The sequence below is a fragment of the Eulemur rufifrons genome, chromosome 30, assembly GCF_041146395.1.
Source record: "Eulemur rufifrons isolate Redbay chromosome 30, OSU_ERuf_1, whole genome shotgun sequence".
NCBI lineage: Eukaryota > Metazoa > Chordata > Mammalia > Primates > Lemuridae > Eulemur > Eulemur rufifrons.
In genome coordinates this window covers 98,501,203-98,573,291 of record NC_091012.1, presented here as the reverse complement: position 1 = coordinate 98,573,291, position 72,089 = coordinate 98,501,203, and the positions used below count along the sequence as shown (strand labels likewise).

Sequence of the window (72,089 nt, the reverse complement as noted above, 5' to 3'; positions counted from 1 at the left end):
CATATTTAAAATACCAAAGAATAAAATAAGTTTCAATGAAATAATCCTCCCAGATTGACCAGCACAATTAGAACATTAATAAGCCATAAGCGCTAAATTGACAGCTGCTATGCTCATGATCTAGTTCTAACTTCCCCCACCTGACTGGTGCCACTACCACGCGAGGCTGGTTGGCAAGAGTTTATGGGGGTTGAGTATGTCAGTCTGTTATCAGCTTTTGACAATAGTGCACTGTGTTTCTGTTTGAAGTGGAATTTGTGAATAGTTGCCTAGCTCAACAGTATTTTTAAATTCTGTCTGCATAACAGCCCATCATGTCAAAGAAGAACGAGAAAACACTGAAGGAAGAAAACAGATTTTTTAAATGAGGATTGGGAATTGCAATATTATCTTGTTTCTGCTAAAGATAAGATGATTTGCTTGCTTTGTGATATTGCAATGTCAACATTAAAGAAATTCAATGCTCATCAGCATTGTAACACTCATAAGGACCACAGATATTTTAAATTAGAGGGAGACGTATGAAAGGTTGTATTGCAGAAATTAAAAGATGAAAAGCAAAAGTAATAACCATTCTTTCAAACAGCAATAAGACCTGCCATTAGAAAGTTTACCTCAAATCTTTGACTTCAGGGAATGTTAATTATCTGGGAGCACCAGCTGCTGTCTTCTGAAATACATTTCCACATTTTTTTGACAAGGTCACGATTGCCTCTGGCTGCCCTCAGTCCATGATTTAGTGTGGTAGAAATACTAAAACAGGACTGTCCCTAGAAGGCAGAGAACTCTTCTGATGTCTAACTGATAAAAGACTCATCTGAGTACTTTACCCAATGTTCCAATAATCCTGAAGTTTTCTAGTCTTGCTGGTGGGAACAGGCACAATTCCCAGCCCTGTGCAAACTCTAGACACATTTCCCTCTAATACTTTTAGATGGTTGTTTCCCTGCCCTCAGGGAGGTTCTAACATATGCTTGTGTTGAACAATACTCTGATGAATACTTGAGAGGTCTCTCTGAAGATCTCTGGGGTTCTCTTTCCCTGTAGCTTTCTCCTTCCCAGTACCCCCCACTATAGTTGCCTTGAACTCCCCAGACACTCAGCTCTGTCTTCTCAAACAAGGGAGTCCGCTGGGCTCCACCTGGGTTCCTCCTCTGTATGCCATAGCTTGAAAACCCTCTCAAGGCAGTAATCTGAGGCAATCATTAATCTCATCTCCTTTTTTTCTTCTCTCTCAGTGATCACTGTCCTCATTGCTCGATGTCCAAGGACTTTACCAAACATTGCTTTACATATTTTGTCTTTTTGTTGTTGTTTCAGGGTGAGATTAAATCCAATTACTCCATTTCATTTAGAAACAGAAGTTGATGGATAAAAACCTTGCAAATTTTATATAGACCTGCTGCACAATCTAGGATGCTTCCATTTTTAGCCTTATTCCTTCTTTCTCTATATCCTTCACTCAGATTCAGACCTGCATTGCAATCTTATGGCTCCCCACACTTCCTCTAGATTTCCCTTTACTCTTACAGTTGTTTCCCTTAATAAATTTCTTGCACTTTGAATCCTGTTTTGGCATCTGCTCCTGTGAGGTTCTGGATTAATACGAATAGCATGTGTGAGATACTCTGACCTCAAAACAACACAGGGGGCCTGATGTTATTTGTGATCCTAACATCTTCTCTACAAGAGCCAAGCTTTATTTACTGAGTGTGCACTGAATAATTAATGGTAGACTTAAGAGTTTTAAATGCATATTTTCCCATGCATAGAATTAGCCTATTTTATTCAATCAAGCCATAAGAGATATATATTTAAGTTATTTCCAGTTTTCCACCTTTGCAAATACACCTAGGGTAAATATATTTGAAAAAATATTTTTATATTTGTACATTTGATTAGAAATTATTTTAGAAGGAAAATATCTGTTTTACACAGGTTTTACACTTAAATTTTGATGTGTATATTAGCCCACTTTCTAGTTTCAGCAGTAGTACATGAAAATACCTGCTGTCCTTCATCTTCTCCAACTTTATTTGTTTATTTATTTGCTTACTTATTTTTAGTATCCTTTCCAGGGGTTAGCATTAAAAACAGGATAAAGTAGGTCTTCACCTTCACATATAAGAATCTTGTTCTATGGAAATAATTTTCCCCATGTTAAAGAATGGAACTGTCTGAAGTGAAGGAAAGCTGGGATAAAGGAGTTGGTACTATTTCTATACTTTTGGTTCACACATCCAAGGATTACACTTCATTTCATCCTCAGGTGTGTTGTACTCAGAGGAGGTGAAATACTACAGTGTAAAGGTATGGAGCTAGCCCTCATAGTTTATTCTGTAGTTGATTGTACCAACAGTGAGGTCTCAGCCTTTAAGTGGACATTGTAGGAATTGGCATAGCCCTGAGTGAGTTTAGGGAATCTGCGGAGAAGCCAAAGGGGATGAATGGGGTTTCACAAAATGCTGGCAGCATCTATAGGAGTCAGGAGAGTACTGATTCTTGTCTCCTTGGTGACAAATAGGGACCAGGAAATGAACCCCTTGACATAGCTAGCATAACTCAGTTGAGATACATTCCTGATGCAGTAGAAAACATGAGTAAATTGGTTTGATGTATGATTAAAAAATTCTCATATGACAAAAAGTCCATAAGTAGGGTGATTCCAGGCATGATTAATTTAGTAGCTCAATGATATTATAAAGGTACAAACTCTTTCCATATTCCTGTGCTTCTATCCTTACTGGATAGGTTTGTCTTTAGCCTGGATCCCTTTGTGGTACCAAAACTGTGGCCTCAGTTCCAGGAACCATATCCAGGTACTATAATGTTCAATGGAAATCAAGGGCCTGACCCTTGTTATGTGTATTCTATTATTAGCAAGGAAGCCATTCCCTGAAACACCCAACTCTCAGATTGCATTTCCACTTAGCTCATTCTAAACCTGAAAAAATTGATGATCCATTTGTGGAATTTATAATGAATCTACATCATGTTCAACCTAGTAAAAATCAACTGTGTTCTTCCATCCAGATTTAACCTTTGTTGGATGAACAGGAATTTGATATATGGTTTCATATATGATTATTACATTGGATATGTAAAACAGTGTTCTAGAAGCTGTGTTAGGTACTGGGATTCAAAGGAGGAATAGACATACATGATCCCTGCCCTCAAGGAGCTCCTACTCTGTTAGGAAAGATTCAATAAAACAAACACTGACAAGGAATTGTGATAAGTGCTTTCTATCAGAGAGAAGGTAATTGTGTGGACTCTATCTGCACAGAGCAGGAAATACTCTAATTTCAGGGGAACAGACAAAGCCTCCTAGAAAAAGATAAGTGTAACCTGAGGGCTGAAGGTAAGTAGCAACTAGCCAGATGAAGGGGGAGGGAAGGCATTCCAGACATAGGAAAAAGCATGGGTGAGATCATGAAAATCAGAGAGAGCACAGGCCATTTGATGAACAGAAAGAGGTTCAGACTGGAGAGTACATAGTATGTAGGATGCTATTTTGCAATACTGTCTGAAACATGGTGGCCCTCATTGAATGTTTATTGAATTAATTAACCCTTCAATGGCCTTGATTAGAAGAACACTCCCTCAATTCTTGGGTCAGTACTGAAGGAATATCTGTGTAGGCACCAAATATATAACTTCTGTGTACCAAGTGCTGGACAAACTCTTATACTGAGCTGTGAGTTGTTGCAAGGAATAGAACTTTGACTCACTTTCCTTTGTTATCACACATAGCAAAGAGCACAGTTATAACCACATAGCATGACATACACAAGTATTTATGCAACTCAGTCATTTCCAGGGAAGCTTTAGGATTATTGATAAATCTATTATCAATTGAAGGGTTATTTAATTAATTTATTTGCTTATATAAAATTTCATAACAGTTTTATTGAAGTATAATTCACATACCAATTAATTTATTTAAATGAACAATTCAATCATTTTAGTATATTCATAAATTTTTGCAACTATCCCACAAATCAATATGAGAATGTTCTCATTATACCAAAAAGAAACCCCATACTCATACCCATTAGCAGTCACTTCCCACCCTCCAGCCCCAAGCCCTCAGCAAACACCACTCTAATTTCTGTCTCTATGGATTTACTTATTATGGATATTTCACATAAATGGAATCTTGCAATATGTTGTCCTTAGTGACTTCTTTTTCTCAGCAAAATGTTTTAAAGTTTCATCCATGTTGTAGCATATATCAGTACCTGATTTATTTTTATTGATGAATAACATTCCATTGTATGGATATATGACATTTTATTTATCCATTTATCAGCTGATGGACATTTGGGTTCTTTCTTCCTTTTAGCTATTGTGAGTAATGCTGCTGTAAACACATTTGTGCACAAGTTTCTGCATGGACATACTTGTTTCATTTTTCTTGGGTATATACCTAGGAGTGGGATTTCTGGGTTATTTGGTGACTCTACATTTAATTGTTTGAGGAACTGCCCAAATGTTTTCCAAAGCAGCTGCACCATTTTACATTCCCTTTGGGGAGAGCTTTGGAGCTCTCTGTTATTGTAGACTGTCTCTAATCCTGGACACAATGTCTGGCCACTACTCCAGGTGCTGATCAGTGAGAAGTAGCCTCTGATATTTTTGGTTTGTCTCACCTGACATGGAATCTCTGTCCTACAAATGAGCTAGTATAAGGATGATAGGGCTCATGTATTCCAGGACTGTCATGTTTGGGGTAGTGCTTCTGTCTTATGAGTGGGGGCTGGGTAGAGGAAGAAAGCCCCCAAACTCATGGCCACCCTTACCAGAATATAGCCTATGCAATTTGGAATTAGAAAGGATGAGCTATGCAGGTGGTCTGCCCCTGCCAGTGAGATAGCATATTGCCTGATTAGGAGCTGAGGGGAGAGACAGCCCTGATTTCTTGGCCTCCTGCCTGGAGTGGAGCTTCTGTCAAGCTGAGCTTGGGAGGAGAAGAGGTAGGAGTGGGTCTTGGCTCAAGTGCCCAGACTCTTGCTGTTCTTACCAAATTTTAGTAGATTTTCTTAAATAAATCTCTCTTAATTTGCATTATGCTCTTAACACAATTTACAGAGGCTCTAAATTTTTTAAAATACTTTTCATCAGTTATGATTTGTTTTTGCTGGTAACAAATCTATGCAGCTCTTCACACTGCCATACTGGAAGTGAAACTTCTATGTATATCAATTATTAAATGAGTCTTTTATTTTGGAATCATTTTAGATTTACAAAAATGTTGCAATGATAATACAGAAAGTTACTGTATATCTTTCACCCAGTTTTCCGTAATGGTAACATTTTATATAATAATGATACATTTGTCAGTATTAAGAAATTAACATTGTTATGTAATATTAGCTAAATTTCAGACTTTATCCAGATTTCATCAGTTTTTCCACTTATGTCCTTTTTCTGTTCGAGGATCCAATCCAGGATCCCATATTATATTTAGTCTTTAGTTCTTCTCTGTTCTGTAATGTTTCCTCAGTCTTTCAAAGGATATTATATTATATTTAGTTGTCTCTTTAGTCTTTTAGAATCAGATATTTCTCCAAGGAGCCCCAATTCCTTTTATTACATAATAGTATAAGTAAACTAAGATCCATGCTGCTGAGTATGTTCATTGCTGCTAACGATACAAAATTTCCAAGATACAGTATAATAATTAGAAAAACTACTGGATCTTGGCTTTTACATTTGCAAGAGAGGAGGAAAGCCTGGGCAAAGAAAGTCACTTCAATATAGCTTTTATTGTATGCTTAATCATCAACACTTCATTATTCCTTATACGAATTCTCCTTGGAGTAGATGGCTATTTTTCTGCATGAACAAACAAACAGTTCTTGGTGACCTTCCCTGTTCTTTCTTCCCCATCCACCATTTTTTTTTTTTTTTTTTTTTTTTTGCAGTTTGGCATCTTTTGGCCGCAGATCTTTTTTTGTTACTTTCAGTAATTTGAGAACTTCAAACTTTAATTTCCTTTCCAGCCCTAAAAATCAGGAGGAGCTTCAAGCTAAAACTACACCTCCATGGATCTACAGAGTTAGCCCAACTTTGAATTTTTATTCCTCCCTGATTTCAACTAAAGAAATTTCCCAAGAAGTTACATTGACCTCCCAACCTTTCTTCTTTGAATTGCAAAACCTGGGCCTATTAATTTCAACCCTAGTCCTGGTAGTATCTACCTCAACCTTCTACCAGTGGGGTTGCTCCAACAGTGGTACAGAGACTAGAAGACTCAACAAAAGAGGCAGTGGGAAAGGTCAGTGTTCCCTCCGAGGAAAAAACATTCATTGGCACATAACATGGAAAAACCTCAATCATATGGCACCCAATTCCATTGAAAGGGAAAGAAGAATCTCTTCATCATATGATAAATATCAGAATATATGAAAATGTAATTTATTACTGCCAGATCCATGGAGGGGATTATTTCTTGGAACCCTAGAGGTCAGAACTCATGCTCTTGGAAAATGCTAGTACAGGGCCTTAGTAAATGTATTCTCAGCCCCAGTACAATACAGACCCGCTGTCTACCAGAAGGGTTGCCCCAAGTGCATAAAGGAGATAAGACACAACAACAGAGGCAGAAGGAAAGCACACATTTTCTGAGGCTCTTAAAATAATGGCTGAAATAAATCTAAGACTCTGCCTCTGTGATAAGATAAAAATTGACTCAGATGTGTGAATATTGATTTTTCCAGTTCCTTGGGTGGAACATTTAGGAACCAATTAGAAATGGTCAGTAGGAAAAGTAAGATCCAGTGTTTTGACAAAAACCTGAATACAACAGGACCGATGAATAGGTCGGCTCTGAATACTTGTTGGATGGATACACCACTGCCCTCAGGGAACTTTAGTTTTTCAGTAGATGGTTGGAGATGACACCAGGCTTACCTCAGCACAACCAAAGACATGAACCCAGTGATGAGGGCCTTAGGGTGAGTCCAGGTGAGCTCTTTCACACTCAAAAGGAGACTGTTCTCTGTCTTCCTCCTGCTTCTTTGACCACAGCTTCTGTGTGTTTCTCACAGGGCCCCCTTCCAGCGTGTCCTTCCTTTGCACGTCCTCTGCTTCTCTGTTTCTCTGTTTGTCTGCCCCACTTGATCGTGAGGTCCCAGATGCCAAGGACTGTGGTCCATTCCTTTCATTTCCAGCTTCCAGGATATTCCCTGAAACATGGCAGGCATCACTGTAAGTCTACTGAGTTAATTTCTTTACCTTTTGTAAAGACTTTGACAGAAAGAACACACCCTTTATTCTGTAAATAGTAATGCAGATTTTATCGTGTAGGCACCAAATATAAGGCTCTTTTGTATCAGGTACTAGACAGATTCTTGTATTGAGTTGTCAATATGTTGCACGGCCAGAACTTTGACATATCTACTTTGCTTTTACAGAGAGGGAATCCGTTTTCAGTACCCGGTATGGCTTAGGGCAGCATATGCCAGATTTTAATCATCAAAAACCACCTTCATTAATAAGCGACTACAAGCTGTTCTGCTCAGGCCGGGCGCGGTGGCTCACGCCTGTAATCCTAGCACTCTGGGAGGCCGAGGTGGGCGGATCGTTTGAGCTCAGGAGTTCGAGACCAGCCTGAGCAAGAGTGAGACCCCATCTCTACTAAAAATAGAAAGAAATTATATGGACAGCTAAAAATATATATAGAAAAAATTAGCCGGGCATGGTGGTGCATGCCTGTAGTCCCAGCTACTTGGGAGGCTGAGACAGGAGGATCGCTTGAGCCCAGGAGTTTGAGGTTGCTGTGAGCTAGGCTGATGCCACGGCACTCACTCTAGCCTGGGCAACAGAGTGAGACTCTGTCTCAAAAAAAAAAAAAAAAAAAAAAAAAAAAAAAACAAGCTGTTCTGCTCAAACCGTGCTTAGTTTCATCAATGTACAGTGTCATTGCAGACTGATTCCCAGGTCACTTGTGGGCTGACTGAAGCCAGTACCATGATGCATCACTCTTGTGTACCCCTGACATTCAGTAAAATGGCAGGTACATTGTAGCTACTCAGCATTTGTTGACTCGTTTAGTTGGACTTTCTGTTTGTCTTTAAAAATAGACCCTGTGGGATGCTTCTTCCAGTAATGGTGCTGTGAGGAGTTTGGACAATTCACTTCCACAGAACACAAGGGAGAAACTGGATAAAATTTTTGCAAACCACCATTGCGTGGCACTGGCAGACAATAACTTGAGAAGTATTTCCTTATATAAAACTGCTACTGCATCTGGTAAGAAGGCTACTATTCAGCTCAGATGGTGAACATCCTCAGCTTTTCTATGTGAAAATAGTAGACTCAGTATGGGGATGTCAGCAGGCCAGGTAGAAGTTTTACAGGGAGACATTGGAAGTGAAGAGTCAAAAAAGGGCTGAGATATTAAACTTTCTACACCTTCAATCTGACTGCTAAACTATGCATGTAGGGGGACACCCTGGTGAGCCAGGAAAAATTCCTGTTTTGACACATTTCATAGCACATTATAGCATATTTTCCTTTTATTAAAAATTTATTTCTTAAATTATTTGGGTATGTTTACAATAGTTGCATTGAAGTCTCTTATCTGCTAAATTCAACATCTAGTATCACAAAGACTCATATTCTAGTGACTATGTTCTTGAGAATGGGCTGTACTTTCTTGTTTTTTCATACCTAGTATATTTTGATTGAAAAATATACCTTATAGATAAGATATCTGGGAAGATTTATGAAGTTACTGTACCTTTGAATGCATTCCTCAAGCCTCATAACAGCTTGCGTGGCAGAGAGGGGTGGCCTTACTGGCTTGGGTAGGGTTGTCAGATTTAGCAAATAAAACACAGGATGCCCAATTAAGTTTGAATTTTAGATATACTAAAAATTTACTGTTTGTCTGAAATTCAAATTTGATTGGGTTTCTTGTACTTCATCTCACAATCCTAACCTTGAGGTGTCTAAAGATAAACTCTCCCCAAATCATTGGCTGACTAAAAAACTATAGAGGTGAAGGGGAGACCCCAGGGTTCCAGACTGAAAAAAAGACTGAGCAGAAACATAATTGCCTACACACCATGGGGAAGACAGTTTTAGCAGTTTGAGGCCACAATACTTATCAATTAAGACAAAAGAACAAAGCCAACAACATTCAGAAAACCAAAGCTGAATCAGTCACTACAACATACTATCTGTAAGGTACATTTTTCAATTAAAATATAGTAGGTATGAAAAAAACAAGAAAGTACAACCCATTCTCAAGAACATAGTCACTAGAATATGAGTCTTTGTGATACCAGATGTTGAATTTAGCAGATAAGAGACTTCAACACAACTATTGTAAACATACCCAAATAACTTGAGAAATAAATCTTTAATAAATTAAAGGAAAATATGCTAGCATATGCTATGAAATGTGTCAAATAGGAAACCTCCACAAAGAAATAAAAACTAGAATAGAAAAACTGTATAGAAAATTGTAAAAACTATAATAGAAAAACAAATCATAATTATGAAGCAGAACAGTATAATAATTGAAATAAAAAGTCACTAGATGGGCTGAGGAGAATAACTGATATGACAAAAGAAATAATCATGAAACTTAAAGATAGGTCAATAGAAATCATGCAATCTGAAGAACCAACAAAAAATAGTGAACAAAAATTAACAGAATGCTGTAGTAAAATATTAAGAGTACCATAGAGAACCGTGGGAAAAATATCAAGCACCCCAACATATGAGTAATTGTAATATAGAAACAAGAGAAACAGAATGGTGAAGAAATTTTTGAAAAAAAATAATGGCCAAAAACTTCCCAAATTTGGTAAAGGGATTAACTTACAGATCAAAGAAGCTAAGCAAACCCCAAGCAGGAGAAACACATAGAGAAGCACAACTTGACACTTTGTGCTCAGATGGATGAAAACCAAAGTAAAAAATAAAATTTGAAAGCAGCAATGATAAAACAAGACGTCTGAGAAACAGAAAATTGGAAAGCCTCATGAAGGAACCAAGTCTGGAATGATCAAGGAACAGACAAAGATCAGCATGACTAGATTGTGCTGAGTGAGTGATGTTGGACATGAGACCGGAGAGGTAGGCAGAAACCAGATACTGTAGGGTTTTGTAGACCATGCTAAGTAGCATGGATTTTATTCAAAGTAAACTGGGAAGTCTTTGTAGGATTTCAACAAGTTCTGAAATAATTTAACACACTGAAAAATCAGAATGGCTATCTTGTGCACAATAGATTTTAGAGGGATAAGAGTTGAAGGAGGAACAATAAGATATAGTAAATAAGGCAAGAAAAGATGGATGAGTGGTATGGGATTTTAGAGTGGTAGTTGTACTCAGAATAAATTTCGAAGATAGAATCAGAGGACTTGTTGACGGATATTAGTGAACAACACACAATATGCAACACACCCAGGATTTCTCTTTCAGACATGTTGGGTCATTCAAGCAGGGAAGTCAGATAAGTTAGACAAGTCTGAGCCTCAGAGGAGGGAATGGTGTTCAATATGTAAATTTGGAAGGACTTAGTATAGATATTCCACATTAAGGCAAGAGATGCTCTAATGAAATCACTCTGGGAGAGAGAAGAGCAAATGAAGGGGCCCCATTTTAAAGTTCTGGGAAAGAAGAGGAGCAAGCAAAGAACACTGAGTAGGGGAGGCAGTGTGGTAGAAGAGCACCAGAAGTGTACATAATCACAAATCCAAAAATAAAAATATATTTCAAAAAGAAGGGATGGGCAAGTGGATGAAACCCTCCAGAATGGTTGATTAAGATAAGGATAGAAAAGTGTTCATTGGATTATGGCATGTAAAGATCATTGGTGCCTTTGAGAAAAGAAGTTTCAGGATATTTTTGGGGATAAAATGTTACTTGAAGGGAAAATTAGGGTTGAATAAGTGTGCATATTTTTGCCGTGACAAAGAGCAAAAGATGGTTCATTAACTGGAGTGGGGCCACAGATAAAGGGAGGTCTCTATTTTATTAAATATGGCCTCAATCAGGGAAGTTTTCTGCATCTGATCCCACGGAAAGAAAGTAATTGCTGATTTAGGAGAGAATGCTGAAAGTGACAGGGTACCTCTTCCGTTGTATCCAGAGTGTACAGACAATAATAATACAGACCCAGGTAGCTGATCTATTTGGTCTTAGGAGTATATGATCATTCACATATGAAAGCTTCTATTCATTCAGTGAATGACCAAGGGAGATAATCTGAATGGTGAAAGAGGATGTCAGAGATTTTAGGAGTATTGGAGGTCTGATAAGAAAGTGAGAAGTCATTTTCTCAGGACCATAACTTTAAGGTGAAAAAAGAAGTCAGCAGGTTTTGAGTTTTTCTTAGCAAAGTTCAGCTCCTCAGGTAGAGGAAGTGAGAGTGCAGAGTTTCTTCCAGGTTGTTATTCACAGGCAAGTGGAATGTTTACAGAGCTGCACAAGCAAGGGAAGTGCAAAAACATGTTGCATTGTAATAATGAATTTTTCTTCAATCTGTAAATTTGTCTTTCATGCAATATAGGAAGTTTATGGCACATAAATACTTTTTTTTAACCACTCTCAGTCTCCTTTCCTTTTTTGGATTCCAAAGACCTGAGTGCTATCCATTTCAGTACTCTCTTATAATTACCTGAGGCTCTGTTCATTATTTTTTCTATCTTTCTCCCTCAAGTTTTCAGAATTAATAACCATTAGTAGTCTATTTTGAAGTTAATAGAATCTTTCACCAGTCATTTCCATTTGCCATTGAGTCAATTCAATGAATTTCTATTTCAGTAATTTTATTTTTCAGTTCTAAATTTTCCTTTTGGTTCTTCTTATAGTTACTCTTTATTTCTTTGTTGACAATTCTATCTTTCCTTTTAAGTGTGTTTATATTTATATCATTGAACACAGAAATATGATACCTGTTTAAGGACTTTCTATGATAATTCCAACATCAGTGTCATCTTGCTGACATCTGTTCATTGTTCACTTTGGACGTGGCCATATTTCCATGATTCTTTGTATGTTGAGAAATTTTGGACCCTATTCTGTACATGTTGAATATTATGTTGTATATATGGTGGTGCTTCTTAAAATTCCCAGAGAATGTCAATATTTTAATTGCTTGTTTTGGCAGGTAATTATCCCATTTAGGCTCAGACCCAAAGTATTGTGTCATCTTCTTTGGGCAGTGATTCAATCTAAGTTAACTTTTCAAAACCTTTGCTATGATGCCTTGGTCTGTCCTGAACATAAACCATCCACTAATTAGGCTAAGACCCAAAGCCTTTGCTATGATGATTTGGGTATGACCCACACATGATCATCTCACGGGTGAGCCTAGGACTTCTGTGGCCTCATTCACAGATATAGGGGATCTCATCCTCACGCTCTCTCCTTAAGGATTCCTCTTACACCCTTCACCTACAAGGGCAAGTGTTCTATCTCCCCTGGCCCAAAAGATATGGTTTATCTTTGGGATTCAACTGCCTATGCCAGTGCTGCTGCACAGATTAGTGATAGAGGCTTGTTCTTGTGGCAAATCTGACAGAGAAAAGGGTAAGGGAAAACAGGTAGCTAAGCCTGTACTGGTGTCTTCTCCATGTTTTGATTCTCTACCACAATCCATCTACTTTTGCTTACTACTCTGATTTCTCAAGTATGTACTTTGTGTATTTTGCCTCTTTAGTTGTAATCAATGAGAGAGATAGGCAGTAGAGGGCATACTGCATGGTGGCCAGAAGCAGAACCTCCTCACTGCATTTTATGGAAGATAAAATTGAATAGTATCTTGCATCAAGTTGGTGGTATGTACACTTATTCAGATTATAGATTCTATTTGAAGTAATAAAATACTAAAATAGTGGGTGTATTATTTTAAATTGATGTGTCCTAAAACATAAGGAGATTTCAAAGCTCCCAGTGAAGATAAAATAAAAAAAAATTAAAACATAAGGAGGGTTGCAGTGAAGGTCAGAACTTATGGATGATAAATGAAACATGGAAAAAAGACATAATCAGAGTGAAGGACTAAACTAAATCTAAAACCAGGCATAGAGCAGAAGTGCTATCATAGCCAGGCATGTTGGACATTCTCCCTGCAGTAGAAATCAGAGGCTTCTTCCCACAGTGGTGAACATAGGCTTATTGTTGCTCTTGTTCTTAGTCGAGATACTTCAGGTGCCAGTCCTTATGCATGGGCGCCCCCTTGTGGAATGATATGAATAGTATTCCCTTGTATGCTGCAAAGGAACCAGAGCATGTGCAAATTATATTAGGGTTTAGATGTGTATCTTTACTTTTTGTGATACATACTAGATTATATTAACTGATTACCTGTAGAGTCCTCTGAGTGCCGCTCAACCCAGATCATAACATTTGTCTGACAGGACAACTCTGCAGAGAGTCAGTATCCTTTCTGATATTAATGTTTTCTAGTGAATAACAACAATCATTATTTTTGTCCTAAAACAACTATAAAACATATAAGTGAGTGTGGACTGGAAAGCACCTTTATGACCTCATCAGAAAGACTGGGAATTAAAATGTTTATTCAACCATAGAGTCATCCATCCGTGCACGTGTGAAATCAAGACTCTATCCATCTTTCCATACAAAAAATATTATTTGAGGTCCTCCATAGGCCAGGAACTGAACTACAGTCCATATACCTTTCAAAAGCTTCAGCATCATCCTATAAGGCAGAGCAGGGACCCTCTGAAGGGTCCAATCTCAAAATTCTGGTCCTCTGTTTCCTCTTCTGGGCTCAATTTCCTCTTTTGAGTATTCTGTGACATATTTATCTCCAGCTCATAAATAAAAGCTTTCAGATGCAACCAGGCTTTTTACATATCTTTCCAGATGATATGCCACTAAGATTTCTCTCACTTATCTAGAGGAAATCACTAGAAAATACTGAAATGACCTAAATGCCACATGTCCACGAGTGGTGCTTCTAACCTCATATGCATCCTGGAACAGGAAAAATTCAACATGTAAAGTCTTGTTCAGAATGTACAATTTTGGAGTCAATTTTTTTCATATTTAAGTTAAGGCTCCTCCTGTATTGTACAACTGTCTCTATATCTTTTCATTTATTTAATTTATCAAGGGGTAAATTTCCACCTCACTTCATCTGAAGAGAGGATATATCTGTGCTTTTTTGTTCTTAAGCTGTTAGGAATAGGCCTGCACTTTGATTCTGAGGAAGTTGGTTTAGTCTTAAGTTTTTTCTAAATATTAATAAATAGTTGCCGATACCGGTCTAAACATAGTACACATGGTCAAAATAAGCTTTAGGGGTTATCCACATGGAAAAAAATGAATCTAGACTCAGGCCTTACACTTTTCACAAAATTAACTCAAAATGGATCATAGATCCATTAACTCAAAATGGATCATAGATCATTTGCACTTTACTAAATGTAAAGTGCAAAACTTATAAAACTCTTAGAACACAATATAGGAGAAAATCTAGGTGACCTTGGGTGTGGCAATGACTTTTTAACACCACCACCAAAAGTATGATCCATGAAAGAAAAAATTGATAAATTGGATTTTACAAAAATTAAAAACTTCCACTCTATGAAAGACATTGTTCAGAGAATGAAATGACAAGCCACAGATTGGGAGGAAATATTTGTAAAACACATATGTGATAAAAGACTGGCATCCAAACTATACAAAGAACTCTTATAACTCAACAGTATAAAAACAAACAACCCAATTAAAAATGGGGAAAAGATCTGAACAGACACCCCCCCAAGGAGGCTAATTTTGGTAATTGTGCACTGGGACTGCACAGCAAGAACACGTGACATCCTTGGCACTCACACAGCTCATCTGATGGAGACAGAGAAAGAACAGACTGCAGGAGTTTGTTATAATGGCTAATATCCAAACCACTGGCTCATAGCAAATACTGGTTGAGGATGTGGAGTAACGGAAACTCTCATTCATTGCTGTTAGGAATGCAGTGATATAGCCACTTTGGAAGACAGTGTGGCAGTTTCTTACAACACTAAATATACTCTTATCATATGTCTTAGTCCATTCCTCCTGCTGTAACAAAATGCCATTGACTAGGTAGCTTATAAATAAGAGAAATTTATATCTTATGGTCCTGGAGACTGGGAAGTCTAAGATCAAGGTGCCAGCAGATTTGGTGTCTGGTGAAGGCTCACTCTCTGCTTCCAAGATAGCATCTTGTTGCTCTGTTCTATGGAGGGGATGAATGCTGAGTCCTCACATCAGGGAAGTGATGGAAAGGCAAAAAAAAAAAAAAAAATCTAGGGTGCTCCCTTTAACTTCTTTCATAAGGTAACTAATCCCATTCATGAGGGCTTTGTCCTCATAAATTAATCACCTCCTAAAGGCCTCTACCTCTTAATACTATCACATTGGCAATTAAGTCTCAACATATGAATTTTGGGAAACATGTTCAGACTATAGCATTCCGCCCCCCACCCCGCAATTCATGCCCTTCTCACTTGTAAAATATATGCATTCCATCCTGATATCCTGAAAATTCTTAACTTGTTCTAGCACAACACTCAAATGTCTAAAGTCCAGAGTCTCCTCTAAATCAAAGATAGGTGAGACTCAAGGTACAATTCATCCTGAGGCAACTTTCTCCCTCCAGCTATGAGCCTGTGCTATCAAACATGTTACATGCTTCCAAAATATTATACGATGGTGGGAAAGATATTTTCATTCCAACAAGGGAGAAATAGTAAAGAAGAAAGGGGTAACAGGTTCAAAGTAAGTCAAAAAGCCAATAAGGCAAACAACATTAAAACTTGAGGCTTGAGAATAACTTTCTTTGACTCCATGTCTTGCCTTCCAGACACAATGAGGCAGATTGGGCCCCCAAAGTTTTGGGCAGCCCTGCCCCCATGGCTTTGCTAACACAGTTGGAGTTGTGTGCCTGTGGTTTCCCCAGGCTGATGCCCTATGCTGATGGCTCTACGGTTCTGGGGTCTTGGGGAGTGGCCCTGCCTCCATGGCTCCACTGAACATTGCCTTTCTGCAGTAGTCCTGCCCCTATGTCTTCAATAGGCATTTCCCTAGTGGGGGCTCTCTGCAGTGGCCCTACCTCAGCAGCAGTTCTCTGCCTGGGCCCCAAGGCTCTCCAGGGGATCCTTTGAAATCTAGGAGGAAGTAGCCATGCCACCACAGCTTGTTCACTGTGTGCCTGCCAAATTAGCACCACATGGACATCACCAAGGTTTATCACAGGTGCCCCCCAGAGGGGCCGCCTGAGCCTTACCTAGGCCTGCTTGAACCACAGCTGGGATGACTAAGGAGTGCTGCACTGGAATCCAGGCAGCAGAGACTTGAGACAGCTCTGGGCAGAAAGCTCCAAGTTCCCATGGGCACCCTGAGACCCTCCTTTGAAGCCGTTTTAACCTCGAGGTCCTGGCACTCTGACCCTATGATAGGAGTGGCAAACTTGAAGATCTCTGAAATACTTTGGGGGTCCATTCTTCCATTGTCTTGATGAATAGCATCTGGCTTCTTTCTAGCCATGTTAATCTCCTTATCAAATGTTTGACTGGCCACACCCTTGGTGTTCTCGCCAAAACATGCTTTCTCATTCTTTACATGGCCAGGCTGAGAATTTTCTAAATGTTTAAGTTTTACTTTCCTTTTGATTATAAATTCTGTCTTTAGTTCATTTCTTTCTTCTTGCATTTTACTATAAGCAGTCACAAGAAGCCATACCACATTGCCAACACTTTGCTTAGAGATTTCTTCCATCAAACACCTATTTCATGGCTCTTAAGTATTACCCCAATTCAGAAAGCACTAGGACATGCATACAATTCAGCCATGTTCTTTACCACTTTATAATAAGGATATATGTGTTTCATTACCATGTGCCTCAATTCCATCTGAGATCTCATCAGAATGGCCTTTACTGTCCATATATCTACCAGCATTCTAATCACGACCAATTAAGTAATCTCTGAGAAGATTGAGGCTTGTTCTACAGCTCTCCTCTTCTTCTGAGCCCTCACCAGAATAAACCCTTCCTGGGCCAGCCTATGCTCATTACCCAGTTTCAAAGCCATTTCCACAATTTTAGGTATTTGTTACATCAGCACCCCATTCTCAGTACCAATTTCTGTCATTAGTAGGTTCCTGCTGCTGTAACAAAATAACATAGGCTGGGTAATTTATAAATAATACAAATTTATTTATCATACTTCTGGAGGCTGGGAAGTCCAAGATCATAGTGCTGGCAGGTTCAGTGTCTAGTGAGGGTCATTCTCTGCTTCAAAGATGGCACCTTGTTGCTGCGTCCTCCGGAGGGGAGAAATGTTGTGTCCTCATGGCAGATGGAACAAAAAGGCAAAGAAGAACTAAGGTGCTCCCTTCAACCTCTTTTATAAGGTCACTAATCCCATTCTGAGAGCTTCACTCCCATGATTTAATTACCTCCTGAAAGCCCCACCTCTTAATACTATCACCTTGGCCATTGATTTTTATCATATGAATTTTGGGGAACATATTCAGACCACAGCACCATACAATCCAGAAATCATGCTTCTTTGCCATCCAGGTTGTTACAAAAGAAACTAGATCACCATTTTTTTTATGGCTGAGTAGTGCTCCATGGTATACATATACCACATTTTATTAATCTACTCATGTATTACAAATATTGCTAGAATGGACAAACAACATGTGTACTCAATACTGAATTGGAACTAATCGATCAACACTTATGTGCACATATGGAAGTAAAACTCAAGGGAAATCAAGTAGGTGGGAGGGAGGGAGAAGAGATGAGTAAGTTCACACCCAACGTGTGCAATGCACACTAACTGGGTGAAGGGCACACTTATAACTTAGACTCAAACTGTACAAAAGCATATTACATAACCAAAATGTGTGTACTGCCATAAAATTCTGAAATTAAAAAAAATCATGCTTCTTGGTATTTACTCAAATTGAAAACTTTTGTCCACACAAAAACCTGCACATGAATGTTTAAGGCAGCGTTATTCATAATTGCCAAACACTTGGAAGCAACCAAGATGTCCTTCAACAGGTAAATGAATAAAGAAACTGTAGTACATCTTGGCAATGATATATTATTCAGTGATGATAAGAAATGAGCCATCAAGACATGGAAGAACTATAAGTGCACATTGCCAAGTAAAAGATGCCAATCTGAAAAGGCTATATTTTGTATCAACCAAACTATATGGTATTCTGGAAAAGGCAAAACTATGGAGACAACAGAAAGATCAGTGGTTGCTAGGAGTTTAGGAGGTCAGAGGGAGAGATGATAGAGCACAGAGGATTTTTAGGGCAGTGAAACTACTCTGTATGATACTGTAATGGTGGATACATATCATATATATTTGTCAAAACTCATAGGATGTACAACTCGAAGAGTGAAACTTAGTGTAAACTATATACTTTATTTAATAACACTGTCTTAAATATTGGCTCATCAATTGTAACAGATGTTCCACACCAATGCAAGATGTTAATAATAGAGGAAACTGGAAAGAGGAGGCAAGGGAGGGTATGGAAATTCTCTGGCCTTTCTGCTTATTTTCCTGTAACTCTACTAAAAAAAAAAAAAAAAGATCTAATTTTTTTAAAGCCTTGAAAGGAATAGTAGGCAATAATTTCAAAGATAAGTAGCATCTCCCATCTTTCATGATCTGGCTTCTCCCTATATCTCCACATCATTGACTGCCTCCCCAACATGTACCTTACGCACTAGTCACTGTGCTCCCCTGGGCTGGAAGGCGTGCTCTTGAGTACACACGTGTACATGCATTTATACATGCTCAAGGACATTTTTGACAAACACATTTAGTGAGAGTCACAATTCCATGCTTGTGGGTGACCTCCCACAATACATCTCATGTCTTAACTTTCCCTCCTTTGTTTTTCTCAGATAAAGAAAAACATAAATCTTCCCTGGTAACTAACTTTGGATCGTTTTCTCAACCCCTTGTCACAGAAAGAGGATGAGATAGAGAGGCATGATTTCCCAATCATCCTGGCCTTTCCCAGCTGGGCTGTTGCCTGAGCTGAGTGACACAGTGCTGACGAGCAGAAGACTGTCGCCAAGACAACAGAATCCATATCCCTTTCCAGCACTAAGGCCCTTCTCCCTCCCACTCCCTGCTTGCCTCTCAGGTGAGAATGGGAATGTGCTCTGGCCAAGAGGGAGGGGATACATGCGTGGCAGGGGCTTCCAGGAGAGGGAGGGACCAGAGTCAAAGAAAGCCTGCTGTCCAGCACTGAGACCCCGGGAGATGGTGATGACTATGAAAGTGCAGTGTGGTTCTGTCATTTGCCCCAGCAGCACACGGTGCTACAACCATTTTCTGACTCCCAGTTCCAGGGCTCAGGCCCTGGGACATGGGGTGTGTGTTAATAAAGGACAGAAGCCTGGCACTGCTTGGGGAGGGCAATGATTGGCCTTGAGGAGGCCCTGCTCACCTCAGTGACAACTCTCATCAGTCACTCCACTCTGCGTGTCTCTCTTCTGGTTCCCTCCTCTGCCTGTGCTCTGTCCTGGGACTCCATGTATGGGCGGTTAAACTTGTCCTGGGTCAGAAAAGAGGAGGCAAAGATGCCTCAATCTCCACATGGACTGATAATATGGTAGGCAGAGACCAAACAGTCAGCCCCTCAGACCCCACAGGTATTTCGTTTATTGATTTGCTCAGAATGATCTGATCTTTATCACATCTTCCCTCTGGGCTGGATGGTAAGGGGAAGAACACTGGATTTATGTCTAATCTGGTGTCACTTAATGCTATCACATGAATGGTCCTAAATGGTCAATCTGTTTTGGTGAAAATGGTCAGTCTCTCAGATTTCCACCCCACCTCCCTATTCCTTTCCAAGATAGGGAAGGGGTCTCCCTGGTGATGGGGACAGTGGCTTTGTGACATCTTATGTCATTTGCAGTGTTCTTGTTGGTTTCTGAGGGAAGAATGACTCTTGTCTCCTGGGTCCTGCTGGTGGTGCTGGCTTGCTAAGCCATGTCTGTGCCTGGTATACTTTGCACTTTTGTATTTCTCATCTTGGTTAGGTCCTGGTGCTCCTTGGCTGACTTAGCCTCGGTTCATCTCTTCTGGCATCTGCAGGCCCCTCTGAATCTGGATTTTGCCCTTCATTCTGTCCCTGTTCAGGGCTGTCAACTCCACAGCCTCAGCTGCAGGGTCACCTAGTCCCTAGGTGGGCTAGGCTTGCTTCATGGTAGAACCTATGACTCTCTTGAATCAGCCACTTTCCACATCCCTTCCCCCACTTGCCCTCAGAGAATACAGCCCCTTGGGGTCTCACCTACAGTACAGCAATAACCAAGATAAACTCCAGAAACCAAAAATCCCTAAAGTATAACCATCTCTCTGCCTACTTTGGCATGATCCCATAGACATGGAGAACATAATGATTCTAGTAAAAGGAATGATCACTGCAAAAGCCTGCACCTTGAGAATGTGGGTGTGAGATCCAAGTGAAGGGTGTGAAGGAAAAAATTACTCATGACACTTGTTAAAGTGTAAGGCAGACTTTTGTCAGAACAACTGAAATAGGTGTAGGGAACACTGCGATGGGGTTTTGTAGTTGGGGGGTGGAGAGAGATTGGGCTCAGCTCCAAATACAACAAGGAAAAGTGGGAAATCATTGCCAAGGAGGGAGGGTCAGTAGATGGAAAATTACTAAGAGTAAACATCAGGAGTAAGGGAGGGTTCTGGCTAAACTGAATTAACAGAATTCTTGTTGAAGGCAGGCCAGGGTGATCAGACATCACCTAGGGGATGGTGGGGAATGAGGAACCTGACTAAGGGTGAGGCCTTCTGGCTAAAATGAATTGACAAGATTCTTGATAAAATTGAACAATGTAGGGAAGAACATGAATGCCCAGGAGTCAGGGCCTAATTGAGAAAAAAGTTCGTAGAATCTGAGTGGAGTTTTGTCAAGAAAAGAATCTTTGTCAGTTCTCCCTCTTTTTTTTTATTTCATTTTATTATTATGGGGGATACAGAATTGCAGGTTACATACGTTGCCCATGTACAGCCTTTCCCCCCAAGTCAAAGCTCCAGGCATGTCTGTTCCCCAGACAGTGCACGTTGCACCCATCATGTAGGTATATATCCCTCCCTTCCTCACCCCCCACTTCCCGAGTCAGCACCTTCAAGTGTTACCACTCCCCAAATGGTGCGCAATGCACTCATTGTGTAGGCATACCCCCATCCCCTCCCCCACCCCCCACCTCAGTCTGATATCCAATTGGTGTCGTTCCCAGATTTGTATTTAGGTGATGATCAGGGAAACCAGTTTTCTGGTGAGTACATGTGATGCTTGTTTTTCCATTCTTGGGATACTTCGCTTAATATAATGGGTTCCAACTCTCTCCAGGAGAACCACAGAGATGTCGTATCTTCATCATTCCTTATAGCTGAGTAATATTCCATGGTATACATATACCACAGCTTACTAATCCAATCATGTATTGATGGGCATTTGGGTTGTTTCCACATCTTTGCTATTGTGAATTGTGCTGCTATAAACATTCGGGTACATGTGTCTTTGTTAAAGAATGACCTTTTTTCCTTCGGGTATATGCCCAGTAATGGGATTGCTGGGTCAAATGGCAGGTCTATTTGAATCTGTTTAAGATACCTCCATAATGCTTTCCACAGGGGTTGCACTAGTTTGCAGTCCCACCAGCAGTGTATGAGTGTTCCTGTCTCTCCACATCCACGCCAACATGTGTTGTTTTGGGATTTTTTGATAAAGGCCATTCTCACTGGGGTTAAGTGATATCTCATTGTGGTTTTGATTTGCATTTCTCTGATGATTAGGGATGTTGAGCATTTTTTCATATGTTTGTTAGCCATTCTTATATCTTCTTCTGAGAAATTTCTATTCATGTCATTTGCCCACTTTTTGATAGGGTTGTTTGATTTTTTCTTGCTTATTTTCCTGAGTTCTAAATAGATTCTTGTTATCAGTCTTTTATCTGATCTGTAGTATGCAAAAATTTTTTCCCATTCTGTTGGTGGTCTGTTTATTCTCGTGACTGTTTCTTTGGCTGTGCAGAAGCTTTTTAATTTAACTAAAGAGGTAAAGGACCTCTATAAGGAAAACTATGAAACACTGAGAAAAGAAATAGCAGAACTTGCAAATAGATGGAAAAATATACCATGCTCGTGGATCGGAAGAATCAACATTGTTAAAATGTCTATACTACCCAAAGTGATTTACAGGTTCAATGCAATCCCTATTAAACTACCAACATCATTCTTCACAGACGTAGAGAAAATAATTATACACTTTGTATGGAATCAGAGAAGACCCCGTTTAGCAAAAGCAATTTTAAGTAACAAAAACAAAATGGGAGGTATTAATTTGCCAGACTTCAAACTATACTACAAGGCCGTGGTTCTTAAAACAGTCTGGTACTGGCACAAGTACAGGGACACAGACCAGTGGAACACAACAGAAAATCCAAATATAGAACCATCCTCATATAGTCACCTAATTTTTGACAAAGCGGGAAAGAATATACTCTGGGGACAAGAATCCCTATTCAATAAATGGTGCTGGGAGAATTGGTTAGCCACCTGTAGAAGACTGAAACAGGACCCACAGCTTTCACCTCTCACAAAAATCAAATCACGGTGGATAACAGACTTAAACCTTAGGCGTGATACAATTAGAATTCTAGAAGAAAATGTAGGAAAGACTCTTACAGACATTGGCCTAGGCAAAGAATTTATGAAGAAGACCCCTAAGGCAATCACAGCAGCAACAAAAATAAATGAATGGGACATGATTAAATTAAAAAGTTCTCCCTCTTGTTAGAGAGAAGAAGACACATTCTTCTTTCCTCTGAATAATTTAAGTCCATTTCTTGTACTTAAGAAATGGTTTCCTTTTGTTCACTAAGGACTGGCTGAACCATCTATTGGGACTTGGTAGTAGAGAATATTTGCTGGATGATGTGAGAAGTCAGGCATTTAATAAGGACAGTGTCTGTGAAAATATTAGAAAAATAAAGACTAATATTTAGAAACCCAATTTTGACTCCAGAGGGCAGTCAGTTGAAAAGATTTCTAGACTAGAGCTCATAGTATCTTTACATAGTGGAGTGAAGAAGGTAGTGGCAATTTCTGGTGTGCAGTTTGAATGTCTGTAGTGATGGTTTCAGATGTTTCAGTGGGCTTTGTTTTGGTGACCCACACAACAGCAGGCATAAAGGTAATTTCTTTGACATTTATATCAAGTCATCCAGCTTTAATTTGCATGGTTTCAGGAAAAGGGTAGTATTATTAATAGTTATTAGTGATGCCAAGTCAGGAGGATGGGCAAACATTGGCAATGTTAAGGAGGGCTGTTGCCAGATATTGCAGGAAACTAGAGTTCAGGATCCAATCTAGTTTACAGGTCAAAAACAAAACCTCGGGGACAATGAATAGGGTTAGAATCTGATAACCCACAAGGGTAGGCTATAGTTTTCCACTGGACCAAATTTCTCTCTACAATCATCCCCATATCTGATCAAAGATAACCAAAGTAAGGTTATTCCTGTTTACAACAGAAGTCTGGTCTCATTAGATTTGGCCTAATGTTTTATATAAGTACAGGAAGAATGTTAATTTACCACATGGGCCTTTTGAGTTTGCTTTGCTTGAACCGTTCATAAGGAATCTCAGATTAGACTTTTAAAAGCCTCTTGAGGCTAGGAAACCAAGTTGTGACTCTGCCACCAGACTTTGTCTTCAGTACCTATAGATTTGGGTGAATTCTTCTTTTGTCAAGGTCCCCAGTATATCCTGAGGTTCCTGGGCCTGCTAATGACCGGTAAGTGACCTTCATCACTCACCTGTAATGCTGGTAAACTTGAAAGCCAGGTACCAGGCTAGTTTTTTCAAGTGGCTGTATAAGCATTGGCTCCATAAATTCAACCGTAGTTCCTTAAAACTGTCTGGTCAGATCTGATTCTATGCATCATTCTCAAATATGCCACTCCAATCAAAGCATTGCTAATATAACAAATGTTTCCAATTATATCCTATTACAGGTTCAACAGATTCTTATTGAATTTATGCAAATAATTATATTGCCATGAAAATAAGAATATTCAATAAGTGTTTCCAAATTCTGTAAAGATCAGGCAGGGAGAAAAGATAAATTTTGTTGTTGTTGTTTGTAAGCACATTCAGGAAGACATCAGAATAAAACAAAAATTACCTGTGGATGACAAAAAAAAGGTCTCAAACTGGCCTTGGTTAAAGATCTAATGAGAGTTCATTTGACAAGAAAATTTGATTGTATCTGTGCACACAACAAAAATAACCAGAATTATGACTGATAGCATTATATCACGGTATGTCATAGACAGAAAGGGTATTGACAAATTTTTAGGAACTCATACAATTTCAGAAACAACATTTTACTCATACAACTATAACCTAGGGAAGCGTTAAGCATCCCTTTTTTATTTGACAATGCCTTTTCATGAAATTCAACATATCAAATATACCAAATATTTTTAACATTTCTCTTAAAAGGTGAAAGAACAAATCCTGTGAGATTGTCCAGGGGCCCTCTAAGAAATCTAAGGTCAGTTCAAGAACAAGATTTTATTTAGGATTTGATTTTGGGATGTTGTCAAAAACATCAAAAGATTTGAACACTTGATTAAACAGGATCACAAATCACTATGAAACAATACTTAGTTTCTCCTAAATAATCTAGAACATGATAAAAGTTAGCTGCACAGGAAATAATTCTGATAAGACATGAAATCTTGGTTTCCCAGGCAGATTACTCAAAAGGTAAAGAAAACCTTTTAAAATCTCTTATTAAGAACAGACCAATAGGGGTTGCACTAGCTTGCAGTCCCACCAGCAGTGTATGAGTGTTCCTGTCTCTCCGCATCCTCGCCAACATGTATTGTTTTGGGACTTTTTGGTAAAGGCCATTCTCACCGAAGTTAAGTGATATCTCATTGTGGTTTTGATTTGCATTTCCCTGATGATTAGAGATGTTGAACATTTTTTCATATGTTTGTTAGCCATTTTTATATCTTCTTTTGAAAAATTTCTATTCATGTCATTTGCCCACTTTTTGATAGGGTTGTTCGATTTTTTTCTTACTGATTTTCCTGAGTTCTAAATAGATTCTTGTTATCAGTCCTTTATCTGATGTGTAGTATGCGAAAATTTTTTCCCATTCTGTAGGTTGTCTGTTTACTCTTGTGACTGTTTCTTTGGCTGTGCAGAAGCTTTTTAATTTGATCAGGTCCCATTTATTTATTTTTGTTGTTGCTGTGATTGCCTTAGGGGTCTTCTTCATAAATTCTTTCCCTAGGCCAATGTCTGTAAGAGTCTTTCCTACGTTTTCTTCTAGAATTCTAATAGTTTCACACTTAAGGTTTAAGTCTGTTATCCACCGTGATTTGATTTTTGTGAGGGGTGAAAGCTGTGTGTCCTGTTTTAGTCTTCTACATGTGGCTATCCAGTTTTCCCAGCACCATTTATTAAATAAGGAATCTTTTCCCCAGAGTATGTTTTTGTCTGCTTTGTCAAAGATTAGATGGCTATACGAGGATGGTTTTATATTTGGATTTTCTGTTGTGTTCCACTGGTCTGTGTCCCTGCACTTGTGCCAATACCAAGCAGTTTTTATAATCACAGCCTTGTAGTATAGTTTGAAGTCTGGCAAATTAATACCTCCCATTTTGTTTTTGTTACTTAAAATTGCTTTTGCTAAACGGGGTCTTCTCTGGTTCCATACAAACCCCTGTGGAAAGCAATGTGGAGATACCTTAAACAGATTCAAGTACACCTACCATTCGATCCAGCAATCCCATTACTGGGCATCTACCCAGAGAACAAAAGTCATTCTATAAAAAAGACACCTGCACCCGAATGTTTATAGCAGCACAATTCACAATTGCAAAGATGTGGAAACAACCCAAATGTCCATCAATTCATGAATGGATTAGCAAAATGTGGTATATGTAAACCATGGAATATTACTCAGCTATTAGAAATAATGGTGATATGGCATCTCTTTGGTTCTCCTGGAGAGAGTTGGAACCCATTCTATTAAGTGAAATATCCCAAGAATGGAAAAATAAGCACCACATGTACTCACCAGCAAACTGGTTTCTCTGAGTGCACATTTGGGAATAACACCAATTGGGTATCGGACAGAGGTGGGGGCTGGGGGGAAGGGATGGGTGTATACCTACTTGATGAGTGCGATGCGCACTGCCTGGGGAATGGACACACTTGAAGTTCTGACTGGGGGGGATGGGGTGGGGGGAGGGGATGGGTGCATACCTACATGATGAGTGTGATGTGCACTGTCTAGGGAATGGACACACTTGAAGCTCAGACTCGGGGGGATGGGGAGGCATGGGCAATATATACAACCTGAACTTTTGTACTCCCATAATGAGCTGAAATAAAAAAAAAAACAGACCAATAATCCAAGAAAACTTTGTCATTCTAGTTTGTCAACATACAGATTTCATTTCCTTTGGATATACACCCAGAAGTAGTATTGCTTAATCATATGGTAGTTCTATTTTTAGTTTTTTGAGGAACCTCCATACTGTTTGCCACAATGGCTATACTACTTTATATTTAGCAACAGTGTGAAAGGCTTTCCTTTTCTCCACATCCTTGCCAACACTTGTCATCTTTCGTCATGGACTACATTTAGGGGAGAGACTAAGGAGACATTAAGCAGCTGTCTAGATGTCTCCAAAGCTGATCTGAATAAATAAAATATTCTATTTCTAATTAGCCTTTTTCCTTTTCAGCCTCAGGTAGTTGCTTTTGAGAGATCCTGAGTCCCCTGAGAGCTCGCGATGGGGGCGGGGCACCTAAAGTTCAAGTGACTGTAGGGATCTGAGGGGCTGAAGTGGGAAGGGAGAAGTCTGGCAGGGGTGGACAGAGGGATAGATGAGGTAGGGGTTTGAGGGGCACATATCAAAGAACTCAAGGAAGCTGAAGAGAAGACTGAAGGTGGTAAGAGGATGAAGGAAAAATGGAGGCGATTGGAAGGGAGAGGTCTTACAGGAACCAGCTTGGGGAAATCTTAAGTTTCCCCCAAAGGCCACTGAAGTTCCAACTTATCCTCAGCAAAATCATGCCAACAAGAAGGAGGTGTACAGAGCTGGCAGTGCATATAGTCAGCAGGGATTCAAGAAGGGGATTACAGCTGACTTAGAAGTTCCCATGGGAGAAACAATGTCAAATGGAAAGAAAAGAGAGGCCTCACAAAGGGCCAGGAAAAAAATTTTCTGGCCTAGAAGTTGAGGAGTGGGTCCCTACTTGAAACAAGAGAGCCAGGAAGAATTTTCCAGCCCAGAACCAAGCCCAAGAGTCAGGGAATGAATCATCCTCACTTCAAACAAAGAGCCAGGAAGAAAGACTTCAGCCCAGCAGATACCTTTCAAACAAAGAAGCCTGGGTCTCTAATCCAACTGCAAAGAGTACACTCAGAATCTTAAGAATGAAAATCTGGCCGGGCGCGGTGGCTCAAGCCTGTAATCCTAGCACTCTGGGAGGCCGAGGCGGGTGGATCGCTCAAGGTCAGGAGTTCGAGACCAGCCTGAGCAAGAGCGAGACCCCGTCTCCACTAAAAATAGAAAGAAATTATCTGGCCAACTAAAATATATATAGAAAAAAAAAAAATTAGCCGGGCATGGTGGCGCATGCCTGTAGTCCCAGCTACTAGGGAGGCTGAGGCAGTAGGATCGCTTAAGCCCAGGAGTTTGAGGTTGCTGTGAGCTAGGCTGATGCCACGGCACTCACTCTAGCCTGGGCAACAAAGCAAGACTCTGTCTCAAAAAAAAAAAAAAAAGAATGAAAATCTATCCTTACCAGCTTCAACAAACATTTGTCTGGAGCAGTGGTTCAGGGATCTGACTCACCAGTAGATTCTGGATCAACGAGTCAGAAGTGAAGACAAAGGCTTCAAAGGTGTACACTTTGGGTCCTATTTGAGAGGTCTCGGTGTCCAATGATGAATCTGATCCTATCCAAGTTGCAGATACCATAATTGTTAAAGAAAAAATTATTCATGACACTTGTTAAAGAATAATAAGACAGACTTTATTCATAACCATTGGAATAGGAATGAGGACCACTAACAATAGAGTTTCGCAGTGAGGGAGAGAGATTGGGCTCAACTTCAAATACAAGAAAAAGTGGGAATTTATTGCCAAGGAGCAAGGTGAGGTCAACAGATAGAAAATTACTAAGAGGAAACATCAGGGTACGGTGGGATTCTGGCTAAAGTGAATTAACAGGATTCTTGGTAAAGGCAGGCAGGATGATTAGCAACACCTGGAAGACAGTGGAGGATGAGGAACCTGATTAGAAATCCAAGGGCAATCAGATATCAAGGATGAGAGATTCTGGCTAAATTGACTTAGTAAGATTCTTGGTTGCCCCAGGAGTTTGAGGATGTAGTGAGCTATGATGACACCACTGTCCTGTAGCCTGGGTGACAGAGTGAGGCCTTGTCTTTAACTAACTAAATAAATAAATAAATACAAGTAAATAATTAATGCAGAGACCAACCCAAAGCCAAAAAAAAAAAATCAGGATCTAGTTGAGAAGAGAGTTCAGAGGAGTTGAGTAGAGTTTGGTCAAGGAGAAAATCTTCCTTAAGAACCTGGCCTCAAATAGGATTACATCACTTCCTCCAGAGAGGCAACAGAGATCACAAGTGCAGATCCAGCTAGCTTCACTGGGAAATGGTGAGCGTTCCTGTCTGATTGCTTGTTTTCTCAATCAATTAGCAGTGAATATCATGAGAAGAGTTGGTGCTAGTGTTTGTTTGGGTTAACGTAGGCAAAGGAGAAAGAAGATACAGGTGTGGAGGATGCAGACACTTTGTCCATTACTGGGTTGTTGCCAGGAGGGTAGGGAGATGGGAAAAAGGAACAGAGGAGGTGTGTTTGAGGAAAAGTGTTTATAGCTCTGGGTAAGGAAAGGGTAAGCTAGGTAAGGAAGGGCCTGGTGGATGGTGAGGGACGTGGTGTGGTCAGTGGACTGGAGGCCTCAATGAGGTTGAAAGCTGTAAGGGAAGGAGCTGGAAGGACAGGAGGTAGTCCTCCTGATGATGGGAGGGTATGCAAAAATAGGACATCGTGGAGGGGCACAGTCTTCCCTGAGGCCCAGGGCATGACCCTGGGTGGGGAGATTTAGGTGGAGAGAAGGAGAACATTGCTGAGAACACAGTGGCTCTGGTGGTAGCCTAGCCAGCCTCGTGGACGCTGAGCTCGCCAGGAAGGATCAGAGGACAGAGGGCTGAAAGGAAAACCGTGAATGCTCCACGTGAAAGAATAATGACAGGGGATTGGTACAGGTCTCGGACGTGGGGCAGCTGGGGCAGTCGTACCCCAGGTCCTGGACATCACCAGTCCCATACCTTAGGCACCAGCTCACAACAGAGTAGGGAAAGAAACTTCCAAGGGGCTAGCGGAACCGAGACTGGCACCAACCTCACTTGGCTCCAACGCGCAGGCCCAGAACCCGCCAATCCTAAGCCAACCCCGCCCCCCCGGACGTATTTCCGGTGGCGATGGGACCGCCTGCTGCTGTTGCCATGGTTTCGAGGGCGGAACTAGGGAAGCTTCCGCGCAGGGGTCGGTTCGCCGGGGCCATTCCGGCTGGTACCGGTCCATTCTCTGGTCCTCGTCTTCATCCTACTTGGCTTCCCCAGCTAAAAACCTTCGGGCTCTTGGGCTGAAAAGCAGCGGAAAAGATGGATTTTCCTCTGGGGTTGGTGGCTCTCGGTCTCCCTGGCCTGCAGATGGCAGGGCTGCGCCGTGGAGCGGCTCTGTTCGCCCCTCGCCCCGCCTTTTGCGCTTGAAAAAGCGCTGAGGAACCTTTTCCGGGAAAAGACGCTGGTTCTTCCTGTGTCCGTGCCAGCCAGGTCTTGGGGCTGGGGCTGCCCTCTTCTGGAGGGTCTCTCGCAGAAACTTAACCATCTGGGGACAAAACCCTTTTGTTTTTCAAATTGGCATTTCTCCTATGGGGCTGCCTAGGTACCCTAGCAACTTGTATTTCTGCTTCTTTGAAAGGTCTTGTCATTTTCTTTCCCCAAGTTGTCCCCGGTTTTATGGGCCTTTGTCAATACAGTATGTATATATAGAGTCAGTGCTTTCATAGTACTAGATTATAATATAACCGTTTTCTACTTGATTTTTTCCATTTATCATTTTATTTTCAGCATTTGCCCATGTGATTAGCATTTATTAAAAATCAATTTTATTGGCCTCGGCCTGATCAGTTGACTTACTGAAGGCCATTTAGCTGGTTGGTAACAGACTCAGGACAGAGCCTAGGTCTTTTCAGGTTCAAAGCTCTTTCCTTAATTCAATAATAATCTCAATAAGGTTTAAGTTAGTAAATTGTAGCACAGAATTTCCTTGGTAGATATGGTGGATCTTTACTGTTGCTCCATCTTTTGAACAGCTGTCAGTGTATTGGCTGTCTTTCCACAAGGACCCTGCCCTGCATCATAGTGAATTTATAGAATGAGATTCTGGAAAGCATTCCAAGGTTATTTGATCCAGTGTTAAAAACCTACAGTGTAGCTTGCTGCATTGGATTATTGATTGAAGTCATGTAATGAAGTGTGGTGGGGAGGGGGTATAAAGAATACACCAAATGTGAATTTAGGGACCCAGTTACCATTATTATTGGAATTAGGAACACACTCATTTAACAGTAAACAGTATGTTTGACACAAGCCAGATCTTACTGCAATGTTCTTTCTCTCCCCAAGTCCAGCTAATATTTCTGATGCTGCTTTGGCATGTCTCACATACCTAAAAAAAATTACATATTTCCTATCTCCTACAGAAAAAGCTTTCTTTTAAACAGCACTGTATGCAAATAATCTGAATTCATTTATGCTGGCAACTTGTTTTTGCCATAAAGATGTTATTTGATTGGATATATGATTCTTCACTAATTTTCTTTTTCTGTAGGGTCTCATGGAGGGCCTTGAACCAGGCCTCAAGAGAACTTCCCTTTTGGTCCCAGCTCCACCAGCCTTACTTATTTCACTATCTAGTAACTTTGCTTTTCTAGGCCTGCTGTTTCCTCATTTTTTTAAGAAGAGACATCAGGCTAAGTTAGTAGGTGGCACAGGGAGGCAGATCCAGGGAGGGGTGTGGTTAAAGAGCCCCTGTTCCCAGCACAGTAAGTCCTCTTTTTTCTGTTATGTATTGGAATTTCATTTTGTATGAAAGATTTTTTTAATTTTAATAAAGAATTTGAATTCCACTGGTTTACATGATCTCCAAGATTCCCTCTGGGCTTAGTCACCCAGATATAAAAGAAAGATTGCAAAGAAATGAACTTATAAAAATGAGTAGATTCAGGCATCCTTAGAAGTACCATACACTTAAAAGTAATCTCTAAGTAGATGGCTGGGGAGAATGACTGATCGATAACAGGGTGTCTGTAAGAATAACAATATCAAACACTGCCATCTGGTTACTCGCTAAGAGGGGACTTGAGGCTAAAGGTGTACTCTTACCAATCATTAAAAACATTTTTTTAAAATAACACCTTTATTGAGATATATTTCACATACCATACAATCCACCATTTTATGTGTACACTTCAATGGTATTAAAAACATTTTTGAGGAAAAAATATTTCAAGGAAGTAATCAGCTATAATGTCATGGTGACAATCAAGTGAGGTAACTATTATGTCATAATACTACCTGGTATAGCAACAGTTGTTATCTGACAGCACACAAGAAATGTCTTCAGTGTCCCTAGACCACTTGGACGAGGATCTTAAGAGGAAATAGATACGCATGTTTTAAGTATTATGGAAGGGGTTAAAAATCATATAACTTAGACTTGTAATTTCAGGAAATGGAGATAATGGACCTAATTAGGTAGATTTTGAATACTTAGCTTTGTAGCTCTTTCTGTTTTTATTCCCAAGTATTAATTAAAATTATGAAGTTGAATATTGGAAATTGAACTTACAGTTTGACTTGATTTAGAGTTCCTGTTTTATGTTTTTCCTCTTAGTACCTGGTGATTTATGCTTCCCACTTTATTGTAATAGCAGACAATGACTTATATTTTCTCAGACAAGATTTCAGATTTAAATACAATTTAAGTGTCCAGAAGATCAATTGTTGAATGATTTTTCACACTCTCTTTGCGTTTTATTTTTAGGAAAAGAAAAAGGAATGCCAATAAAGAGGACAACCAACAGTCCCCCCCGTCCAAAAGAAATAAGAGAAACTCCGTCTTTCAGGATTCGCAGGATATAAAGGTAGGAAATATAGTCAGATAACCTCTATTTCATTCATTGCCTGAGCTAAATTATCTAATTTGTACTCTGCAATTAAAAAAATCTGTCATTTCAAGAAATCTTCATAAAAGTATTCTTACGTGATTGCAGTGGCTTTTGAGCTGGAGCTCTTAACCACAATACACAGTATCACACAGAAGATGGAAGGCAAGCACCAAAATACATTGCTAGATATAATTGGGAGGAAGGTCCTGGACCTTTCTCCAGTCATGGCAGAAGGAAATTATAATCTTACTCCCCTTAATTTTAGAAGGAAAATATATTTTAAAGAACATAATTATATATTATTAGCTGGAGGGAAATTCTTGATTTCTAGCTAAGAAAATTGAAAAGGAGATTTGTAGTGTGGTGGGGGTTTTAGTGATTTCACAACGTTTTAATAGTGCTCGAACTGAAGAGCTTGATTTCACTCTAGAGGACTTAAATTTAATGAGTAGTGTTTATTAATACAGTATTGTTTTCATTGATGTATAAATTAGTAGTAGAGTATTAAAGGAGCCTTATAAAATCTTTCTGGATGAATCCTATTAGATAACAACTAAGTATAGCTCACTTTTCCCTTTTCTGAGAATCTTCCTCCTGGGACCTCTAAAAAGGTAGTGATTTTTTGAGATCCTGGGCAGCTACCTTGAAGAGTAAAATGTAACTAATTTAACTTATGTAATTGGCTCTCAAGTACTGGCCTTTCTGTTGGATATCTTTGCACATGTAAGAGTATTGCTCTTTACTGTCAAACTTACAACTTTACAAATTATACCACCACTTTTCCTGTAAATCCTCTAGTACATAGGTGTGAGACTTATAAAAAGTACAAACAGAAAGACCCAAATGTTTCTGTACAAATCTATCTTACTTTCTAGGAACATTCATTTTATTTTTCAGATTACTGAGTAGTACCAAAAATTGAGAGTGAAAACTTATAAAGATATATACACAAGTGGCTTACCTGGAAGAGATCTCTGCCTTTTTCTCTTCCCTACTAGAATAGGAAGAGATTTTATGTCCTAATGCTAGAATTTCAAGGGAGTAGAAGAAATAAGACAAGTGAGAGAAAAACAGAACCAGCCCCCCGCCCCGCCCCCCATAGATTGAAAAGTAGAGTTCTGTGAATCTCTGATTTTTTTTCAACTAGTAGGAACTATTTCCTTGTCAGGTGATTATTTTAAGTAGTATCAACTCAGATGACAGCTGGAACATTTGACAAAATTTTTGGAAAAGCTTTTTCTCTTAGATTCTTAGGCATTTGGGGCCATTCTCTTTGCCTTTGATCACATATATTCTAAGAAAACTGCTTTGGGATACTTTTTGGGATGAAACTGTTATTAAACAAAATAATGGTTGTTATATGTGTTATCAAACCTGATGGCAAAATGGGAGCCTTCTGAAATTACCTTCTACTTAAAAGATGCATTTAAAATGTAGGGACAAGCTTTTCCAAAGATGGCCTAATATGTTGCAAAATTCAAGAAGGATTGCTCATGGAGTGTACTAAGCATCCTAAGCACTTTCGTATTACAACTGAATGCTAAAATCTCAGTTATTTCAATGAATTACAGATAAACATGTCCAACTATTTTCTACAGGTGACAATTACCTATCAGTCTTTTTTTTGTGTTTTTTTATTTGTTCAAATCCTATTTATTCAGTCGAAATGATGATTTGTATAGATTTTTTATATTTGTATAGATTCTATTATGAATTCAGTTTTTGAGCAGGAAAACAACATAGAACTCACTGTCTGCTCCAACTTCATCTGTGAGGGAAACTGAGCTATAGAAAGCTTAGATTATCTACCCCTCAGCTCAGAGCAGTTAACACATGAATATCATTGCCTGGCTAATATGGAAAGTGGTTGTCATTCAACAGCCTAATTAATTTGGTGTCTCATGGTTCATATGATTCCACAATGTTTCCGTGGTATTAAGGAATATAGGCCTGTCATTTTAAATGCATTGGAACTTTGGGAACACATACCTTAAGTGCTCCAATGGACTTGGTTAGGCTAATCTGTTTTGCTTACTCTAGGTTTTGCAGGTGCCTTAGAGTAACATTCCATTATTATTCCAGGGATGGAATGTGTACTAGGGGTGAAGTTTTTTATTTCTCTTAGGGTTGACATAAGTCAAAAGCTCCGAGGCACGGGGGGATGGAGTTGAGAGGAAAGCTGGGGCTTGAGAGGGTAAAATACTGGATTCATCTGCTTTTCCAATTAAGAAGAGTTATATAATTCTCTATCAGAAATAGACACACGATTTCCTGCTCTTTTTTTGTGAAGACATCCCATAATTAATATCCTTCCTCATCGCTTTGGTTTCTGTTTACCCACTGTTTCCTTCAGTAGCCTGTAAGGAGCTCTTTGCACTCCCTAACTCATCTTGTGTCTACCTTATTTTACTCTCAAGTACTGTGTCTTTTCTCTCCCCACTGAATTCAAGCTGTAATGTGTATTAAATGCCTTTTATTTCTCACCTCCCTTCATGTAACTACTCACTAAACCCCACCTACTCCACTGCTATACCATATGTTGGGAACATCTGAGACTTGCTAAACTTCATCGCCAAATATTTACTGAGCACCCTCCATTTGTCCTGAGTGCTTGGGGTCAACTTAGGTGTCTCTGTCCTTTCCTCACTGTCTTTTTTCTGTTCTACTGCTCTCTGTATCCAATATATCCCATTCTTTCCGTTTCCACCATCCCAATTCAGGCCTGCATTGCCTCTTGCTTCATACGTTGCAGAATTTCCGAGGTGGTCTTTGTGCTCTCGTTCTCCCCGTGGCCCATTCATCTATTAGAATCATCTTCCTAAATGTAGATCTGAGCATGTATCTTATGCTCAAGCACCTGTTCCTGCAGACTTCTTAGCATGCAGTTTAGGCTCCTGATAATGTAGACATATCTTCTCTTGCATATTTTGCCTCCCACTAACTCTCCTCTGGGAAGCACCAGCTGCATCATATTTTCCTAACTTTGTCTCCTCAAAAACTCTTCTTCAGCCTTCCTGTGCTCTTGTTCCCTCCATTTGTCGCAGCCTTCCTATTAATATTCTTCCCATCCTCCAAGGCCTCGTTCAGATGGCTTTCACGTTCAGGAGCCTCCCCTGTGTCCCCAGTCAGCATTCACTGCTACATTGAATGTATTGCAATCTTACCATTGCAATAGCTCAATGCTGTCCTTCTCAAAGTACTGTATTCTTCTTGACTAGGCTCCGGAATTACCTGTCGAATCCCTAAGTAGCACAGACAAAGCACCTCCTTGTTCACAGCAGACACGGATATATTTGTGTGGATAGTGGTTGGGCGTCAGGACAACCTGTGCATACTTGAGAGCCTCTCAGAGCTTGGGCCCTGGCATGTGTAAGGGAGTCACACAGTCAGAAAGCCCCAGTGGTGATCCTGATGCCTGTTCCAAAATAGAATATATAATGGTGAATCTCTGCTGGCCTCCAAGCTTCTTTGGTTAGGGGTAAGCATGTAGATTTCAGTCTGACCCAACTAATCTAAATCCTGCCTTTTCACAGAGACTTGGACCCCGGGATTTTTGTGAAATACCTCTGTGAATTTTGCATAGTGATATGTCCTTCTTGAGTCTTCATTAATGTAATTTTACTTTTCTCTGTGTGTTAATTCGCAAGGGCTTCTGTTCTTCATTTGCCTTGCCCAGATAGCAGCACTAAACCTACATTGAAAACTCAGAGAACAAAGAGTGAGCTTTGTAACTGTCAGAAAGGATAAGCATTGTGATGAGAAGTTTCTGTGAGGAATCAGGAGAGTGATGGAAAGGCTTTATGTATTGGGGGTCTTTCTCAATCCTGAAGCATTTAGAAATCTCATTTATTCTCTGGTAATACAATTTGCGATCTTTCTCAAATTAAGAGTAGTAGGGTAAATGCTTCTGGCTGGGCTAAGATAGCAGTTTCAAGTGTCAAAACCATACACCAGCAAGAAGCAAACTTTTCCTCCCAATCAATGTAATGATGAAACAATTACTTAAGTGGGATATCTCACTATTGAAGGGGAAGCGTGACAAAGCCCGAGTTGCATGATATAAATTATGTTTATTAGGTAAACAGCATTATTGGCCTAGAAAATACTAGTGTATATGACTTTGTACATGGTCTTTGGTAGGGTAAAGGATGCTAAACACTCTTCCTAAAATCTCATTTATGACATCACAGTTTAAATCTGTTTGAAGTCAGTGGTAACTGAATTCAACAGCAGGAGATTTTACTTGCTCTTGTAGTAGCATTCTTTAGTTTACTTATATCTGAGTAAAATGTTTCTTTTTCACAAAAGAAATATGTTTGTAGCAGATGAGTTAGAAAGTGAAGACACAAAAATAAAGGTTGAAAAAATGATTTAAAGTCCCAACTCTCTCTCTCTCTCTCTCTCTCTCTCTCTATATATATATATATATGCACACACACATATATACACATATGTATAGGTATTGACACATTAAACAGAAACATTTTAAAACCATTTGAAAAATCTATACACACTGATTTGTAACCTTTTCAAATGATGTCAAAGGCATCTTCATTTATCAGTATATTTACAAGTATATCATAACTGTTACTGGCCTATGAGCTGCTGTGTGAGTGGAGGGACTATAATTTACCCACTTCCTTGTTTTCCAACATTTAGTTATTTCTGGTTTTCAGCTATGAAAAAGAGCTGAGAGTATAAACAATGTGTTAATGTACATTTGTATATATGTCTCTACACAATTGAATTAAAAAAACGTTCTAAATGAACCGGAAGTTAGAGGTAGACCTGTTTTTATCTTCATAATTATTCTGAAGAAATCCATTTTGGCCTGTGAATTTTAACGCACCATACCTTTTCACAGCATATCATCACTCTAGGGTTACATGATAGTGTAAAATGGATATGTTGTCGTTTGAGATGAAAATTTAATGCATCAAAAATGATTTCTACTTCTTAGCTAATTTTTCAGACAGTACCTTGAAACAAAAAACGGTAAGGAAAGCCAACTAACAGGAAAGAAAGTTGTGTGTGGTCGGTTTGTTATCCAATGTAACAGCTTAATAGCATTTTGAATACTCATAACTTCACTAGTCCGTGGTGATAGTGGAGGTTCTAGAGTTTTAGCCTCAGGCTTAGGAAAATAACTTTTTGGAATTTTCTGTTTGAGTTGGCCTTCACATTTAATCCTTGAGTCAATTTGATTGCTGTTGCTGATAACTCTCACATCTGACTTCATTTGATCCCTCCTATCTCATGGACGGTTCTTTTAATATATGTTTTCAATTGGCTAAAGAGGAACAAAGGTTGTCATTTGGTACCTGTGGACAGTGTAGTCTGGGACCTAAGCTGAGTGGCTCCAAATGACCTATGGACTATGACCCTTCTTGGTTTAAGACTTTTTAATGTGACCTTTGGAAAGAAATTTAATACTGACAGTGTCAAATACTGTAATTTAGATAGGAGTCCTCACCATCACATTTTCCTTTGAGAAACTGAACATTGCAAGATGGGGAATGCTTGAAAAGGACTGCTTTCAGAGAACCCTAAGTAGCTTCTGCAACATGACAAAGACTCTGAGTCATGTAAGTTCAATGAAAAAAAAAAATTCTATCAAAAGGATGGAAAAGCATGCACCACATGTACTCGCCATCAAATTGCAACTAAATGATCAACACTAAGGTGCTCACATGGTAGTATTACTCACTGGGTGCCGGTCAGGTGGGAGGGGCTGGGGGCTGGAGCCGGTGGGGGGAGTAAACCCACAGCTAATGGAAACGGGGCACACTGTATGGGGGGAGGACACGCTTGTAACCCTGGCTTGGGCGAGGCAAACGCATTTCATTAAGCGAAATGTTTGTTCCCCCATAATATCCTGAATTTTTAAAAAAAGTAAAAAAAAATAATAATAATGATAAATTATGGATTGTGGAGTAACAGAAAAAAAAAAGACCCATGCAGAGGATAGGGTGTCTACTATCTTCTACTGACTCAGCTACTTTATCTAGCTGAAGGAAGTAAGTTCAATAAATCAGATTATTGTGTGAAAAAAACTTCTTAAGTGCAAAGACACACATATTCTACCAAATGCGTAAATATAAAAGAACAATGAATGCTAGTCTTCAAAAATGCAGATAATTAACATATAACTTTGATAAAAAGTATGTGAAATGCCTTTCAGGGTACATGGGTAGTCTTGAATTGATACAGGAGGATGATACGTGTCCACCGTCAGGACATAAGTACAAAATCATCATTGATGTGCATATATGTCTGTATGCATGTATGTATGCATAAATGTATGTATCTAACAATTTATTACGTTTATTTTAACTTGTATCAAAAATACATCTTATTTTTATGGTTACTATTTTACTGCATCCCATAGCGTTATTTGGTGCTTTGCCTTGGAGGATGGGAACTTACTTCTCTGATGCGGTTATTGGAATAAGTGGTACAAGCAGGGGCAGAGGATGCGTGAAGGGCTTTGGAATTAGAAGGCCTGTGTTTGAATCTTCATCTGCCACTTCCTAGCTATGTGACTTTGGGCAAATCAGTGATGTTGTCTCCTCGGCTGTAAAATGGGGGCTATTCATGCCAATGTAATCAGAGGGTTGTTGTGAGGATAGAAGGAACTCTCTTAAGTGGCTGTTCTTTGTAAACCGTTAAGCCTAGTATTGAGTTTGATGCTGCTATTGTCCAAGGCAAGTGGGAGAAATATTATAATAGCACAACAGGAATCCTCCTTCTGTCTTTCTCCTTGCAGCCGTCAAGCAGCAGTAATGATAGGAGCTGCAGCAGTGTTAACAGCCCAGAGAGAGGAAGCGGACCAGAAAGCGACGTAAACCGGATCGTTACTGAACCCAGCGGGAATAACCCTCAATTCTGCTATGAGGAGTATGCACTGTGCCAAGGTCCTTACGCCCGCATCAACCAGATCTTGAAGGAGGCTCACTTCAATAGCTTACAGCAGCGTGGACAATCCCCAGCGTAATGAACCCCTAGGAGCTCCTTATTCCAACGTAAAATTAGTGTTTTAATAAAAGCAAGTGCATCCCCGAAAAAGTCTGCTGGCTTTTAGTCTATATGTTACATAACCAGTGAACGGGCAATTGTTTACTTGAGGGTGGGCTGCACTGTTGCAATTTCAAAGGGGCTGTGAAGAAATTTTTATGGGATTGTGTTCGAGTTGGGTGTCCAGTTCACATTAAGGTAGCAATGTGAGGAAGCCTCACGTGTGCATTGAATCCATAGTAAGTCCAATTCAGATTAATTTCCTAATCTGTGAATTAGAAACTCCACGTCAAACATCTTTTTACAATGCAAGTCTTCATTTTTAAAAATTCAGTAGGCTGGTAAAGAGTATATCATTTTCATAAAAACAAATAACAGACCAAAAAAACCACACCCCAAAACTTCTCAGTTAGGATTCCAAAGTTATAAGAAAACTACATTCAGTCTTGTGCTGAAATGAACTACCATACCCCCCCTCAGAAGGTAGAAGTTCTATTGAAATTGCTCTGTAGTTGTCGTGGCAACAATTAGACCCAGTTTAATCCGTGAACATGAAAACCTCTCCCCAAGCTTTGTATTTCCAGGGAGAATGTTTGTTTCTAAGCCTCTTGTATCCTCAGATACCTCCTGTATCATGAATCCTTCAGAGTGTGTTCTTTAGACTTAGTAGAAAACACTACACGATTCGATCAGAGAAGTACGTGATAGCGTTTTGTCATAGAGACACATTTGTTATATCAACAGCCTGTGTAATCTCATGGCCAATTCCATGTGTTATGGCTAGAGTTGATGCCGATAAAGTGTAAGCTATTAGAATTGATGTCTGAAGTAACAGGAATTGTGGGACTGTGTCGGCCACCTGTCCACTTTATGCAACAAGGACCCTTTCACAGAGATCAGGAGGCCAGCTTCCATCATTAAAATTGCAAAGATTAGTGTGGCTTACAAGCAGTGAGCTGAGATGATGTTAGAAGAAACAAGCAGTATAGTTTATTTGGAGATGGATGTGTCACCATGTTTTAGTCATACTGAAGAGCCAACCAGATTTTCATAGTGATTTCATAGATGTGCCTGCTTCCTCTGTGCCGAGCTGTGCGAAGAAGCAACCAGGATGCGTCAGGTTATCTGCCCTGGAGCACTCGAGGGGTACAACTTGCCACTAGATTGACAGGAAGGTGCCTTAGAGTCGAACAGTACTCTCCTGCCTGCTCACATTCTGTCTTCCCTGTACTGCGAAGTCCACGGAGGACAGGCTGGGAGGTCTGAGAACTGTGGCTAGCTCTACAAAGAGGTTTGTGACATTTGGCAAGATTTGGAAAAGACAAAAGGTTACATGTTGACTGAAAGATGAATGAAATTTTATTAAGTGATAGAACATTCAAAAATGAAAACTATCCCAGAAAAAGGAGAAAACACACACACACACACTCACACACAGACAGACCCATTCGCCCCACTTCCGTGATCGTTTCCCTTAGTATGTATAGAATTTTAAGATCAGATACTTGTACAGGAATGTTAGCGTGAGGGGGAAAACGTTACAGCACCACTATCCCCAAACTTATGGAGCAGGTGGGCATGGGTCAATGAATGGGTCAGTTATTTCTCAGGTAGACAGTTTGAGTAAGAACATTTTTTCCTATCGCCGGTGTTTCCAAAGTTGGAATACCAGATGTTGACAAGAGCAAATTTGAATTCTAAAGGGCTTTATGGCAGACAATAGAGAAAAGATACCCGGCTACCATTCCCTGTGACAATAAAGTGAACGATCAAATGCTAAGGAAGGCAAGGTGCGTGAACCCTCAAACCACAGGTACAGGAAGTGACTCAGACATACCCAAGAAGGATCCTGCCGGCATCCTACTGAAACAAAGTGCATATTGCCAACACAGGGTCATTGAGAAACCGAGAAATCAAATTTCCTTTCATTCCCCGCCCCCTTAAAGATATGAAAGATGAAACTATCATTATGACAAAACATTATATTTTCAAAATAAGTACAATCTTGTTCCGGGGTGGTCCGTAAATACAACATGTGATCTCCATCCCGTCTTCTGCAGACTGTCTAACCCTACTCATGTATAACCCAGTTTATGTCCTTTGGTCCTGAAATAAAAGTCGGTACTTCACAGCAAGGAAGGAACCCGGCCCCTCAAAGCTAAGTATCTCCGCTGTGAAGGACAAGTCTTTTCAAGGAATATCAGATGAAGGAATAAGAGACTTCTCTGGATTTTTTTCAAAAACTAGGAGTTTGCAAAAGGGGAGCCAGGTTAAATCAAGAGATGAGATTGGATTCTGTCTTAGAAATGCGACTAAAGAGAATATAAACCAAGGTGGAATGCTTCACCAAGGGTGAGGTGGGGATGGTGCTTGGGGAGAGGAACTGCCCTTAAATGCGAGCCCACCATGTGCCACACTCTATGGGAGTTTCTGACAGGAACCCCCGAGGCAAGTGTGCCGTGGGCTCTCCATTTCACAGGAGAGAAGAGGGAGGCTGACAGCGACTCATCCACATGACCTCGTCTGATTCAGAAGCAATCGAGAGGGGTTAATAATTTGCTGAAAGGCACACAGTAGCCAAGCAGCAGTACCAGGGCTGAACACCTGATCTCTTCCTCTTGGGAACAGGCCACCTTTCTTCCGTTATCAAGCTGCCTTTATAGTGAAGACCAGGTTGACCCTCAGAACTGGAGCTGGAGATGGCTACTAATTGGGCATTTTTATAGGACCTGACATCTAGCATCCAGGCTGAGTGATCCCAGACAATTGAACTCAAAGTGGACTATCTACACTGCGAAGAAAAGCCAGTTTATGTGTGTTTGTGCACGGGTGTGTGTGTGTGTGTGTGTCTTTTAATGGAAAACTTTCCAACACCAACATTGCTCAGTTTTTCTTCTGAAAGTTTTTCATACGCAGCTAATACATGAGACATGTAGCCCTTCAGCACCACCTACAATGTCACCTTTGTCCATTCGTGGCCTCCAGCCAGACTGATTTCCTGACTTAGGTGGATCAGGAAGGAATGTACACTTCAGGATACCCGAAGGAACAAATCAAAGAACGGTCGGGTTACCAACAACTTGTAGTGGATTAAATGGCATTCGGTAAATGCAGAGGAGTTTAACTTATCAACTCATTAGGGCTTCTATGCCTGGGTATTTACCTATCAACTCCTTCTCCCCTGGATCATAATGAAATGAAACCTCCTCAGTCAAGACATGCCAAAGCTCTTGGTTAGGTGAAGCTTTTTACATTCCCTCCTGGATGCCTAGCAGGTGGCATTGTGCTTTACCTTGCGGTGTTCACTTCAAAAGAGTGACAGTGGTTTGCGTGATTCCCTAATTAAGGTAGAGGCCTTGCTCCTCCTAAAAGAGCCCCTGGTTATTGCTACAGAATAAAATAATCATTAAATACTTTCTTCTAGGGAACAGTTTCCCATTTACGTAACCAGACAAACAGTAGAATAAAGCAAGGTTTACTTCATGCTCTTCTTCAGAGCCTACGTGTTGAATGATTGCATGAGCTCCTTTTTATATGGAAGCATTTTCCCCCCATTTTCAAATGAAACTCTGTATTATCACCACTTGAATCCCTACAGAGCGAGCCAGATCTTGGAGCTGACAGCGATACCAGATTCTGTGTCCTCCTGAATATCTTATTCCTCCTGGCTGGAGGCTGTGGCCGTAATATAACCTATACAATATGAAAGGAATGACTCGTTGGATACGGGCAACAGAGGCAAAGATTCTCACCAAGAAACCGTGCAGGTCTACTTCAGATTCTGTTTAAACTAAGACAATTATCTTGAAACCGACTGCACCAAGATGGTGCACCCGCTTAAATCATGTGTGGGATCCTACACTGGTGCACCTTTGACTGGTTGGCAGTTTCCATGCTGCTTCTGGCCACGGTATTGATGTAAGCAATGGGAATTTTCCGGTTAGCGACAACACTACAGAGTCAGCTGCCAATTCTTAAGATATCTGTGGAGATGATAGGGAAAATGACGTTTAGGTTGAAAAACAGAATATATATGGCCCCTCTCCAGGGAGGAAGTCATGCATTCTTTCTCGTATGATGGAAGGGAAAAAAGGGTCCACCTTTCTGGTCAATAAAATCTACTTACGATGAATGGAAAAGATTCTGTACCTGTGGTATCTCTCAGGGATCAAGTGGAAGTAACTAGGTAGAATAAGAGTTGCTCTTCCCTTACTGATAAGGACCTTTTTGCAGTAGGCAAGATGGTAATACAATCAAGTGAGGCAAAATGAAGATTAGCCGATGAACACGGAAAGCTTTGTACATTAGCATGTCACACACTTTAACAACTGCCGGGCTCCAGATTTGGTATTCCAGTAGACCTCGGAGTGGAACTTTAAATTCTTGTTATGTGGCTTAAGTAGGATCCATTTCTCCTGTGCTCCATCGGCCCTGTTTTTTCTTTTCTTCTTTCTTTCCCCCCTCCCATATCATTGGTGGTTTCTCTGAGCTCCTTGAGGTTCCCTACATGCATTTCTTTAGATGGGAATACTGTTTTCCCAGTGAGAGGCAGCGTCTGGCCCGAAACAAGACTACATGCACTCCAGTACGGTTGTGGACATCCTATCGTGCTTGTAAAAGCTCTTCAATGCTCTGCAGCTCTGCCCGAGTACAGTACAAGATGAACGCCAAGGAGTGATTCCGGAGCATTTTCTGCACAGTCCCAGCATCTACACATCTGTCAAAGCCAGAGTTTTTGGTCGGCTTCATGGGGACCTCCTTGGGCTGGGAGGAGTACTCAGACCAAAGGTAAGCCAGGACATTATCCAGTTTAACCTTTAACCTCTAATTTAAAAACTAAGGTTGAAGGGAAGCTCCACTCTCAATGACTCATGGCTGAGTGCTCATGGAGAAGCCACTATTGGCAAGTATTACAGATCTCGACTTGTCACAGGCAGGTGATGAAGACTCTCAAACTGGAGGAAGAGAGACATGCTTGACCTGCTTATTTGGATCTGTTTCTTGGAGTGGAATTGTTGGCACCGGTGTCAGGAACCTGCGAGGGTAAAAGCAGGAGCCCTTTGAATAGAGCACTGAAAGGAGTCTTGGTGGCCCTTTTGGCAGAGGCTGAAAGGGAAGGAGAGGAGAGTTCTCAGACAGTTCTTTCAGGGAAATCTCAAGTCGGTCTTTGTCCTAGCAGTCGGAATTTTCCCATTCCACATTGAGAAGGATGGCCTGGTTTTGGCAGAGAACAAAGAGGTCCATAGCAATGAATGTGGACTTATGGCCAGACGACTGACTGAGCCATATTCTCTCTTTCCGCTCGAGAGTCTGGATTTAGGTTAATATCTAAAACTGATTTATGTGGAAGATAGCCCTTGGAGTACAGACATTTGCTGAGGACGAGCGACGCCTCAAGAATTTAGCTACGCTGGGCCGAAGAGCTCCAGGAAGCCCCATTCACATTGCGTTGTACCTGAAGGGCACCCTCTGGGGTTGTGTAACACAGATAGTCTCCCCAGGTTCCAGGCACTTCCGTCATCTGCTGCAATGACAACTTTGCCAAAACTCACCTTTTCAGAGCAAGGAAAATTGTTCTAAGTAAGAGTATCGAGGAAACAGGCATCAAGAAGTGGTGACGAAGCCTAAGGGTGAGATTAGACTATGCGACCATATCTGTCTCCGAAAATGACTGTGTGGATTTGTCACCCCCTTCTCTTTGTTTTCTTCCTACCATCATCTTTTTATTCCCGATGTAGCCAAATCCTCCATCTGACCTTTGAACGCTGGAGTTTCCCAGGGCACTCGGTTCTCTTTTCTTTTCCCTGGCCCTGTCATCCAGTTCCACGCCCTTGGGTAACATTCCTATGCTGAGAGAACCCAACTGTGAATCTCCAGGCCCGACCTCCCGATTCTGTGTTCCGGACCCATGAAGCCCCATGCCCACTCTTCCTCTGCGTCTGAGGGTCTCAGTCCTCTCAAGCTTGCTGTTTTCTAATGTTATAGTATCCTCTTACTCTTCTGACTGTATAGTGTTCTCGTTAACTCTGCCACCTCCTTTTCTGCACCCTCCCCAGCCATCCCTAAATCCTCTCCCTGGAACTAGACTTACGGTTAGTTGGTCCAGTCATCTTCATCTTCACTGCTGCCACTAATCTAATCCACCATCATCTCTCAACTGGATTAAGGTAAGAACTTCATTGTGAAATCTCAGCCTCCACTCTAGCCGCACCGTGATCCACTGTCCCATGAAAGTAAAATGAAATGTTGACTTTTAAATTAAAATTGAAATTAAAACGATGGTTTTGATTGCATGACTCTCCTGTTCCAAACCCTGCGATGGCCTGTGTGATTAAGCACACCTATGCAAACATTTCTTTAAAGTCAGTTGGGATAAACCCTGCCAAATACAAGCATATGATGCTCGTGGATACATAGCAAGGGATCGCAAAGGACCTGGATGACCAGGGAAGGCTACCCGTCGGGTTTAGCATCATGTGTGAGATCCTTACACTGGCCCACAAAGCTTTGCTTGATCTGGCCAGGGTCAATCTCTGTTTCTCCAGGCTTGTCTCTTGCCACGGTTCCCCTCACTTCACAGCCCTCAACCTCACTGATTTCCTTTCACATCCTCAAATAGACCAAGATCCTCCTTGGCGCGGGCATTGGCACACTCTCTTCCTTTCGCCAGGAGGCCCCTTCCTTGCCTTATACACCTGGATGACTCCTACTCATCCTTCTGGTGGCTGTTCAGATGTCATTTCCACAGGGAGGCCTTCTCAGACCATCCGGGCACGGTGGTGTCTCTCTGTTATATATTTCTAAGGCAAAGTGTACTTTGGCTTTGTGGCAATCATCAAGATTGAAATAACATAGGTACTTATTTGTGAGGGTAACATCGACCTCCCTTCCAGACTGCGGCCTTCATGAAAAAGGATCCACGTGAGTCTGGTTCTCTGCTACATGCCCCGAGGACACGGTACCCACCCGGCCCTGAATATAACTATCCACTGAATGGAGCAGAAAAGGAGGTGAGTTAGGGCTCTCACCTGTAGGATGGTCTCCAGAATGGATGAGAGCAAAGCACACAGCAGGGATGGATGTGGCATCAGTCCTTCTGGCCAAGTGTTGAAAAGAGTTTCATTCAAAGCGTGGCGGCCGCCAATTTAATCTAGTGAACACAGCTGAGTCTTGATGCTTGCATCTCCTACAGGAGGACACGATCTTCCTCTAACGATTTCCCCAGGTAAGCTACACACAGAGGGTGCTCTGGATGCTTCATTCCCCCTCAGCTTACCCTCTCCTGTCCCATTATTGAGGAGCTCAGTTTGAAGGCAGTCTAGAGCCTCCAGGGTGTGGCTGTTTAAGAGTTGTTGAATGACTGCTTTTCTGGCTGATAGGAAATCTGTTAGGACTTGGCAAGGAGAGCTCTCTTCCAAGAGCGCAATGGAACACGGGGCCTGGGCTGCAGCTTGGTCAGGCACAGCTCCGCGTTTGAGAAGTAGCTTGCTGTCATGCAGAATGGTGACCCTAGGGAGGACCAATAAAAGGATCTGCTGGCTGACAGAGGTAGGCGGGGTGTGGTGAACATCGTGGAAGAAGGACCTTGGTATGTCAGGAAAGAAGACATCATTCCCCAAAACTAGTGTGCTAAGGGTTGTCACTGTCGGCTGCACCGACTCCTGGAAGTGGTTGGCTCCTGCCACCTGCTGGATGTGCATATGGAATGCGGGTGGGAAGGACAGGGTTGTAATGAAGCAGAACCCAGAAGCAGCAGGCTGTGAAAGTGGCAGCAGAGCAAGTAGGCAGAGCGTGAGAGGAAACCATCCAGCCCCAGATTGTCTTGAGGAATTTCTGATGGTAACTTGATCTGGGCAGCCGTGGCTGCATGGAAAGGCAGAGAACAATGTCAGAGGAAGAAAGAAAAGCAATGCCCTTCTCCCGCATCTTTGGCAAGCAATTTGGGGCTTTTTTTTGTATGATGATCTTGCATGAAAGTTTCCCGATTCTGAGCATGGTAAGTCAGTCTGATGGAAGGACGGCTGACTGGCAGCGCTACAAGATCCCACTGTTTATTTCCTACTGCTGGTAGCACCTGTCTCCAGTCCCCTGGAGAGGCAAGCTAATGTGATCATCTCAGGTGCTGGTTAATATGGTAGATGCCTCTTCTCAGTTACTTTCTTTCAGCTCTCAACAGCAGGGAGCCCTATCTACCCCCAGCCCTGGAAGGTTTCTCCTTCCCTTCTCAGAAGTTCAGCCTTCTGCTTTTTCTCTTGCCTCTTTGAGTGCCCCATGGAATTCCTTGTGCGCTGCTCCTCTTCACCACACCCTTGCCAGAATGGACTGAATGTCTGTGCCCCCTCCAAACTCGCATGGTGAAACCCTAATCCCAATGGGATGGGATTTGGAGGGGGAGGGGCCTCAGGAGGTGATTCGGTCACGGTGGTGGAGTGCTCTGGAATGAGATTAGAGCCGTGCTAGGAAGAACCCAGACAGCTAGCTAGCCCTCTGTCTGCCTCCTGAGAGTAAGTACAGCAAGCTGTCTGCCATCTGCAACCTGGAAGAGGGCCCCGCAGAACCCAGCCACGCTGGTACCCTGATCGCAGACTCCCAGCCTCCAGGACTGTGAGAAATACATTTCTGTTGTTTATAAGCCACCCAGTCTATGGCACTTTGTTAAGGCAGGCAGCAAAACTGACAAAGACATGCACCCCACCAAATATTCCTTCAGCTTCTACTCATCTCCGTCTGTCCTCTCGACCTCAGGATTCTCTTCCTTCGAACATTACTTCTAAGCACATGACTACCGCTAGGTCTCTATTTTTGTCCTCCTCAGTGCCCTGAATTCCAAACACATGTTCCCTTCTCCGTGCTGAACCTTTGGTCTGGTGAGATTTGCTGTCAGCTCATCATCAGTACAGCGAAATCAAAATTCATCTGGCCTACCAAAAATGTAGCTTACTCATGTTCCTTCCTATCTTAACGTATTCCACCACCATGCCCCCAGACGTTCTAGGCCTTCCTTGACCTCCTGATTGTTCCTTGGATCTCTCTTCCCTATAGCTTTAGGATTGCCACTTCCAGGTCTCAGATGTAGGTCACGATTGTCTCCCATAATCTGATAACACTTTAGGGGCAGTTTTCTTTCTCTGCCCTTCTAGTCTCTCCTGTCCTTTGCTGCCAGGTTAGCCTGACGCAGACGTCATCTGGGCCATGTCCTTGGTCAGTTCGACAGGGGTCCCACTGTGTAATATCTTCCGTGGTGGTCAAGGCTTTCGTGGCCCTGAGGGACCGTGCCAGCTATATTTCCCATTACCCTGTTTTTTTCCCAGGAACCCTCCAATCACATCGGTTAACTAACTGCCTTGAAAAGGCATGGTGTGCCCCCTGGGCCCACGTTTCCAAATCCCATTGGCCTCAAGAGCAACTCCCAAGTTACCTCCTTACAGAGAAGGTCCCAGGCACGGAGTGAGTCCTCTCAGAAATCCCAAGGTAGAGAAATGGACAGTCATTTTAGCAAGTAATCACCTGCTGTCATGTAATTTTTTTTTCCTACTGTATTCTGCCTTAGTTCTCTTTTGGGGGCAACTACCTTTCCTCAGATGTATATCCTTGAGTGGGTTCCACGCTGCTTCAGAAGAGGAATTGAAATATTTCTGTTTCTTGCTGCCATGAACAGAGGAGGGCCTGGAATTCTGCTGGTTGGTCTCAGAAATCAGAAAGTCGTAAAATCAGTGAATTTCCAGAGGCAGGCCCAGCACAAGTTAGCCTTTTGGTAAAACTTGAACCCTGACTCAGCTAACCTGAGGAAACAAACACTGGTAAATGATGGGCAGGTATACGCTAATCACACAGTGTAGGGAGGGATGAGGTCTCTCTTCCAACGATGAGGAATGTCTCCCGATCTTCTGTGGCTCCAGAATGTCACCCAATCCTATGGACTCGGAGCCTTCCAGCAGTTCTCCACCTGGAGCTATACTGGGCTTCAACAACTTTTCCCTCCCCTTTGCGATATGATTCTTCTCCCGTATTGTTAAGAACAAGGACTCCCTGCCTGCCTTCTCCTCTGTGCCCTGTCACTTGGCCATGTCTGGGTCAACACGCTTTGTGAAAGTCAGCTGCTGCCCCAATATTGAGAGGGGTTTGGGATCTCATCTTTCCTCAGCAAGTCTCGTCGTCAGTGTTTTGGGAGAGGGACGCTTGGGCTAAGCTCCATGAGAGGAGCCCTGTTCACTAAGTTGGGATCGTTTGTCCTTGACAAAGGTGATGGCAGGCTTGCTGGGACTACTTTGCATTTCCTTCCCTCCAAAAAGAATTCTGAGGAGGTAGAGCAGCTATTTGGGAGACATGGAGTTCCTTCCAGGCAAGAGGAGATGAATGTTTTGGGGGAAACTGTCAGCCACGGGGAGAAATGAGATACGAGCTTCGCGAAGAAACAATGCCACGAGACGCTATATAGGGAACACGTGTGTGTGAGTCTTGTTCCTCTGAGGAACAGATGCCAATGGGAGATTAGCGTGCAAGGATTTTGTGAGGAAAAGCGTCCGTGTAGAAGGAAATGACGAGGGAACCAGAGAAGGTGGGCAGAGCCATGAGACTGACACGCAAGCCTGAGAAGAAGAGAAGGTTGTGGGGGGAAATGTCCTGGACTCCTGTGCAGTGGAAGGAAGTTTTGGCACAGCCTCAGAGAGGGCTTGAAGCAAAGTGTCTCCCAGGACCTGGTCTGCCTAAGCAGCCCCAAAACACTCAGCCCTTGGCCCGCAGCAGCCCGTGAGGGGCTTGGCATCGACACAAGCCCTGTGATGGATTTCAAAGCCGAGCGTGCTGGGCATCGCCAAGCTCAGCAGCAGCGGTTCTCCATTAGTCATGCTCCGTGTAGCAGGAAGTCTGTGAGATACATTCTCACGGCTGCCGTGGGGTATGGCGGGAGAGACCCCAGGAAAATAGGTCACAGTGCTTTTCATCTGAAGCTGCAGGGGAGACACTATTGACCCCTAAGGTGAGGCGAGGGGATCCGTATTCTGAAGTGTGTGTAGGGGGGCTGGAAGAAACTGCCGAATGACTTCTCTTTGATGGATCAGAGAGCCACCGAAAGGAGGACAGGGGTTCTGCCTCTGGAAGGTGCGTCCAAAGTATGTGAGTCAGGTTATTCCCTAAGACAGAGGAGTATCTCTCCCAGGAGAAACCCCCAGGGACGTCTAGGAATCAGGCTGGGGTTGAGGACATGGAAAAGGCTCCCTGAAAGGAGCCCTGGGGTGTGAGGGAACTTGGCAATGAACTTTGGGCCCAGGGGCAGAGCACCTAATCCAGGGGCGTAAACATCAAGATGCAGAGCCTCGTCTTTTAGAGCATGGGCCTTGGCTTCCCCTTTCTTCCCCCAGAGGGGGACTCAGCCACCCTGCTTGGCTCATCCGACTCCTGTTCCTATTGCAGCACCTAAACCAGTGACCAGCTGTGTCCCAAACACCTGCCCAAGGCCACCAGGCAGGCACCCACGCCTGTGGGCAGAAGCCTCTGTTTCCCGCTGTCTCCTGGATTCCCAACCAGTGACTGGGCCAAGTTCAAGGCCCCATCTGCTGCCCTGTCCTCTAACTCCGGGCCTAGCCCAGCCTTTAGCCAGCCTCAAGTTGGCCAACGCTTCCCCCTTGTGCAGCAGTCCTTTCGTCCTAAGCCAGGTTTGGGTTATGGTTTTGACCCTTCTGTCTCGTACAACTTGTCCATAACTTTCCAAATGCAGGGGCTTCCAGGCTGCAGCACTATGATGATCTGTAAAAGAAATTCTCTGTATGTGCGTGTGTGTGTGTGTGTGTGTGTGTGTGAGGACTCGCCCACACACGTGTGCACACATGCAAACATATATATATGCACATGTCTCCTTAAGCATTATGTCATTTCCTGTGCTCCCCTTATCACCAAAAATCCCTGCCGCTCCTGCCCAAATGTGGACAATGCTCAGGAGAGAAATTGTTTCATCTGCAGACCAGAACTCGGAAATCTGCTGAGTGTACAGCTGAAAGGCCGTTAATTGGAGTGTTTCTGGAAGTAACTACTGAGCTCTCTAAGGACAGACGGAAAAGGAGGCTTTAAGAACAGATGAATTTCAGTCAGGGGCCAATGCTCCCTCTGCAAAGAGTTGGGGAGCAGAGAGTCGGGGTTGCTTACCCCAGAAGGAAGAGGAGAGGGGTCATTTGTAATGAGAATCATCCCTTGTGGTGGCAGGTAGAGATCACTGTATTTGTTTTCTTGTTGCGGTCTAAAAATTTTACCACGAGGTTACCACTTCAGAAAATACCCATCGAGTACCTCACAGTTCTGTAGGTCTGAAGTCCAGAGGCTCCACTGGGGTCTCTGCAAAGGGTCCCAATGGCCAGAAGTCAAGGTGTTGGCCAGGCCGGGCTTGGAGAAGGAGTCATTTCGACACTCGCTCAGGTTTGGGCGGAATTCAGTTCCTTGGGGTCGTACAGCTGTGATCCCATTTTCTTGCCAGCTGTGGCCTGGGAGGTGCTCTCGTCTCCTACAGGCCTCTCTCTGGTCCTCGAATGCGCCTCCCCCAGCCCCAAACTGGCAATGGTGCATCAAGTCCTTCTCAACTCAAGCTTCAAGTCTCTCTGACCTCTCCTGCGACCAGCTGGAGAAAGCCCTCTGCCTTCAAAGGGCTCCTGTGATTCGATTAGGCCCACCTGGATGATGGTGCTTTCGATTAGTCATGGGAGAGGTGCCACATCACACCCACTGGGAGGGCATTAGACAAACATGAGGGCCACTGGGGACCATTCCCGGAATTCTGCCTATCACAATCACCACGTTCAGCTCTTTCCATGTTTTGATGCTGTTTAAAAATTAATCTGTTGGAGGCAGGAAGCATCGGGACTGGCAGGTTACTCCACGCTTCTGTGAGTTCTCTCCTGCACTTGTTTTTGTTAGTTTTCTGTGTGTGCATGCAAAGTCCACTCCCCAAGGACACAGAGAGCAATGTGTCCTCCTCCTGTCATCTACCGCAGGGATATCTGGCACAATGTGACTAGGTACACACCAGGGTGGGTTCGGGGAGTGAAGGATAGGACAGCCGAGCATCTGAACTCAGTGTGGCTAAAGGACTGACATAAAGGGCAAGAGAGGGCAGCCCGGGGTGGGTCTCACACCCAGCCAGAGCAAGCTTGGGTCACTCCGCCACATCCCCACCTGCAGACTGAGGTAGTTATACGCCCACCGCCATGGGAGAAACCCCAGCTTTGCACTCCTTGGCTCGTGGAATTCTCACCTGAGTTTTAATCCTGCTTTCTTCGCATTCCCAGTCCTCAGCATACCTCCATAGTCTGTGTGGGTGGAGAGACTGCTTTGTAGGACAGAGCAAGTTTTCACTACCCGCTCAGCTAGGGGAAATGGTGTACAAGCAAAAGGAAGAGACACAGATCGTGTGCTTACAACATGCTAAAAATGGGGGTTCGATAATGGTCATCTCAGGAGGATTAATGGGTAGATCTGGGAAAACAATAGTGGAAGAAGGACAATGTTTCAGGTGGTTGAAGACCGTTGGCTCTGGATGCCATTTCTGGGAATGTGTGTAGGGTGCTCGGAAAGACAAGGGAGAGACAGACATCTCATAGTCACAGAAAGCCCCTTGCTGAAGAACCATGTGCCAAGTCTTTTAGAACTGCGTTTTTCATGTCTATTAAAGTAACATCGAAAGGATTTGTGTGGGCAGCCGAGCAGCTTGTGGGATAGCACCTCCAGCCAGTGATTATGAGGGTGACAATCAAATGTGTGTGGAGGCTCCAGGGCACAAATGCTTGCAAACTCCATAAAATGCTGCCCGGTGACATTATATAAATGCTTATGGAAAGAGTGGATATCACTGCCTGTTAAGTACACTTGGAGTTATATTTGAGAACGACGGAGAAAAGGAAGCCAGTGGTTAACATCATTCACTGCAAGACACCTTTCCCACGAGCTGGCATGCAAAAGACAGAATACCAGCGACCGTACCCGAAATGCTTACAATGTGCCATGCGGTATTCTGAGCTCTTGAGATGTGTCATTTCCTGTAATCCTAAGAAGCCTAGGAGGTGTGTCTCTTTATTATCCTCATTTTGTACACAGGAGGACAGAGAGGTTAAGTGAGGTGTATAATGAGGGCTCTCCTTTCTTCCCTCATCGCCCTTTGTTTCAGTCTGGCCACACACCCTCCTCGCTACCTTCCGGATAGCTGAGAACCTCCAGCTGCAGCTTCTCGTCCAGACCCGAGGGCCGAGCGGAGCGTCCAGCTCAGACTAGCCCTCCATGGATCCACTCCAGAAATGGAATCCAGTGTTGATCTCGGGATCTTCCCAGATGACGGCGGCAGAGACTCCGCAGGCGGGCCCGGCAGCCCCTCGGCCTTCCCGCTCGGAGCAGCTGGTGGTGGGCCTGGGAAACCCGCGCCCCGGCCCTGGCACCGGCCACCACCCTGCGCCCCTGCCAGAGGGGCTGCTCCAGCAGCGGTCCCGAGAGGAGAAGAGCCTGCCAGAGAGGCGGTGGGAAAAGCTGGCCTTCCCGCAGAAGAAGAAAGCAATCCTGGGCCACCTGAGGCGCAGACACCGTGATCACATGGCCCCTTATCCGGCTGAGAGGGAACCGAGGATCGCTCCCTCGGGGAGCAGGGAGCAGAATCGATTCCGATGCGAGTGTCGATACTGCCAGAGCCACAGGCCCACTCTCTCCGGGCTCCCTGGGGAGAGGAGCGGGGCCCCTCCCGCGTCCTCCTGGGAGGCGCTGGTGCAGGGCCTCAGCGGCCTGACCCTCAGCCTGGGTAGCAGCCAGCCCGGCCTTCTGCCCGGGGGGGCGCTCCAGCAGCAGGAGAGAGAGGAGAAGCGCCAACTGGAGAGGCAGCAGGAGAGCAAGAGAGTGTTCCAGAGGCTGCTCAAGCAGTGGTTAGAGGAAAACTGAGACACCGCTGCTGTCACGCGACGCAGGTCGGAAGGGATTCAGACGGAGACGCGGTGCTGCCGGCTCCGGGGCGTGGGACCAGACCGTGGTGAGCTCTGGTCGGAGGACTGCCGAGACCTGTGTCATCACCGCAGTCCTCCAGGAAAAACTTACTTTTTCCTCCTCACCTTGTTGTCAAAAAGTTACAAAGTATCCAATGTAGCAGCAGTGCTTTCCTGTCATCCATTCCTTTTGTCCCATTTTATTGACAGCCTCCCAGAAGAAGCACCGCAAAGCGTGTGTGTTGTACAGTGGGATTATTGAGAGGAAGTCAGTGAGAAGATGAGCTGCAAGTTCCAGAACCTGAAGCAGGAGAATGCATGGGGATTGCATCCACACATTGCACTGTCTGGGTTAAACATTCCACTAAGGTAACCTACCTGGAAGTAAAGAAATTTCGCTCCTTTACGAGGGAGTGCTAGAATCCCTTGGAGAACTTTCTAACGTACTGTATCGATTGTGAATCCCTAATAGGTGCGTGCTTTGAAGGAAGGTAATGGCAACATACAGGTTAGTTTACTGGCGTTGGTGTATGTCCCACCACATCCGAGTTGATTGAATCTGAATCCTGGGGCAGCTGTTCACAGTATCCCAAGGGAGGCTGCAGAGGCGTAGACTCTGAACGATGGAGGAGGGAGGAGGCCTGGGAACATGCTCAGGTCACCGCTGTGGTGCCCTAACTGCGACAGCCGTTGAAGCAGCCTTGCGGGGCAGAGCGTCTCCCTTACCGGTGAGCAGTGGGAAGCAGTCTCCTGCCCCCGGGGGACCTGTCGGGGCACCTGCGTGTTTGGTGCTCCGGGCACCGACTGGCATTTGTCATCGTTCCTCAGTCTCAGGAGCCCCTCATGTGCTCATGTGCTGCGGACAAACATCTCGGTGTGACTGGAGGGACGCATCAGGGCTTAGATGTGTATTTTGATTTTCATGACATCTATTGGATTTAATCTCTCCAGATTTTCCCTCTGGAGTCCTCTGATTTTACCAGAGCACGTGGAATAGCCTCCTCCAAATGTGAAAATAGGTCCTCTTCTGGCACCACCTGCTTTCTGGTGTAGATGATATGGACTGAAACTTCATCCTGTGATCTCATCAGAGAGCTTGAGAGGTAAATTACCCCTGTAACATTCCCCACCACTGCCGCCACCACCACCAATGCGAACGCAGCTTGTTTGCTCAACAGGCGAGGCTACAATGTTTTACAGAAGCCATGGGAAATCAATTCTGTAAAGAATTATTCTTGATTTTAATGTTCATTGCACCCATATTCTTCTATAATAATTCTACCTCTGTAAATGCCTGGAGTGTTTCTTTTCTCATGGCGTTTCAGAATCATCCTTCATGTTTTACGAGAGCTGTGCATTCCTTCTATAACTGGAAACACAAACTTTCTTCCTCTATCTGATGTTCCTCTCCACTTCCTCCCCTGGGTGGTGGTTCCCCTGACTTTCTCTTTGCATCCTTTGTCACCTGCTTTAACTCTTTAGAATGCACGATGAGAAGATTTATTTATTTTCTTATTATTTATTTATGTATTTTATTTTAGGACATTAGGAGGGCACAAACATTTTGGTTACATTTTAAAGGTGGGAAAAAGACCAGCGAGGAGGAGCTGCGTGGACTCACGTGGCAACAGTTCTATTTCTGGGTAATCGGATGAGACACATCAACCAGCAACATGAACCCACTCCACGCCTCCTGTGCTAGGAGTGGCCGGGGGCACCCTGGGTGGCTGGGCGGCACAGGCTTCCCTTTCAGTTCTGTGGGCCCGTGACCACCAAGTCATCTGTTGGAAACCTTCCTCCCTTAGGCGACAAGGCCGACAGCTCAGCAGAGCCCACTCTCATGGGGACGGGAGGGAAATGTTCCGAGTGCTTCCACCTACCTCCACTGTTCCCTCCTGCTACCCCTCACCTGGTTGCGCTCTCTATGGGACAGGCAGCTCCTGTACTTTTCCCTGGACTGAGTACTACTCATGCTTTCACCTTGTCACTACTATTAGCTGATCATTATACCGCTTTTCATTTCATTTCTTAGTCCTTGCTCTTGGGTTTACAATTGACAACTTCAATTAATTAGAATCTCTCTTCAAATATTATCCTCTTCGTGTGTAGTGGAAGGGCCTTGCTGCATTATGTGCCCAATTCCTCCCTCCCATACTCTGGGGCATTTTTTCCGGATGAGAGCACCAAGGTGTGTTTCTCCAAATGGACCTAGAGCCGAGTCTTCATGGGGCCATTTCATCTTCTTATGTCTGCGGTACTGTTACAGCTCTCAAGACTGCAGCCACATTTTCATAGCCATTGCTCCACCGGGTTCTCCCGCTCTCTCTTAAATATTGTGAGGTCGCTACGATTTTATTTCAATAGCTTGAACAGTATATGAGACGTGATTTGCTCGTGCGATTTCATTCTGTAAACCTTCCACATCCCGTTGAAGTAGATAGTGCACATCTCCCCATTTTACCACCGTAATTTTCACTGGGGAGAGGCTGAAGGCATGACCCCTGAAAATGGCATGTTTGAACTTGAGGGCACGTGGGGACTCCACGCAGGAGGAGGTGATGGCGGGTGTGGGTTGCTCATATCATTCTGGCACCACTGAACCCGGATGAGAAATAATGATAGAATTTCCTCAACAGAAGGGAATGCAGGTCATTACCAGACGTACCTGTAGGTATGAGGAATCCAGGAGGAGATTGCCACACTGCCAGAGTCATCGTGGAGGAGACAGAATCCAGGCCCGGGTTAGGAGTGGTGGGGAAGCACTGCTCAATATTACAGCATTCTGTCAATGTTAGCAGTCGCCTAAAAGTGTTCTCAGCTTGTTCGTATGGAGCAAGGCGGCAGAAGTAGGACTGGGAACACTGAGTCCAGCCAGCAGCTGCGGGGCTGCTAGGGTCGGTATCTAGGAGTATCTAGGCCAGGGGAGCCCTCTGCTCGTGGCAGGGAAGCGGGAAGGCCCTGTGTGCTGGAGCCCATGCGTCTGGCTCACGTGCTCCGAGTGCTGCTCCTTTTTTGCCGGTGCCCCTGTCGATGGCATGGGAAGAGTCTTTTCACGCTTGCCGTGTGGGCATCAGAGCATGATTGCATTGTCTGAACATTTGTCCTTGAGCGCATGTGGTGCTTCCCACGTCTTCAGGCAGAAATTATTAAAATTACTGTGTCCCGTGACGGTTATCCCCCCAAACACATTATGACATTCTTCGGATGGGAAAAGTCATTCACTCAGTTCTGTGGCAATCTGTGCACATTGACATCTGCAGAGGTGGTTAGAGCAAAAATGAGCAAACTCCTGTGAGCTCTGAAAAGATTCCCAAGCTGGTAAGTTTAGGTGAGTTGACTTGAAATGACTTTGTAAGAATCCCCTGGCCCCCATTCAAAAGGTGCGACTGGAGGATTTCCTTAGGAACTCAAAGGCTTCGACTGTGGGTGTGGGTCGGTGTGTATGGTCTGGATGAGGGTGAGGTGATGACAGTGTGTCCAATTTCCGGGTGTTGCAGCTGCACCAAGTCACATTCCATGAGAGTCTTTGCCCTGTGATATTTCACCCTCCTTATCCCCTAGGATCTTCTCCATGTTACAAGAGAAGAATATAATTATCCCCCCTTCTCATCATGAATCCTGATTTTCAGAGAGGCTTGAAAGCCCTCAGAAGGTCACACAGTAGTGGCAGAGGGGAGGTGGGACCCCAGCTCTAAGCAGATTGTTCCCACCGCGGCTTAAGGCGCTCTGGGTCTCTCTGTGAAGGCAATCCAACCATCCCTCACAAATCTTACCCTTCACCAAGTTCTTGTTCCTCCCTGCTTGCCACCTCCCACTCTGTGCTTTGTTGGTTGTGGTGGGGTGCGAGGAGGATGTAGCTGATGGTCTATGATCTGGAAATACATCCCATGCCTTGGACTCTCTCTATCTGCGGTCGGCATGGGAAGCCCCATCCAGACACTTTTCTAAATAGGAGCCAAGAAAGACAAGTGGGATCTCCTGTTGGAGTCCTCCATGTAGGTTCTTTGCAAGATGCTGTGACCTGTAGGTCCCCCTCTTCACACTTGTTCCAAGGCAGCTCCTCCCACGTGGGATGGACTTCGCATAGGAGGTGTCTCTTCCCCCTGGAAATGGACTTTTCCAATCAAGTTCCCGGGTCTGCATGGGGAAGGTTGTGTCAAAGGAGCCAGAAACACCAAGCTGTGGCGTTGCGGGAAGATTGTCTATGCTCATCCGTGCCCAAGAATCACTGTAGCATCCTTACACAGAAAGTGCTCGCTGGGCTTGTTCTCTCCCCTGAGGAGTGGCCTCGTTTCCACCGATCCTTGGGCAGATGAGAGCACATCATAGTGGAAGCCTGAATTGCGTTCATTCTCCTGTGCTGGACATGTGTGAGGTCATGTCAACTATATGTCTCTGGCTGTCTCTTGAACACCGCTGGTGAATTATGGAACCAATCTCAGGGACTGAAGGGTCAAGGATATCGGGAAAATAGACCAGAGAAAGATCCAGGCCTGACATGCCCATGACTACATAGTGTGTCTTTCTGTGTGTGTGTGTGTGTGTGTGTGTGTGTGTGAAGGAGAGAGAGAGAGAGAGAGAGAAGGAGAGAGGAGAGAGATTAGAAAATGAAAAGGAGAGAGAGCAAAGTCTCAGTGTTATGAGGGGCCATTTCTGTGAGCGTATACTGACCTCAAAATACAGGTAAGAGCTCAAACCAAATGACGCCTAGCCATGGCACATCCTAGCACAGCAACCAAAGAAATACCAGGGCCAGGAGAGAAGGTGACATCTGGGGCAGGAAGGCAGGCAAAGACTTTGGGTGGAGTGTTAGTGCAAGGTGAATTTCATTTGACTGTGACTGGCAGATACCCAGAGGCTCCGCAGGCTGATCTGTTTGACTAGAGGAGCTGGCCTAGGCCCTTTTCTCCCTCACGTGTCCTAAATGAAAAGAAACCTAGTGAGGTAACGACCCCTGTCTGGATTTCAGGTGCCATCTTTCAGCATTAAATTAAGCGAATCAACATATCTATCACCTCAAATATTTACAGTTTTGTGATGATGACATTAGAAATTGACCCTCTCAGCAATGTTGAAATGTACAGAACTCAATCGCAAACTATATTCGCTATGCTGTGCAGTCGGTTTTTTAAAAAATCGAACTGATTCCTCCTGAGTGAGGCTTCGTACCCTTTGACTAGCATGACCCTATTCCTCCCCCGGCCCCCTCAGCCTCTGGTAACCACCATGCTATTCTCTGCTTCTGCCACTTTAATTATTTTAGATTAGACATGTAAATGAGAACATGTGTTGTTTGTCTTTCTGTGTGAGGCTTATGTCAGGGAACATAATGTCCTCCAGTTCCATCCACGTTGTCCCAGGTGACAGAATTTCTCCCTTTTTAAGGCTGAATAATATTTTTATAGATTATATTTATATACCACAGTTTCTGTATCCATTCATCCTGCGCTACGCCGGCATCACCACTGCCATAGGACAGGTCTCCCTCTCCGTGGGCTATTCCCTCCCTGGGCCTTTACATAGAACGGCCAGGCCTCTTTCCAAATAGTGCAGTCATCAGTCACTGTACCCACCCTTCCAAGGATTCCTTGTGGTGCCTTCTGTGCCTGAACACCTGTAGCCCGTATCCTACAAAGTGCTATGGCCCTGTCTTGTGAAATGGGAAATGGCAGGAGGTAAACATGTGATTTTGTGCAAACTCCCACCCTAAAATTGGCACATATTTGCTCCTTGTCATCAGAGGCCTTATTGCCTCTTTGTCTACCTAAGCATTTTTGTGATGTACATTTGCAAGCCCCTGGGGAGAGGGGTGGGAAGTTTTCAGCTGTATCTACATCCGCCCTTTCTACATCTGTCTTGCACAAAATATATTGTCTGTGCCCTCCCCCATGACCAGTATCAGTGAGTATAGAAAATTGAGCGATCGTTTAAAGCTTATGAGGCTAATACTTCTTCTCAATTTTTCTGCCCACCGCACATTTGAGGGTTAAGGGACTTCCACATCAGTAACAATAGCCCACAAATACGGAACTTCTGGTGTGGGTGAGAACAGGACCCCATGAGTGGATGAGTCAGGACTCCAGTGGGGAGGGGGCCATCCAAGGAAAGGACACGGCATGTTCATTTTGATAAAGCCCCTCCGCCCAGTCCTTTCCAAGTGAGGGTCTCATAACTAGAAAAACGTGAAGTGATTCTTTAAGACAAAAGGGAACGCAGGTTATTGCCCCAGGTGGTGGAGAAGGGAGCATGTTGCCACGGGTCTAAACAGGGTCTAGTACTGTGGAAGAGAGAATACAGCCAGAGGGGGCGAGGTTGATTCCAAACTCCACCTCCCTGAATGGCAATTCACGTGTTGCTCCCCCAGTTCTCCTCAGAGCCCTGCGTTAGAGCTTCCGAGCCTTTCGGCTTCCATTAGCAGCTCTTGTCCCCTGTACTCCCGGATGCTCATTTCAGAAACCGCACGGTGCACACTGTGTAGAAGGAAAGGTTAACCAGGAGAGACTGCATGGCGAGGACGAACTGTGTCTGTGTGTGGGGGGTGTGCGGGGTGTGGGGGGTGTGGGGGGTGTGGGGTGCGGGTGTTAGATATGCGGACCAAAATTGGACCTGAAAATAAAATGGTCCAGAAATTGTGAGAAATGTCTGGGTATCAGAACGCTCCAGGAACAAGATGAAATGAAAAGAATCGTCACCCAATCCTGAAAAGGAGAAGATGTCTTTCAGAGTTGGGGGTTACTCAAAGAGTGCTCTGAAGCTGAAGTTGCGAGACGGGGAATGGAGGACAGGGAGTGGGGACACGGTCACTTCCCTGGCTGTGGTGTGGTGGTGGGGTCAGCAGTCGGACCGGCCGGCAGGGAATTCCCACTGCCCAGTGCAGGGAGCAGAGGGCAGCAGAGTCCTCCGCCTATAGCATGAGTTCCTGCGTGTTGCAGCTGTTGTCCGTGACTCAGGGCTCCAGGAGCCCTGCCCTGTTGCCCAGTGCTCCTTGTGTGCTGTCAACATCACTCTGGTGCCTGCTGCAAGAGACAAAGAATATCAGTGCATTGGTATGTATTTTGTATTTTGAATTTTCAGGACATAGTTGAGTAAATATATTATTTTTTTTCCTTTGTAGAGTCAAAGACTGATAACCAATACTCAGTGGTATCACTTTTTTAGTTCATTGAGGTGTACTTGACAAACAAATACGGCATGTATTCAAGGTGTACAGTATGATGTTTTGATCTACATATACATTCTGAAATGATTACCACAATCAACTTCATCAACACATTTATCGCCTCACATAGTTACTTGTGTGTGTGTGTGTGTGTGTGAGAGAGAGAGAGAGAGAGAGAGAGATAAGGATGCTAAAGATCTACTCTCTCAGCGTATGTCAAGTATATAATACATTGTTATGAACTATAGTGGCCATGCTACACACTGGGCCTCCAGAACTTATTCCTCTTATAACCGAAGGTATGTACACTCTATTAATAACATCTCCCCATTTCCCCTATACCCGAGCCCTGGGAACCACGGTTCTACCGAATGAAACCTGTACCTCAAAGACATATCTGCTTTCCCATATTCCATGTTAATTGCAGGATCGTTTGCAATAGCCAAGATATGGATACAACCTAAGTGGTCACGGACGAATGAATGAATAGAGAAATTATGAGGGTGGGGTGTGCCCTCGCGCGGGTGTGTGAATATTATTGAGCATTAACAAAGGAGAAGATCCTGTCATGTGGGGCGACATGAATTATGGATGCACTTGGAGGACGTTATGCTAAGTGCAAAAAGCGAGACCCGGAACGTAAAACACTGCATGATCTCACTTATATGTGGCATCTAAACAGGTCATAGCTTTTTGGTGATTGAGCAAATAAGTTCTTCCCTGTGGCCGTAGGCATTTTGGTGCAGTTTGCAGAACTGTGTTCTAAGGAGAATCATCAGCAGTTTCTCCCTCGGGTTTTCGGATTTGACTTCAAACATATGAGCAAAGGATTACACACTTGGGGCCTCACCGGAAAGCTTGGGAGTTAAAACGACATTGCGAGGTTTGTCCCCAACATGAAGGGGAAGGGAGGAAAGAAAGGGATTGTCATATGCGCAGCTCCCCCACGGACCTAAGATTGGACTGGAGGCTGGGAGTGAGGTGGCGCATGTGTGGGGAAAACGGTGGGGGTGTCTGACCGTAAGAGCTGAGGTGTACCAACTGCATCCTGTGTGCCCAGCAGTGTGTGCGCTCTTTCACCTGTGTGACCTCAGACGATAATCCACAGAAGGTTTATAATTTTGCTACCATCATTACCTGGGCTTTACAGAACGGGAAAACCAAGCTCAGAGAACTCAGAACTTTGCAAAACTTTGAAGAGCTCAGAAGCCGCCGAGATGGGATAGGAATCCAGGCAGTCTGGCTTCAGTCTCCATTCCTTTGTTTTTTTTTTTTTTTTTTTTGAAACAGGCCGGTATTATCGCACAGTCTCCATTCTTTTTTTTTTTTTATTTTTTTTTTATTTTTTTTTATTTTATCTTGTTATGGGGGATACAGAATTGCAGGTTACATATGTTGCTCCTGTACCGCCTTTCCCCCCAAGTCAGAGCTCCAGGCGTGTCTGTTCCCCAGGTCGTGCGCATTGCACCCATCATGAGGTATATATCCCTCCCTTCCCCACCCCCCCTTCCCGAGTCAGCACCTTCAAGTGTTACCATTCCCCAAACAGTGCGCAATGCACTCATTGTGTAGGCATACCCCCATCCCCTACCCCACCCCCCACCTCAGTCTGATATCCAATTGGTGTCGTTCCCAGATTTGTATTTAGGTGATGATCAGGGAAACCAATTTTCTGGTGAGTACATGTGATGCTTGTTTTTCCATTCTTGGGATACTTCACTTAATATAATGGGTTCCAACTCTCTCCAGGAGAACCATAGAGATGTCGTATCTTCATCATTCCTTATAGCTGAGTAATATTCCATGGTATACATATACCACAGCTTACTAATCCAATCATGTATTGATGGGCATTTGGGTTGTTTCCACATCTTTGCTATTGTGAATTGTGCTGCTACAAACATTCGGGTACATGTGTCTTTGTTAAAGAATGACCTTTTTTCCTTTGGGTATATGCCCAGTAATGGGATTGCTGGGTCAAATGGCAGGTCTACTTGAATCTGTTTAAGATACCTCCATAATGCTTTCCACAGGGGTTGCACTAGTTTGCAGTCCCACCAGCAGTGTATGAGTGTTCCTGTCTCTCCACACCCACGCCAACATGTGTTGTTTTGGGTTTTTTTGATAAAGGCCATTCTCATTGGAGTTAAGTGATATCTCATTGTGGTTTTGATTTGCATTTCTCTGATGATTAGGGATGTTGAGCATTTTTTCATATGTTTGTTAGCCATTCTTATATCTTCTTTCGAGAAGTTTCTAGTCATGTCATTTGCCCACTTTTTGATAGGGTTGCTTGATTTTTTCTTGCTGATTTTCCTGAGTTCTAAATAGATTCTTGTTATCAGTCCTTTATCTGATGTGTAGTATGCAAAAATTTTTTCCCATTCTGTCGGTGGTCTGTTTATTCTCTTGACTGTTTCTTTGGCTGTGCAGAAGCTTTTTAATTTAATCATGTCCCATTCATTTATTTTTGTTGCTGCTGTGATTGCCTTGGGGGTCTTCTTCATAAATTCTTTGCCTAGGCCAATGTCTGTAAGAGTCTTTCCTACATTTTCTTCTAGAATTCTGATTGTATCACGCCTAAGGTTTAAGTCTGTTATCCACCGTGATTTGATTTTTGTGAGAGGTGAAAGCTGTGGGTCCTGTTTCAGTCTTCTACAAGTGGCTAACCAATTCTCCCAGCACCATTTATTGAATAGGGATTCTTGTCCCCAGAGTATATTCCTTCCCGCTTTGTCAAAAATTAGGTGACTATATGAGGATGGTTCTATATTTGGATTTTCTGTTGTGTTCCACTGGTCTGTGTCCCTGCACTTGTGCCAATACCAGGCTGTTTTAAGAACCACGGCCTTGTAGTATAGTTTGAGGTCTGGCAAATTAATCAGGATGAAGTTCTCATCATCAAATTTCTCCCCATAGATAGACTTGCCACCAGTGCCATTATGGCGTGTGAAGTCACCACCCTGGCACATAAACCCTGGAATAATTCTGTGAAAGCAGGAACCCTTATAGCCAAATCCCTTCTCTCCAGTGCTCAGAACACGAAAGTTTTCTGCTGTCTTTGGAACTTTGTCTGCAAACAGCTCAAAGGAGACGCGGCCCAAGGGCTCGCCGTCGACGGCGATATCGAAGAACACGGTGGGGTTGACCATGGTTAGTAGCGGGAGACTCCGAGAAGCGGTAGCATCTGCAAAGCCCATTCTTAATGATCATATGTCCTGGGGAATGTCAAGGCTTGAGACTAAGTTCAATTCATCAATATTATACCCGCAAATACCAACACTTACATTCTTTAACTCGCAAAATCACCACTGCAACGGTAGGGAGTTATGCGTGCGAGCATATAATTAGCCCTGTTGTGCAGTTGAGATGCAAGCTCCTGGCAGACGGGAAATTGAGCCATGTGCAGGAGATGAGGGACGACGGGTCGTGATGTGGTGGGAACGACCACGCCCTTGGGAAAACAGCCTGCCTTGTCTCCTCGATGGTGGACCTCTGACTTTCTGTTCATTGCTGGCATCCTGAGACAGAAGAAAAGAAGGGTGAAGTACAATTTGCTCAGCATAAAGCCCATGACTCTGACCTCTATGAGGGTCGTGGCCGGGTGAGGGATGCTAAGATTGCCCACATAGAAGGTAGACTTCTTCCCTCCATAAAGTTTCACGGTATCATGCCGATAGGCAATTGCAGAAGAAAAGCCTTCTTTTGTGAAGGCAATGGTCAGTCTCCTTAAGGATTCAGGGCAACCTGGGCAATAGGGATTTATCCCAAGGATACCTGGGGCAAGGAGGGAGGAGGGAACTTTGCTTGCTTCTTAGGTGTGAATCCCTCAAAGTCCCTACCCGTCCAGCCTGGGAGATACTCGAGCCTCACCCAGGGAATCCCAACAGTCCAGCAACCCTGTGAATGTTAATGATATTCTGAGCTTGAAAGATGCACTTTCTTCAGGTTAGCAGAGTTTATCCGATTGTGTCCTTTTTCTACCACCCAAAGAAGGGCTCCTCCTCTGGGCAGAGTAACTAGCGTACCCATTTTGGAGGCAGGCCTTCTTCCTTATGTCCATCCAATCCATGGCTGTCCTTTTGTCCAACATTTTGGAAGACAAGTAAACTTTGAAGAAGATTGGTCCTCCAATTTCTCTCTTCTCCCATTTGGTTCTTGCACGTGTGTTCTCCCTTAGGGAGAGACAGCCCAATAAATTGTTTCCTTGACTAGAGAAAACACAAGAGGGAACCTGAAATTTCGGGTTGATGTACTCACCCATCGCCAGAGGCGAGTTGCCAACAGGCCATTCGGGGGTTTCTCTGTCAGTGTGTGGTGCTATTAGTTCTCACTGGACCTTCATCACTTCCGCGCTTGCCTGGGGCACGAAATCTTGTAGCGCAAGCAGCAGTCTTCAAACTGGGCTCCTCACCCTCGTGGGAGCTTGTGGATGCACAAAGTCTTTCCAAGGCGTTAGGAGCCCAGGTTGCTTCAGGGCTTCCACTTCCATATCTTCAGACTTCCAGAAGTTTCGTTTCCTAAAACTCATCTGCTGGAGACTGGCCTATGCCCCCCCCTTTCACCTCCTTTTTTATGCTCCTCCTCCTCCTACTTTACAAAAGGAGCCCATCCCCAGTGTTGTAATGGTGAATTGGACCCAGGCTTGAAAGTCTCCAGGCACCAAGGGAAGATTTTGAATATTTGAATATTGGTGTTGGCAAATATCCTTTGACTCGAAGACTCCTGGCACAAGCCCACTCCATCCATCCCATAAAGATTCTCATTCCCAAAGAAACTTTACATTCTGTAATTAATGGCTTTATTTCATAACATGTGTGGGGGGGATATATATAAATATATGATGTATATACAACATATGTGATTGATATATAAAATATATCTTATACATCTTATATGTAATACTTAAAGACCATAAGAAAGTACATATATGTGTATCGATGTAAAAATATATGTGGGTTTGTATACATATGTGTGATGCATATGCTATTAGCTACATATCATGTCACATGACTAAAGCCCCCAAAATAGTAAAATTAGATAAAGGGCCTTTTTTTTTTGTTTTTAACATAAAACGACTATGCTATTTTATGCCCACACTGGTAGAAGTTCCTGTTAACCAAGTTTTTATGTTAGTTCTTCATGCATCTTGAGTTCCTCTTCAGTCATTTCTTAAGTGATTACTTACTCTTAAAAAAAAAAATCCTTGTTTACTGCCCTGTGCTTTACATTGTTGCCTATAAATATTTATCCTTAGATGCTTAGGACTTCTGTGGTGCCTACTCTACCACAGATCCTTGATTTTTCCTTTCCTTGGTTTTGATTTTCCTTGACGTTCAGGCGTACACTATTTTGTGCTTTCCTAAAATGACCTTAAGGGAACACAGCGATTTCCTCTTTCGCCCAGAAAAGGAGCAACGACGTGACTAACGCATATCTAAAATCCTACAGATGTTAGTTAATTACAAAAATATTACGAAGGATCCTTTGTTTACCAAAATCACAGGGAAACACTGCAAATCGAAAGGTCTCTTCCTAGGTTAATGAAAACATCCTAATAAAACCCATGTCAAACAGCGCATGCTCTTTAGGTTAAAAGAAGTGTATGCAAGTCTAAGCACAAAGACTGGCAGAGTAACAATCTGTGCAGAGAACTCTCTTTAGGAGTCTAGGTTCACGAATCCTTTTCCCATTTTGTTCACGAAAAGTCTGCCAAAGCACTAGAGGTGCTTTTAGGAATACGTAGGAATCGTCAGAGGCCAATGACTTATTTCGGACTTATTTAGATCCTGGAGCCGAGGCATGTCCACCTTGTCTAGCAGCGATAGCAGCAAGAGCCAAGGGTGCAAAACCTTCAGCTACTTTTAGTTCATGGGTCTCCACTAAACTTACTCGTTCCCCAAGCTGTACAGAATATTCTATCAACAGGAAACCCTCAGCACTTCTTGGCCCGTCACCTACCCTCCTATGAAAGAAACATCATTGCTCTCCCCTCAACACATCCTCGTGTGTTGCTGCACCTTTCTCTTTCGCCTGAGGAAGAAAAGCCTGTGATTTCTTAACTCTGTGAGGCAAATATTCATATTCTGCACAGACCTTCTAGGAACTCCCTTGGACATCCCTGATTTAATTTTGTTGGTGATTCCTACTGAAGAAGAAAAAACTAATAACTGGCAAGCAGGCTTTACTATCCCAGACTGGAATTTACCCTTGAAATGTCAGCTTCTCTCAGAAATCAAATTTGTTCATATGGCAACATTGCTTGCCCTCCCCTGGTCCCGCCAGCTGACAAATACGAATGAGCAAATATTTATACTGGTTGTAGGTGTGGTCTGGGGTTAGTCCATGATGTGGAAATGTTTTAGAAACAAAGACTTTTTTTATTGATATATAATAATTGTACATATTCATGGATTACATGTTACATCTTGAAACAAGCACACAACATACGATGGTCAAATCAGGGTAACTGGGACAAGATTCACCTGAAACATTCATCATTGCTTTATGTTGGGAGCATTTGAAAACTTCTAGCTATTCTGAAATACGGGAAACTATCGTCAGGAACCCCTGTAAAATGGACGGTGAGATAAAGAGCCTCAAGATGCTTGCTAATTAACTAAGGAGATTGCCATAATAAAAGTGGAGTTTAGAAAAATTCTCGTCTGTATGACTCACAACAGCAGAGTTGTATCGGCAATAATATAGACCCAACACGGATGGGGTGATTTCACGGTTATTGTCCCGTACTCAGGTGATGCCTCCAGCTCTGGCACCAACCAACATGCACAAGTTTCATTTCCAAAACACACACCGAAGCAGCCCCTGCGTGACCTAATATTAATACCTGGAGATTTGGTCTTCTGGAACGAAACAAAAAACAAACAAAAAAGCGTCATCGAGGAAACGTTCCCCGTACGCCTCAGGGGGAAAGGCCTTATCAGGTACTGTTAGGAATGTACGTCACTTTGTGCAAATTACGAAAGAAGACAGCTTCTGGCCAAGACGCCGTTAGTTTTTCAATGCATTAGCACCCGTCTTTCCACTGTGACAATTAGCACGGCCTGCCCTGATAAATATGAGTGACCGCAGCTTCTGGACCAACCACACCTTTGACCTTGGTTCTAGCTTCTCACCTTTGAGATAAAAATCACAAAGATACTCGATCCTAGAATTACCTCCCACTTCCCGACAGTGATGAATTAGAGAAAAGCTCCGCTTCCTGAGCCCTCCCACAAGTCAGCTAACACAAGCCCAAGTCCTACAGAAAAGGCCCTAAGAAGTGCATTCCAGCGTCATACTAACGAGATGTCCTGATGAGCTCCGCAGCGTGCATGGCATGTTCTCCCTCCTTGCAACTTTTACGTTCCTCATGCCCTTTGTCTGGAGGGTACTGGCAGAAGATAGGAGAACAGTTTAGAGAGAGCAAATGATCACATGTCTCATAACGTATGCCCACTGGAAACCTGATTTTATAATGTAAACTAAAAATAGAATCGTAAGCCTCCCCGCCAACTGAACAGACCCCCTCTTGGCCCAGGGAACCCCAGAAAAACCTTGAAACAGAGTTTGCCGGTCATGAAGGCAAGGGAGGCCAGACGGGCCTCCTTATTATCCCCTCCCTTTTGGAGTTTAGACACAACAACAGACCAGACCAGCATTCATGGTAAAATAGAGATCATAAGACTGCTAAAAACAGGCTCTCCTTGGCAATAGGATACTAACTAATAGACAGGACCTAACACCATGCAAGCAAAGGCTCAGTCACACCTGCAGGCCGTCAGTTTGCTTAATGGATCACTTTGAGTTGGTCTGGTGTGGCTTGCTCTGTGATTTGCAGCTGTGCTTATCTTAACTTAGCCATTCCTTTCTACTGACTTCAGACAAAGCCTTTAGATAGCGCTTTACTCCTTTAAGCAATTACAAATTAAAGACTCTCTGAATCCACCTATAACCTGTAAGCTCCCCTTTGAGATGTATGGCCTTTCTGGGCCAAACCGATGTATACCTTCCATGTATTGCTTTATGATTTTACCTGCAATTCCTGTCTCCCTGAAGTGTGTAAAACTAAACTGTGACCCGACCGCCTCGGGTGCATTTCCTCGGGGACCTCTTGAGACTATGTCCTCTGGGCCACAGTCACTCATATAGGCTCAGAAGAAAGCTCTTTAAATTCTTTTACAGAGTTTCTGTTTTCTTTTTCTCCATTAACAAAATATTTTTACGGTATCCTTTTTCCTAATGCTGAGACCTTTTTGAAAAATGAACTAGGACATCATCCAAAAACATTGCGGCTGAGGTGAAGGGACAGCTGCAACTGTAAAAGTGGGTCTTGAATTACAATACTCTGGACAAGGTCTCTTTGGCTAGTTGGCTCACTCTTGAATTCTTTTCAGCCTGAAGCCAAGAACCTGCTTTCCGAGTTCAGAAGGCTTTCCTCCCTTCATTGGGACACCCCTTGCATCACAACTACAGCTTAAAAGCAGTTGGAGAAGAATAAGACATTACTGCGAGTTTCAAGGAAAAATTGGAATGAATGGAGAGGCAAGCCCACATAGCTTAGAGATAGGTGTGGGGGGTGCTGCCCACTGGAGGAAGCCACCCCCACAAGGGCTCCCCTGTGCAACAAATCCCTTGTGACCCAGCCTCATCACACGACGTGTACAGAGTTATTGTGTGTCCTTGTCCGGACAGGGTTTCATTGGGCGGGTATGTAATCACAACCCCATAGCACTGGGCCCCTCCCATCTCGACTGTGGTGTGAGCATGTGGGGGTGGGGAATAAGGAAAATAAAGGATAAGGCACTCTCCCCCCACCCCCATCCTCCAAAGCTACTGACAGAGACAGAACCGAATTGCATCAATAGAGACATTATTTATTAATGTGTTTCAAGGCTTGTAAATCGTCAGTCACTGCCCTGGAGCTACCTTGAGAAAAAGTAGGCTGCTCGAGGGCAGTGTCCTCTGCCTGTTTGGTTCACTGTTGTAACCCCAGCAGCTAGCATGGTGCCAGGTATACCACAGGCCATTGCCAAGTAACTGTGGATCGAATGAGTGGCTCTCCTCTCCCAGGAGATTGTGAGACCCTTGAGGGCAAGAACCATGTTTAATTGGTCTTTGAAGGTCCAGCATCCAGTTGGCCGGGCAAAACCTGCTGGACATCACTGAATGCTTGCGTGTTGAATTAACTATTTGTTCATTTGGAAGTGAGACTAACAGAAACCTCCTCCCCACCCCCTGTTCCAATCCAGAGGTGGTTTATTTAAGTTATCCTGCAAACACATCTAATCAGCTGTGAGATTCAAGGACAAGGATGAGAACCTGACTTACTTTTCCATGAACCCCACACGAAAGCTGACACAATTCTCATCACAGAGCGGGACTTAGGATCATATTTCCCAGAACCCCGTACGAAATTCAAGACTCACTTTTACAGTTGCAGCTGTCCCTTCACCTCAGCCGCAATGTTTTTGGATGATGTCCTAGTTCATTTTTCAAAAAGGTCTCAGCATTAGGAAAAAGGATACCGTAAAAATATTTTGTTAATGGAGAAAAAGAAAACAGAAACTCTGTAAAAGAATTTAAAGAGCTTTCTTCTGAGCCTATATGAGTGACTGTGGCCCAGAGGACATAGTCTCAAGAGGTCCCCGAGGAAATGCACCCGAGGCGGTCGGGTCACAGTTTAGTTTTACACACTTCAGGGAGACAGGAATTGCAGGTAAAATCATAAAGCAATACATGGAAGGTATACATCGGTTTGGCCCAGAAAGGCCATACATCTCAAAGGGGAGCTTACAGGTTATAGGTGGATTCAGAGAGTCTTTAATTTGTAATTGCTTAAAGGAGTAAAGCGCTATCTAAAGGCTTTGTCTGAAGTCAGTAGAAAGGAATGGCTAAGTTAAGATAAGCACAGCTGCAAATCACAGAGCAAGCCACACCAGACCAACTCAAAGTGATCCATTAAGCAAACTGACGGCCTGCAGGTGTGACTGAGCCTTTGCTTGCATGGTGTTAGGTCCTGTCTATTAGTTAGTATCCTATTGCCAAGGAGAGCCTGTTTTTAGCAGTCTTATGATCTCTATTTTACCATGAATGCTGGTCTGGTCTGTTGTTGTGTCTAAACTCCAAAAGGGAGGGGATAATAAGGAGGCCCGTCTGGCCTCCCTTGCCTTCATGACCGGCAAACTCTGTTTCAAGGTTTTTCTGGGGTTCCCTGGGCCAAGAGGGGGTCTGTTCAGTTGGCGGGGAGGCTTACGATTCTATTTTTAGTTTACATTATAAAATCAGGTTTCCAGTGGGCATACGTTATGAGACATGTGATCATTTGCTCTCTCTAAACTGTTCTCCTATCTTCTGCCAGTACCCTCCAGACAAAGGGCATGAGGAACGTAAAAGTTGCAAGGAGGGAGAACATGCCATGCACGCTGCGGAGCTCATCAGGACATCTCGTTAGTATGACGCTGGAATGCACTTCTTAGGGCCTTTTCTGTAGGACTTGGGCTTGTGTTAGCTGACTTGTGGGAGGGCTCAGGAAGCGGAGCTTTTCTCTAATTCATCACTGTCGGGAAGTGGGAGGTAATTCTAGGATCGAGTATCTTTGTGATTTTTATCTCAAAGGTGAGAAGCTAG

The 72,089-nt window shown here is 43.1% G+C and overlaps 2 protein-coding genes and 1 long non-coding RNA gene across 5 annotated transcripts; 2 read left to right on the top strand and 1 right to left on the bottom strand.

Annotated features, from left to right (window-relative positions):
* Positions 1-29,654: 29,654 nt before the first annotated feature.
* Positions 29,655-39,682, top strand: VCF2 (VCP nuclear cofactor family member 2). Of its 2 annotated transcripts, none has more exons than XM_069463766.1 (3): positions 29,655-29,789; positions 32,219-32,318; positions 39,109-39,682. In XM_069463766.1, exons 1-3 carry the CDS (start codon positions 29,773-29,775, stop codon positions 39,334-39,336), a joined length of 345 nt encoding a protein of 114 aa, XP_069319867.1. In that variant the 5' UTR covers positions 29,655-29,772; the 3' UTR covers positions 39,337-39,682. The 2 variants fall into 2 exon arrangements, 1 of the variants encoding a protein (XP_069319867.1); XR_011231946.1 differs by lacking the exon at positions 29,655-29,789 and adding an exon at positions 31,032-31,217.
* Positions 39,683-40,524: 842 nt separating this feature from the next.
* LOC138378586 (uncharacterized) lies at positions 40,525-52,020 on the bottom strand. Of its 2 annotated transcripts, none has more exons than XR_011231953.1 (3): positions 51,639-52,020; positions 46,385-46,865; positions 40,525-45,576 (listed from the first exon to the last, which is right to left on the bottom strand). It is a non-coding gene; the product is annotated as an uncharacterized lncRNA (long non-coding RNA). The 2 variants fall into 2 exon arrangements; XR_011231952.1 differs by lacking the exon at positions 51,639-52,020 and having other exon boundaries at positions 40,525-44,462; positions 45,448-45,576; positions 46,385-47,407.
* A 1,595-nt stretch (positions 52,021-53,615) lies between these two features.
* On the top strand, positions 53,616-54,350 carry LOC138378450 (protein FAM156A/FAM156B-like). The gene has a single exon (XM_069463782.1). The coding sequence runs from the start codon at positions 53,616-53,618 to the stop codon at positions 54,258-54,260; it is 645 nt and encodes a 214-aa protein (XP_069319883.1). The 3' UTR covers positions 54,261-54,350.
* The last annotated feature ends 17,739 nt before the right edge of the window (positions 54,351-72,089 follow it).

Excerpts from the sequence above, each read along its gene's own strand:
- LOC138378450 (XM_069463782.1), top strand. The coding sequence starts at position 53,616 with ATGGATCCACTCCAGAAATGGAATCCAGTGTTGATCTCGGGATCTTCC.
- VCF2 (XM_069463766.1), top strand. Across the intron at positions 32,319-39,108 it reads AGGATTCGCAGGATATAAAG|CCGTCAAGCAGCAGTAATGA; the intron begins GTAGGAAATATA and ends TTCTCCTTGCAG.